This window comes from Rousettus aegyptiacus, unplaced genomic scaffold (assembly GCF_014176215.1).
Source record: "Rousettus aegyptiacus isolate mRouAeg1 unplaced genomic scaffold, mRouAeg1.p scaffold_m13_p_3, whole genome shotgun sequence".
Taxonomy (NCBI): Eukaryota; Metazoa; Chordata; class Mammalia; order Chiroptera; family Pteropodidae; genus Rousettus; species Rousettus aegyptiacus.
Genome location: NW_023416306.1, coordinates 153,119,084 through 153,177,752, shown reverse-complemented (window position 1 = coordinate 153,177,752; position 58,669 = coordinate 153,119,084). Strand labels below are relative to the sequence as shown.

The following is a 58,669-nucleotide window of genomic DNA, read 5'->3' as shown; positions in this document are numbered from 1 at the left end:
TTGACCCATCACATCTATGCAAAACTCTACCCCAGCAAATAAAGGCCATTTCTCTCCTATTGCTTGCAGTTGAACATTTTTCATAAAGCTTCCTTCTAAGAGTCAACCTAAAGTGCTTCATGCATTCACTGGCTGGCCCCTTATTTACCCTCTACCTCCATTCTCCAGAAAAACAGATAATTTGTCAGTGAACCTATGCAAAGTAGCGGTTCCCGACATTTAATCTCAACAAAGTCTTATTTCTCACTGATGTTTTACTTCTGGAGAACATAAATAATGAATAAATTCAGCAACTTAAAAATAAATTTAATCTCAAAAGTATATACTTGTTAGATGGTAGTATGTGTTTTACAAATTATTTATTCCATCTGCTGCAGTGGTGTCCCATATAACATGAGCCCCATATATAATAATAAACTTGTAGTACCACATTAAAAAAGTAAAGTTAATTTTAATAAGTTTGTCTAATATATCCAAATAGCATTTCAACATGTAGTCAATATAAAAATAAATGAAATATTTTACTTTTTTTTTTTATAGAAAGTTTTTGAAATCCAGTGTGCATTTTACAGCTACAGCACATCTGCATTGACTAGCCATAATTCAAGGGTTCAATAGCTGCATATAGTTAGTGGCTGCGATATTGGACAGTGAAGGTATAGACTTTGGTACTTTGGTCAGTTCTGTAATCTTTATAGTAACTCTGTGGCCCCTGGGGATCTGCCATTCACAAATGGGAACTTCTGCTATATAGCATTCTAACTATTCACTTGTTAAAATACAATATGAAATACTTGTTTTTGGTTAAAGATACTTTCAAATCAGTTATACCTTTAGAATATTGAGTATTTCTGGACTTACCGTGAATATTCAAAGGTCAGATATTTAGTTTCATTTATATCCAGTATAAAGAACTGAGCATGAGTGTTTCTGTTCTGTGTTCTCTAAGATGAACTTATATCTATGTTTTGAACTAGAACAATTGACAATATCATGCTAACCCACATTACAGAAAACTATCTAGTTCCTCATTGCAAAGATGCCAGAAATGAATTTATAAGCTTCGGATGAAACCTGTTCAGCTTCTCTGAATGAAAGTCAGTACTTCTCATTTCAAGTAATTGATTTTTCCATTCTTTTAACTCAAACTTTGAATATTGTTTAATATGCTGAGCTAAACTCTGGAGTAGACCTGAATAAATAAGCAATACGTATCCTTAAAGTGCCATCTAATTAACAGGAGGAAGTGGAATGGCCTGTATCTGAAATGATCTTCCTACTTTGTTTAGCGATTATTGACAGTATTTTAGATAATCTTTCAGGAAGCCTTCCCAGAAAGCTTGGCTGGGAAAGATGCTCCTCCTAAATGCCTTTCTAGAAACTTGTACTTTCCTTATAATAGCATATAATAATAGTACAACTTACACGCAGTTATCCTTTTAATTGCCTCATCTGTCATATGGACTATAAGTTCCATAAGAGTAGGAGCCGTGTTTATTTTGTTCTCCCTTGTAACCTAGCACCTGGCACAAGTTGGTACTCAGAGTTTGTTGAATGAACAAATTGAAAATTCAAAAATATCCGTACAATATAGAACTCTGGAATGAAACCAACAAAGTAAAATATAACAGTCTTGCATTTAGGTTTAAAAAGTGTCGTATACAAACAAGATAATTACCTGATACTCAGTCAACAAATCATTTTTAAGCCTATCGAGCATTTTTTGAGGTGCTGGTGATACAGAGCTGTGAACAAGAGTGCAAAATCCTCTCATAGAGCTTGTATTCTAATGAATGGAGATAGTCAAATAAAGTACACATGATAAACAAGACATCAATATTTTATAGATCAGCATTATGAAGAGTAGTATGATCTGGTGGGAGGGCTGTGTTACACTGGATGGGATTGGATGTGGAAAAGAGTTAAGTACAAAAATTGTATAAGCAGACCATCATGAAGGCTAGTATACTAATAAAATAGACATATTGGATCTAGATTGAAGGAGACAGAGTCCCCCTTGTACTCTCCTATTCAGACCTGATGTGGAATGTTATTCAGAGTGTAGGTTATCACGTTTTTCCCCCCACATCAGACAAATGGTATATCTCTTCACAGTTGCAATCATCATAGTATAGGATATCATACTTTAAAGGAATGTTGATGAACTATAAAGAGGTCAGAGGAATGTGAACTCATAGCCCTCACACCCCTTACCTCATTCTACCAATTCTCTTCCTCCTATTTGCTATCATCACCTAGTTAAAAACCAGAAAGTATCTTCTGGACTCAGATTTACTTCACCAACCATACCCCAACTGACCATAAAGTCTAAATGTTCCTTGGATGGATTTCGTAAATCTGGACACTGATAAGTACCTCAGTATCTCTTCTTAGAAAATAAATTGCCTCTTGACTGGTTTCCTTGACTCTAGTCTTTGACTTCCACATTGTCATAAGAGTTCTTTGTGAAATATAACTGTACTTAACTAAGGTGACTATATTGTTTATTGTCTGAGGTACGCATGTGAGCAAAAGAAGGCTCTATTAATTATGCTAGGGGAAGAAAGGGTGTAAATTAAGACTTCCCCCAGCAAATCAGGACCATCATGTCACACTAATGATACACTCCCGTGCTTAAAAATCAATAATTTTCCATTACCCACAGTAAAAGCCAAACTCTGTAAAACTATATTTGCGGTCCTGTCTTCTGCTACTCCACAGGCACCCTGTCCTCCAACCACATGACTTCTTAGCCCCAGCACATTCTGCTCTAGGAAAGTCCTCGAGCCAGATTGCTGGATTTTAGTCCCAGCACTCCTTATTGTGTAACATTGAGCAAGTTACTTAACCTCTTTGTATCTTAGTATTTTCTGTAGAATGGGAATAATAGGATTAAATGGAATGATACATGGAAAGAAAACATTTAGTACAATGCTAGGAACACAATACTATAAATGTTTGCCGTTATCGCCCTGATGTCGATCATATTCCCGGAATTTTACTGATTAAACAACAAACTTGGAGATGTGAAGTTGCCCAAAGTCACATAACTGATAGAACATGTTTTTCCACTGTATTGCAATTCTTTTAGTGACTTGAGGGCAGGGAGCATCTTATGGCAGATTCCCTACCCCGAATACAGTGGCACGTAGCGCTCAAAGAATGTTGCATGAGATCAGATGGTCAAAGCTTTGGAAAGACACACAGAAGGATAATGTTAAGTTGGGGGGAGGCGGGAGAAAGCCTCAGGAAAGTTGACTTAAAATATGTTTGGAGTCGAAAGAGGGAAGAAGCAAGAGTGGTTCTGGGAGAAATAATTGGGCGCACTGACTCAGAGATAACATAAGGTAAATATTTCCTCCAACTATAATACCTCTCTAAACAAAGAGCGCCATGCAACGTTGGAAGGGACTGCTGGCCCAATCACTGGCCCTGAGATAGGCCTGACACTAAAATGAGATTGGACGAACTCTGGACCTTGAAGCTATCTGGGGACTTGGCCAAGGATCCGGAAACTGGTCTACAAACTCGTAGGTGACCTCCTTGCCCCAGCCAGAGCCCTTCTGTACCAAGCAGTCCCTACCACGCACTCATCACTCCCTGCGCGAGGCCTCGCTCTTCCCGCGGATCTCGGGCGGGAGAAAGCCGTAGTCCTGAGAGTAAGAGGGCCAGCTTAGGCGGAGGAAACCCCGCCGGGCCGGAAGCACCCAGAACTGCTTCCGGGTCAGGGGTAAAGAGCCACCATGGAACCTCGCGGGGTTGCGGGGCTGACGGAGCCGCGGGCTGGCGTCTGAAACGAGAGGGGCGCAGCACGGCAAGCACCACCAGGGACACGCAGGCAGGTCCCGCGACCGCCGCCATGTCGGTGCTGGGCGAGTACGAGCGACACTGCGATTCCATCAACTCGGACTTTGGGAGCGAGTCCGGGGCTGGCGGCGACTCGGGCCCGGGGCCCAACACCGGTCCGGGACCGCGCGCTGGCGGAGCAGCGGAGCAGGAGGAGCTGCACTACATCCCCATCCGCGTCCTGGGCCGCGGCGCCTTCGGAGAGGCCACGCTGTACCGCCGCACCGAGGTAGCGGCCTCTGGCTCCCGCCGCCCCAGCCCCTCCGCTGCTCCGCTTTCCCGGTGTTTTGCGCCTGGTCCGCAATTAGTGCTTGGGCGCCTGCGGAGTGTATGTCTCAGGGTCCTCTCACCACTCTTCCAAGTCACCTGTGCAAGAAATTGGTTAGATCACTGCTTTTACTAACTGGTCGCTTTATTTAACCCGGGAAACTAAGCAAGTCATCGTTCCTTTTCTTAGCCTTAGTTTCCCCATCTATAGAATGGGGTTAGTAATAACTACCTTTAAAATAATTATTTTTCAATGCTGTTTTGAGACTCGACAAAGGTGCTTTGCAAACCATACGATTGTGAGGTGTTGCCCAAATCTACTTCCTCTCATGCTATATAGCTCTCCAAGGTCATGGTTGGGAGGACGAGAATAGCTTAAAATTTTCCACGTCAATGGCAATGCCGCTATCTTTGCCGTTGTCTTTAAGTTTACATGTGAACACTCAGAGATTTTTCTTGAAGATCATTAGGGAGATAGTCGTGTGTTGGTTTTCTCTCGTCGTTGTTTATCCAGCAGCGTTTATGCTTGAGAAATACTTTTTTTGGTATATTCTCAGCCATTAATTCTTAATTGGGGGGATCACAAGGACTCCTTTGAGAACCTAAAGTAAACATAATCCCAGCCACACACACATTTGCAAATGTATATGTCCTTTGAAGAGATTCATGTATCACTGACCCCTAAATTCAGAATGTATACAGGACTAAAACCCAAAAGTGGTGACTCTACTTCCAAAAACTAACCCCAAACTGATTTTGATCACTAAAGTCTTAAAATTTTAGCTTCAGAATAGCTAAGCATTTAATGAGAGCTTGCTGGGGTTACTGAAGGTGATTGATCCATTAGCAGTTCATCTAGAGTTGTGTGTGTTCCATACTAGCATCGTTTGAAGGCTGAAAGATGAGAGAAATGGCTGCAAGAAAATATCTTTAAGTGTTCTTTTTTATCCTAATGCCACGTTAATATATGATGTTAGACTTACTGTTGTATTCTGTTTTCTTATTTGTACTCATATGAGAAGAGATGAGCATTCGTATTCCTATCGTATAGTTAAATTAAAACAGTACTGTATATTTAAGTGATTTGCACACTTAAATTAGAAGTAAATCTTGGAGTTTTATATTTCCTTGCCTATTCCTTTCCATTATTGTTTTGAACTTGATTACTGAGATTATTTTAAGTTAAATTTGATTATACTTCCCCCAAACTGCATAACATTATCCATATCACCAAATATTTATTAGATTTGTGGATTTACAAAAGTTTAATTAGAGTGGCTCTTTTCCTCAAGGAGATTGTATTTCAATGAAAAGTCAAGTTGGCTCTGTTAATAAATAAATAACATTTAAGTTGTATGTGTATAGAAATGAAAAAGAATGGACTAATATTTCAGTGTATGAGCTCTGAAAATTAAGGGAATGATTGCATTGATGTACAGCAGAAGGTTCATCAGGACCTTCCAAAAAAAGTTCTAAGGACCTAGCAGAGCCATTCTAAAGGATAGGGAGAGTTATTTACGTGGACATGCTCCTGAGCTGGGGAGCAGTGTCAGTAAAGAATTAGAGATATTATAAAAGGGAGTGGATATTGGAAGCTGCAGGTAAGGTTTCGTGAATAGAGAAAGACATGATGCATAAAACTGACAGGAGATACATGTTGCAAAATGAGGCAGCATGAGTTAGGTAAACCCAAAGTCCTTTGGCGTAACTTACTCTTATCCAGAAAGGGTAAACGAAAATCACCAGAGAAATCTAATTTTATAAAATTAGAGGCAAGTTTAATATTTTCATTTTACAAGCAACTGTGGTCAGCTATAGGGAACCACTCTCCAGTTCTTTATTTCTCCAAAAGCCCTACTTCAATTTTCATCATGACTAGCAGTCTGTCATAATGTCCTTTAACAGACTCTTTGAGATCTCCCATCCCGAATTTTTACCTGGAATCGACATCATGCAAATTAAGTGTAGCAACAATATAATAGCATTTTAATATCCTGTGGTAAAATATGATGCTCAATTGTATGTAGAAGCTTTAAAGTCTGTTCAAATTTTGTTTAAGGGAAAAAATAAAAGCAGTCAGTCTCTGCCCATCTAGGAAGTTTTCTTTCTAGATTTACAGATCAAGTATGGATTCATTTGGTGCCAAGCAAGAGGAAAAAGCACGATACCTCTATTGCTGTGTTGTAGGATGACTCATTGGTTGTGTGGAAGGAAGTTGATTTGACCCGACTGTCTGAGAAGGAACGTCGTGATGCCTTGAATGAGATTGTTATTCTGGCACTGCTGCAGCATGACAACATTATCGCCTACTACAATCACTTCATGGACAATACCACCCTGCTGATTGAGCTAGAGTATTGTAATGGTAAGGCTGAATTCAGTGCAACTTCCTCTGGCAAGACTTTCTCATGCTCATACTTATCTTAAGGGAGAGAAAAAAAAGAAAAGATGTACAGTGATGAAAAACTTTAAATGGATATCTTAAGTTTAGGAGAAATAGTTCAAGCTCCAGAGAGTTTTGAAGTTATGTACAAAATAAAGGGAGGGATTTTCTCATACTCCCCTTGTGATTATAGTTCCGTCTTCAAATTACTTGTTCACTTGGATTTTACATTCATTTTTCAAGGCTTTTTTTCCTCATGAAGTCACATGAGTTAAGCATTAGAGACATGGGTGGCTTGATATAAAATTTAATGAAATCTTATAGGTAATATCGATTTATGTTGACTTCAGCCAAAGCAATCCTATTGAAAAGTGGTCCAAAGATCATAACTGAATGAAAATGAAAACATAGTAAAGCATGGTCTTATTTATCTGGTCTCTGATTTCTTTAGACCATTTTACTTGTAAAATAGCAGTATGGCTTAGCTGTTAAAAGAATAGACTCTGAAGCCACATCCCAAGCTTCATGACTTTTTAGTTCTATAACCTTGCACAGAAACATCAACTTTTTTTGTCTTTTAGCTTCCTCATTTTAATATGAGTTTGTTGATAACAGTACCTATCTCTTGGGGTTATTGTATTAAATGATTATAAAGCCCCTGACATAGTATTTGGCATGTAGCAAATGTTTGATACATACTGTTTTAGCTGTTATCTTACTGCATAAGAGAACCTCCATTTTCTCTGCAGATAGTGGTATGTTACCTATTTTGAGTTGCATGCTAGAGAGGTTCCAGCATATTCTTCACTTAAGTCTGTAGGAAAAAGCTCCTAGACTCTATCTTTTCTTCTCTAGACTCTTGTATATCATTCTCCCTGGTTCTGATCAACCCTAAATGTACAAGATTACAGTAGATTTTTGAAGTAGCAGAAGCCTCAAGTAGTTAACTTCCTTTGTGGTTAGGAGAATCTAGAACAAATGGTACATTTATTGAAATTCTGAGTTACTAAATTACAGGGGAAAAGAAGTTGTGAAACTTAGCTGAGCTAAAGTGTAAGTTACAGTTGCAGGTAAATAAAATAAACCATGATCATTTTCAGTCTATATTACTTGATACAGGAAAGAGAAACAAATTCAGACTTTAAATTAGTAAAGGGAGTAAGGATTGTAAACAATCTAAGTGTCCCTTAAATGTCAGGAAACCTTTTCAGTGTTAAGTGTTAAGAAAAAGTTGTCAGTTATAGAAACCTGTATATACTAAACATTGCATCATAAGTGTAACCCAAATGTTCTACTAGGCACACTGAGAGTTGTTATAAAAATATTGCAGATTCCTTTAAAAGTTCTATTAAAAAATCATCTGAATTTGAAAACGTTCAAGGTAATTTCACTAATTGAGGTACTGTAGGAATGGTTTTTGCTCTCATCTTTTCAAAAATGTCATACTTCCTGTTTTTGTATTGAGCTTCTTCTATTTGGAGAATCTTTGAAGATTATTTCTGGTATAGTCCTTAAGAGTGCGAAGAGTTTTTTACCCATGTGAAGAGCCAAGAGAGAAGAAGGGATTTTCTTTGGAGAGGAGGCAGAATCCTTCATTTCCTTGTGTAATCTGTTAAAACCTTAGTAGATACTGGAGCCAAGCTTTGATCTCTATTTAGCAATTCAAACTTGTCTCTTGTTTAATTTCAGGAGGGAACCTGTATGACAAAATCCTTCGTCAGAAGGACAAGTTGTTTGAGGAAGAGGTAATTTATGTTTCTATGATCGGAAGCTAGAATTATAATGTGTTGCATTCTGGTTCTGTATTAACTCTTCCAACAATGAAGAGTGTTTTTTTCCTTTTGTTCAGACTCCTTCCAGGCTCTGGTTGATATTCATGAGAAAGGAAACCTCTAACAAGGAAGCTGTCTATAGCTGCTTCCTAAACGGTTTACCTCCACATCATGATTCTCTATGGGCTTTCTTTCCTGGTTCTATTACTGCATACTGGTATGCCCAGTTTTCTATATGTTTGCATTCTTCCTGGATTTCCTTCCACAAGTTTGCTTCACAATACCGTATTTTGTAATGACATTGGAACTATTTTATGATGACCTGCTTTTTCTTTTTACCTCTGCCACTTTTCTTTGCCTACTCAACCTATAAGCAAGAGATGTCAAGTCGTCCTCTGGATGCAGCTTACTTTGTTTTGTTTGAGTGTGTGTGTGTATTTAAATAGAATTTTAGAAAATTTGTTTCCAATCCAAATATAATTTATTTTTTTCTCTGCAGATGGTGGTATGGTACCTATTTCAGATTGTTTCAGCAGTGAGCTGTATCCATAAAGCTGGAATCCTTCATAGGTAATGAGTGAAAGACTGGGATGAGTTTCTTCCCACCAGGCCAACCCCCACCTTGGGTACCTCCCATTAGCACTGTTATTTACTTGATTAAGCAGTCAAGGTTTTTACATTGATATATTTTAGAAAAGAAAGAATGAATAATGAGGAGTGTTATCTTTATTTCCTCAAGTTAAACCGTGTTTGTGATTTAGGAAGAATTTCCTCAGTAACTAAGTATTGCTCAGTCATTTCTTTAAGAGATATTTTAGAGTTAATTTCATTAATTCATCAGTAAAGTTAGAGGACACTATGAGAAGTGATATTAGATTGCTCAGAACTCACAGTAAATGTTTCTGTAAGCAATACTCAATTCACAAGTGTTTTTCACTTTAATTCTTTTAAATAAAAGCCTATTTATTTTGCATAATTAATTATATAATTTTACTTGATCTTTGGGTAGAAAAACAGCTCTCTATAAATTTCTAGTTATAGGAAAGAATTATTATGAACATTTCTGCATAATTATACCCTTCTTGACCATTGCTAGTGATTAATGTTAATACACCAATTTTTTTTGTTGGTTTATTAATCGTTAGCATATATTTCTTGATAGCTGTTAAGTGGCTACTGTTGCATTTTATTATCTCTTCAAAAGTTACAAGGAATATTGTTCAGATTTTTTCACATCTTTCACTAAAGAAGCCAAAATGTGAACCAGGCAGTTTGTTTTACGTATGGTCAATTCATATTCAGAAAAATAGCCAGTGAATTTATTCAGGTAATCTACACAATCTAATAATCATGTTGCTGCTGAGACATGTAGCCTCTTCTCTTGCCTTAACAAATTTTAAACTTTGACACCAACTGTTGAAATTCCTTGATGTCTCTTAGTTCAAGGCATGAGTGGTCATTGAAGAGGCAATGCACCTTATAGGAATTAGGATTACCTGTGGCACCATTGTTTTATCTACCCTCTCAACTTTTCCTAATGGCTTCATTGGTATGGGGGGCATACCTGTGCTCTGAAGCCTTGGAGGATAAAGTTAATTCTCTGCCTCCACTCTCCCAAGATCCCTTTTCAATATTAAAGTGCATGTGAAAGTGATGACCATTCTTTGGGATCCAATAACAGTCTAAGCAGTGGTGACACACTCATTTTTATTCTCTGCTAATCCTGGGTGCAGTGGGGGGTGAGATAAAATAATTGGCTATATGGGCTTACTCTGCAGCATCTTTTTTTTTCCAGAGATATAAAGACATTAAATATTTTTCTGACCAAGGCAAACCTGATAAAACTTGGAGATTATGGCCTAGCAAAGAAACTTAATTCTGAGTATTCCATGGCTGAGACAGTAAGTATGTGTTGCCCTTGTCTTTTTTTATTTCCTTTTCCTTTCCAGTACCATGAGATATAACTATACTCTCTAAATCTTGCACCCTTTCTCAATATTCTTGCAAGTTCTCCATACTTACAAAGCAAGTTGCCAGGAGCTTTTTTCCTTGGGCTCAGTAACAGTCCTTTATATGCTCAGGTGTTCATTTACAAGTCATCGTCCACATTACAGCTCTGAGCTCATAACCCTTTCTAGCACTGATTAGAGACTTTTCTAAAAGCAATATAATGCTTTATTTTTTTCTCCAGCCTAGGATCTTTAGTTGATTTCACTTTATCTCTTATTTAATGTTTGAGCATGAGATATTAGACATCTCTTTCTCTGTTTTCTTCAAATTTTTCTGGTGCAGAAGCCCTGTATTACAAATAAAGGCCAATGCCCAGCGAATTATCTGGTCTTTAATGTCATACACAGTCTGAACTGTGGAGGTCCTTTCTCACCTGATCATAAGAAACCTGTTGATAAACAGGAGACATAAGTTAATCTTTAAAGACAGTGATTTAATCCTTTTAGGAATTATAAAACCCAGTTATTATTCTTATGGTTTCACAATTCTCTGTCCTTAAAAGAACTTTAAAATATAAGTTAATAAAATTAATTTTGTTCTGACGATGTTTTCTGATAATGTCGAGCTCCCGTAGAATCAGTCTGGTCTTTTTACAGATTTTTCTCATGAAGAATAATCTGACAAAACCAAGATTTGACTTTTCTGAGCCAGTTAAATGTAAAGATAGAGTGATGTGAAAATTTATAAATGCCATGTAAGCCATCTGAAAATTTCTTCACTGATTAAAGATAGCTGTCAGTTTTATTAGAACTTCTAGGGCACTCATTATCTCTCATCTAGGGAGAGAGATGACCTCCATTCAGGACATTTTTATTTCTAAACCCATTCTTGAAGAAATATTTTTCAAACTTGAAAGAAATTCATTAGCTGTGTTAGTATTACAAATGTTAAATTGAGCCATTTAAAAAGTTTCATTACTATGCATTTCAGTTAGAACTTTTATTCAGTTACTCTTTTCCACACTTTCAGTTTTTGGTTTTTGCCCTTGGTGAACTTTTACTAAGTATGTCTTTGTATGAAGTCTTCAGTGGGCCTTAAATGCCTGCAGCTTCTGTGATGCAGGAATCAGAGCCGTTGCAGCTCCCAGATTACCACAGTGCCTTTGCCACAGAGATTGTCCCTTTATAATTTGCCCAAGAAAGTTGATATGAATGAGATTCCTTCCCATAGTGTCATCATCTTATAACAACCATTATGGAATATGCTGATGAAAGTTTTATGGTTGTTATCACTAGTTCCTGGGAAATTTAATTAAGTTGTTGAACTAGTTATGTGGTTACCTCAGAAAAGAAGTTTTTCTTTGATTGTTTTCTTTGTTTTACAGCTCGTGGGAACTCCATATTACATGTCTCCAGAGCTCTGCCAAGGAGTAAAATACAATTTCAAGTCTGATATCTGGGCAGTAGGCTGTGTCATTTTTGAACTGCTTACACTAAAGAGAACATTCGATGCTACAGTAAGTTGATGTGTTATCCCTACATTTTCTTTGTAATGATACAACTTGATTGAGAAAATCAGTTTCGTTTATTCCTGAGCTTCTGATTTATTGAACAGAAATCAACTGTAGGAAAGAATAACAACTAGTATTCAGGCTTTAGCTTAATAGCATATTGTTAAAATTCTATAGATGAGACTTCTGTTGAACTTGAATTTCCCATTGAAATAATCATAATCAAGTAGTTTGAACACTGTACTTGAATTTGTTAACTATAGTTTTAAAACCAGCTCTAGGATCAACTATGTGATGCTACAGTTTGGATAAGCCATTTCATTTCTTATGCTTTAGCTGTGTCATTTTTTTAAAAAAAGCTAAGGCAAATTATGAAATACTCATTAAAATGTTTTGATCTTTTCATAAAAAATTACTCTTATTAAAGATTGTTATTGTTTTGTGGATGACAAATCTCTTTAAGTCTTTTTTCTTTTGAAGTAAAGCCCAGTGTAAAGCCGTTCTTCTCAAACTTTCATACACATTGGAAATCACCTGGGCATCTTATTAAAATACAGGCTCTGTTTTAGTAAGTCTGGAGTGGGGCTAATACCTTCCAGATGATGTTGATGCTACTAGACCATGCCATAATTTGAGTAATAAATGGATTCACATCCAATCTCCTTTATAAACCAGATGTGAGAACTTAGGCAAATCTCTTTATCTCTTTGATCATCTATTATCTGTAAAAATGAAAAAATATATATCCCTTTCACAGGCTCTGATAATGTGTATAAAAATGCAAATGTAAGATAGTACAAATTTATTGGCTTTTTATGAGACCTATTTGTTTTTCTGAAGCCTCAAGTTTATTCAGGTGTATCATCTAAGTCTCCTAAATATTATAGTGGAAGGAAAGTGAGTTTTGGAGTCAAACAGACTTTCATTGGAATTATGGCTCCATTTTTTACTATCTGCGTCGTTATGGGCGAGTTACTTTACATCTCTGAATTAGTAATGATAATAACCTCCTTGTGCGGTGTTCACAATGGTTAAAAAAATCAAATACATAACATGCCTGCCTAGTACATAGTGGTCTCTGACTAAAGGTTATGATAGTATTATTATAATATTATATTATTATTCATTATATTGTCTGTTAGAGCAGAGTATCAACTATATAATCTTTATTAGGAGATATAAATTAGAAGGTAAATTAGTTGACAAAAGAGGTTCTTAGAGCCAAGAAGCATGGCTAACCTTGCTTTCCTTTTTCTTGGGATTCAGTTGAAGGGTCCGATTATAATATACTCTGAGTATTATGCTATTAGCCACATAGTCATATTTCCATATTGGCCAGTTGGCTTCATTCCTTCTGATAGCAGCATTGCATCTTTAACCATTTCTTGCTGATGCATACTAATAATTATAAAAAGAAGTCAGACCTAATGCAGAACTGTTGCCACTTCTTTAAATAATAGTCATAGGCATTTTAGAGCCCCTACTATGGTAGATTATAATGTCATCTTTACAAAACCAAGAACAATGCAATCATCATTTTCTCATAGAATCCACTCAACCTGTGTGTGAAGATTGTGCAAGGAATCCGGGCCATGGAAGTTGATTCTAGCCAGTACTCTTTGGAACTGATCCAAATGGTCCATTCATGCCTTGACCAAGTAAGTGTGACTTACATATTGATTTCAGTTTAGTGTTTTCCCTTCTAGCTTTAGTGTTGGGGTATGATATAGGTGAACCTGCACAAAACCACATCCACTTCCCCAGGTAGGAAGTATTTGTGGTTGTACCCAGAAGAATAGGCATTGACAATCAATGATAGTTATATGCTTCAGCCAACAAATTCTTATTTTTTTCTGCTTTGTTCTTTATTAATTTCTGAAATGATTTTACTATCTAGATTGTGCTCCCTTTTTATGATCAAGATTAATTGTTGTAACTTGATTTTATACAAGTATAGTCAGAGATAATTTAGAGTTCTTAATGTACAGTAAATATATAGTTCTACTATCTCACAGTTTGCCTTGCAGTGTAGCTCTAGGTCATTATTATTCAAAGTCTGGCCTATGAACCACAAGCATTAGAATAGCCAGGAAATGGGGTGGGGGAGGGTAGGTTTACAAGTAAAAAAATGAAGATCTCTGTAGATAAAACCCAGAAATCTTTATAACATGCTTATTATGTCATTCATATATATATATATTTGAGAGCCGCTGCCCTAACTGAACAAGTGAGGGAGGAGCATTTTCATTTACGTCCAAGTGTTGATGATGATGAGATAAGCATGAAGCATGGAATGAGACATAAGAAATTATGTTTTTTGAAACGAAAGGATGATATACAGTGGTCTTTGAATAATTATCCAACAGCCTTCTAGAGAAGTAAAATGCCTCTTTAGATTCCATTTTGCCCATTCCCTTTAAATTAAAACTAGCCCCATTTGAACTTCTTAGGATCCTGAGCAGAGACCCACTGCAGATGAACTGCTAGATCGACCCCTTCTCAGGAAACGCAGGAGGTAAAATACAAAGATGTCACTCTGTTGGCTTTCTGTAGGTGGTTGACTGTTAGAGGCCCAGCCAGAGTACCACAGGGAGGGTGGTATTTCCTGGCTTGACCGCTCTCGTGCTATTTTCCACCAGCATCTCTGCTTTCATCGTTTGGTGGTAGCTCCTGACTTTCACCTCCTTAGCCTATGCTATTTTGTTCCAAATGTATACTAATGAGGCTGTAGAGTCCAGTGCTCCCCACATCTGTGAGTTTTAATCCCAAGTCGGGGCATTAGAATGAGGTAATTAAGAGGAGGGCTTTCGACTCGGACATTTTTAGGTTTGTATCTGGGTTCTGTCATTATCATTGTTAAGTTATTTAACATCTCTGTTTCTTAGTTTTCTCCTCTATGAAGTGAGGTGGGGTGAGGATTAAAGGAGGTCATGATGAAGGGCTCAGCCCAGGGCCTGGCACAAAGTGCTCAACAGTTGTTGGATAGTAGTGTTGATTTGGAGCAGGCCTTTGTTTTTAGTGCATTCCTTTAGATTGTTGGTTAGAGTTGGTTAGGGATCTTCTTCAGATATCTTTTGCCCATTTCTCAAAGTTGAGCTTGATTGATTCCTGACGTATTTTCTGAGATTTATTCTGTTAGCGGGCTTTAGAGATAAGGAGTAGCCCTTTATCTCTCACTTTCTAGAGAGGCTTCTTAAAAGAAGCCTTACTTAAAACAAGAGGTGTTCTTTATCCTTCTTAAATGTTCTAGTCTGTGTTTCATCCTATTACATTGTTTTTGCCTTACTTCCCTTCTTCCTCCCCTACCAGTTCTTTGTTTCTATATCTTCCCAATATTCAAACATTTACTATGCTCTTTTTTAAGTCTTGCCCTTTAGATACATTAAGCATATACATAATTCCACAATCTTTTCTGTTTGGTTAGTACCTTTATTCTGTTGTGTCATTTAATTAATCTTTTCTGGTTTTTTACCAGAACAATGTTTTAGTGCCTAGAATTATGTGTGATACTCCAAATACAGCACTGTGACCTTCCATTTATGTTCTTTGTATATTCAGGCAATATCACCCTTTGTGGATCAGTAGGCATATTTACATTTTTTATCTGACTTATTTTCCAACACTATGATCACTATTTTAACCTCTTATTTAAATATTTTTGTTGATAATTTTTAATTGCAGTTTTTATTGAGATAATTGTAGATTTACACACAGTACTTTATTGGAACTTTGTACTTCGAGTTTTCCAGATAAAGCAGACACAACAAGTTGTGGAAAATATTCAGAAAACACCAACTCCTATTAAATAGATTAGCAGTTCTAGACCTGGGCTTTCAAGAGCAGCATCTCAGGAGCTTTCAAAAAATAATGATGCCTAAGCACTGCTCTAGGAATTGAGCTATAATTGATTTAACCCTAGGCCAGAGCATGGGGAGTAAGTAGAGGGAAGGAAGGCTAGAAAGGTAGCTAACGAATCTTGAGTGCCAGACAAAGGAATTTGTGCTTAATTCAAAAAATAGTACAGAAGTATTGGATGTTTATGAGAGGGCAGTTCATATGATGAGAAGAGTGCCTAAGAGTTATTTAGCAATACTAATATCAGTGTTAAATCAGTATAGGACTGATTAAAGTGGATTGGACGTGTGGTGAGACCAATTAGGAGGTGCTGCCATAGTCCAGGTGGGAAGTAAAGCTGCCCTGAACTAAGGCAGTGAGACTGGAAAGGAGAGGTGAGTATGAAGGGCATCGTATAGGTAGAATCTCTAGAACTTAGATATTGAAAAAAGGAAGAGAAATGAGTCAGAAATGCCTGAGGTTTTAGGCCTAGATAACTGGGATAATGTGGGCTGGCAGTTATAGAAATAAGGGAGAGTCAGAAAGAAAAGCTGTATGGGGGAAAGATAATGAGCTGAGATTTAGAGATGTTGAGTTTGGGGACTCAGAGGGCAGACTAGGTGGAGATGATAGCAAATACTTAAAAATGTGCCTCACAAGTCCTCAAAGCTCTCTGTTCCAGCTTGGAACATTTCTCAGAGATAGAAAACAAATGGGACAAACTGCTGGCCTCTTTATATTTAGTGAATTGTCTAAAGCCAGGCCTATGTAGCTGTTCAAGTTGTACCGAGGTACTTTCCTAAAAGTATTGTAATGTTGTAGGAGGCATATTGTTTATAGAGGATTAAATCTGTGAATTGCATTAAAGAGACACTGGTGCAATGTAGGAACCTATTATTTTGCTCATATATCTTTGCCTTTCTTTTGGTAGAGAGATGGAGGAAAAAGTCACACTGCTTAATGCACCTACAAAGAGACCAAGGTAATGCTCAAGAGACTCTTGAAAAGTGATGTATATTAAATTACCACCAAGGGATCTTTCTTTGTTGGGTCTGTGCATTGTTTGATCACAGTAATTAGCCTTTGGCATCCTTTCAGAAGCCAACATCTGCTTAAATGTCAGATAGTCATTTCTGAGAAAAAGAAAGCTATAATTTCACCCTCCTGCTAAAGTGGACATTATTATCATGATGAATGTTGACAAGTTGAAAAGTGTAGGTGTTATGGATCAGACTGGAATCCTTTCTGGCCGAGCTGTGCTGAAGCCCTGAGGCAGGAAAAGCCTGCTGTGATAGAGGGTTGAAATAAGTTGTTGAGAAAGAACATACTTTCTCATACCATAATTGGCAGTTCTTCTAGGGAGCAGACTGGAAGCATTTTTCTATGGTACAGTTTTTATGTTAAATGTGCCTTTGTTCTGGGGGGTTGTTGGCAGGTCAAGCACTGTGACTGAAGCACCCATTGCTGTGGTAACATCACGAACCAGTGAAGTCTATGTTTGGGGTGGTGGAAAATCCACTCCCCAAAAACTGGATGTCATCAAGAGTGGCTGTAGTGCCCGGCAAGTGTGTGCAGGGAATACCCACTTTGCTGTGGTCACAGTGGAGAAGGAACTGTACACCTGGGTGGTAAGTGAAAGCTAAATAAGTACTTTAGAACAGTGGCGTAAGTGTAGTTATTTACAGGCCCAGGATGTCTTAAGTATTTTGTTAGTTGAACATGTGCTGCGGGAGTGGCAGCACGGGCTAATGGAATGTAAGCTCTTTCAAGAGCAGTGATTTTGTCTGTTTAGAATTCACTGATGTATGCCCAAAGCCTGATACATATTAGGACTATCATAAATGTTTTTTCAATGAATGAATGAATAAGAGAGGGAAAGAATTAAAAAGGCCTTGGATTTAGACTCTCTCATTTACAGTTTATTTCAGAAGGTTGCTTAACCACTTTGTTTTATTACCATGAGGTTCAGAGCAACCAGTATCTATGAAATACCTTTGTAAACAAATGAAGCACTCTGGCATGTCAGGAAAATTCCAAGATTTCATCAGTGATTGAAGATGACTAGGTATATCTTGAGTAGGATTTTCCTGTGTTTCCTTCTAGATTCTACCCTCTCACCTTCTTGAACAGATTGCTTGTATTTGCTGTCCATTTCTTTATCTCCCACTCGTTTCTCATTCACCTACAATGCAGCTTACATCCCTGCCATTCGGTTGAAACTACTGTTGACAAAATGACCTATACATGGTGAAAATAAATCAGATACTTTTTATAAAGAAGTCCTTTTTATAAGCAAGTCTTTATATTCCTTGATCTCCTAGAAGCATTGATACAGTTGACCACTCCCTCCTTCTGGAAGCTTTGTCTTCCCTTGGCTTCCATGAGAACATGTTCTCTTGGCTTTTCTCCCATTTCTTTGGCTGTGCCTTCTCAGGCTCGTTTCCTTTACCCAACCTTGTCTTAGGCCCTTGGTTCTCTCTCTGCCTCCTCTTCCTGAGGGAGCTCATTTTCCCCAGTAATTTTGAATAACTTCTCTGTGAGGACAGGCTTTATCCCCAGGGTGTGATAGAGCAGACAGGTTCAACTATTGATGATTGAAAAAGTGAATGAATGATTTGGCCTCTATTGTAGAGTATTAACTTGTTATTTCCTAAAACACTACTGCTTAAAGAACTAGCCTTGGGTGCTTTGCCAGAGGTAAAGTTAAAAGGTGGAGGTAGAGAAATTAGTGCCTTAAAAAAAAAGTTTATATAAGGACTTACAGTTGAGTTTTTAAATGAAAAGAATCACTTATCTTTATAAAATTGTTGAAAAATCACTTAGGATTATTCTCAGTGCCGTATAGCAGCCTCTTTGATGTAGCCAGATTCTTTATAAATGTTCCTGATTTCAAGGAAACTGACAATAATTTGTAAACTTCTAGTAAGGATTTACAAGAGGCTATATTCCTACAGAAAATAAATTAGACTATATAAAGAATTTTTTTTCACCATTACCTATAATTAAATATATAGTACACCTTAGACTTGAAGGAGAAAGACAAAATTGAGAATGTATTCTTATTTTAAGGCATGGTGGATATCAATCTGGATATTTTTCAAATCTTTACCTTACTAAGAAGTAATATTGAAAATTAGCTTTTGGCATGAGAAGTTAAAACTTCACAAGACCTCTTTATTTCACAGAACATGCAAGGGGGCACTAAACTCCATGGTCAGCTGGGCCACGGAGACAAAGCCTCCTACCGACAGCCAAAGCATGTGGAAAAGTTGCAAGGCAAAGCTATCCGCCAGGTGTCATGTGGTGATGATTTTACTGTCTGTGTGACAGGTAAGCCATCAGCAGAAAACACCCAAGTATACTTAATACTGTGCAGTTTTAGTTGGGATTTTACAACCAAAGACAGTGAGCAAATATATACATTAATAACTACATGCCCAATTTGCTATAGTATTTGGGGTTTGATGAGCAAGGAGAAGACAAGTGGATAAGAGAGAAGTGGGATCAGGAGAAATATGTTGTGTATGCCCCAGATGTGGCAAAAAATAACCTCACCACCTAGTCGGGTGTGGATAACACTAAATCAAGAATCAAGAGCTAAAATTTAGTTTTATTCTTGCCATTACTCATTTTATGATTCCTCGGTACTTTTCTTTTTCTCTAAAAGTAGAGATGGCCCCCGTAAAATTATAAGCTTTTCTAACATGCTAATACTACCACTCTTTAAAAAAAAAAAAAAAAACTTATTGTCACAGTACACGCAACCCCCTAAATGCAAACAACATATGGACCATTTTTCAGATTTCTCTGATGTAATCATCTCGTATGAGATCATTGGCTGGGGTAGTCTTCATTCCAGCCCTGCCCAGCTTTCCGATTGGACAAAATAAGTCATTCTTTTGATGGGTTCTGCTTTTCTTTTTCAGATGAAGGTCAGCTCTATGCCTTTGGATCTGATTATTATGGCTGCATGGGGGTGGCTAAGGTTGCTGGCCCTGAAGTACTAGAACCCATGCAGCTGAATTTCTTCCTGAACAATCCAGTGGAGCAGGTCTCCTGTGGGGATAATCATGTGGTTGTTTTGACACGAAACAAAGAAGTCTACTCTTGGGGCTGTGGGGAATATGGTAGGTGTGGCCTTGCCTCTGTCCACTTATTCCTAGGCACACAACCTGACTTGACACTTCAGTGCATCAAAACACATCATGCAGCCTCTACTTGAGAAGTGTTAATTCAGTAAAAAAAATCTTATAGAATGTTTTCCTTGGGAAGGAGTCCCTCATTTTAATGATTTTTGTTTTATGTGTGTCTCAGGACGACTGGGTTTGGATTCAGAAGAAGATTATTATACACCACAAAAGGTAAAATTAGAAGCAACTTCTTCCTAAAGCCTGTCTAGGTCACACAGTCACATGTCCTCTTTCCCTGACTCCTCATATCGAGGTGTTTTATTTCTGAAATATTTTGTATCTGGGACACTGACAATCCAGGATTCCTGATTTAGCACTGTGCAGTCTTGTCATCTGACTAAATCATGAAAAAGTTAAGAAAGAGGATACATACACTGTGGACACTTGGGAGTCACATCTTAACTCGGGAATTAGAGCTAAAATCGTCTTGTACAGTGAAAAAGTCACATTGAGCTAAATACACCCTGGAAAATTCCTTGGAAGGATATTGGCAAGTAATGTATTGTCTCAACCCAACAGCCATTTCCTCCTCCTATTTCCACAGTTGAACACTAGATGAAATAGTTCTTTTTATTTAGCACTGCACTAGCTGACACAGGAGCTGAAACCAACTGAGGGAAGAGCACAGTCACATATTCTTACATCCACCCTAGTGCACGAGCTTGCCCACTCAAAGGTTGACCATAATCAACTATACCATTCACTAGAACGTTTATATTTTTAAAATTAACTTACCTATTTGTGGGACTATTCTCAATGGGATTCCCGGCTATTCCTGTTCTCCTGAAAAGGCTATAGTAGAAATTTTGAGGTTTAAGTTTTTAGACATCCATCATGTCCACCCACCAGTTTCTAGCCCTGTCTAGTTAGCTGCAGAGGGATATGAGCCTTTGGAAGTCCTGGCTGGTACCTCAGTATTCTTATTTCCTCACTTATAATATGACCAGACTGGGACCCCACAGGGCCACAGAACTTCTTTTATAACTGTTCTGGGGGTTTCTGCTTCAGAGGACAAAATCGGCAATGGGGAGTGAAGCTTCTCCTTTCCCAGTGTCACCTGAGAAGTTCTAAGTAAGACCTATTGCTAAAACAAACTTTGGGGTTATCCATTTAGCTAACCTGGAACTATCTTCTGTTACTTTATTATAAAACTTGAGCTTCTTATTGAAAACAGTAGCCCCTAAGCTGCAGTGCATATCTGAATAGAACAACCTTTACTTCCCTGTTGCATTCTGCTAAATGTAGGACATCACTTTCGAAAGAATTTAAAGGCTTTTTCCTGATATAAGTTATATCTAGGGGATTTTTGTTTTTTCTTACAGGTGGATGTTCCCAAGGCCTTGATTATTGTTGCAGTTCAGTGTGGCTGTGATGGGACATTTCTGCTGACCCAGTCGGGCAAAGTGCTGGCCTGTGGACTCAATGAGTTTAACAAACTGGGTCTGAATCAGTGCATGTCTGGAATCATCAACCATGAAGTGGGTACCTCCTTTGGTGTCCTAACCACATTGTCAGAATTTCTTTGGGAATGCTGTTATTGGTTAGTGACCATGGAATTTGACTTAAGAATAAAGTGAGGATCTCATTATGTTCAGCAAAAGAAGCTAGCCACAAAAGAGTACATATTATATAATTCCAATAGTATGAATTTTAAGAACAGGCAAAATTAACTTAGAAGTTAGAATAGTGGTTACTTTTGGGAGAAGGGGCATGGGTATTAACAGAAGGGGTGGGAGAGGGATTCTAGGATGATGGGAATGGTCTGTATCTTGATCTGGCGGTGGTTTTACATTTATAGGCATACAGAAAAATGTATCAAGCTATATAATATTTTATAGTATGTTATACCTTAAAAAAAATTGATTACAGAGAATCATGAAGGATTCAGGTTCTGCTTTATCACCGAAGTAGATGCAAAAAAATCAACATTATGAAAACAAATATATTTCCAAGCATCACTGCCCTGGAGAGGTTTTTTTATATTTATTACTCCCAAATCACTGATCCTGTACAGATTTATTAACTATAATTACCATTCACCTCCTTCAAGAATGTCATGAAATTCACCACTGATATTAAGTCTTAGTCTCCTCTTTGTGTTAGTATGATGAGTTTTTATCATTTTCTAAAGAATTAAATTAAGAGACAGCTCCACACACACACACACGAAAGCTCATTGCACCTAATTGCACCTAACAAAGTTGACAATAATTAAGAATTTTTAGAGCAATCTCTGATGTAGTGATTCTCAAATAGAGGAGTACAAATTTTGGGTAAGTCTAGAGAGGGTGTCTTTGTGGTTCAAAAAGGCATTAGTGCCCCCTGATCCATGTTTTCACTTCCCAAGGTTTTGGTTTCCCACAGTCAACCACAGTCCAAAAACATTAAATGGAAAATTCCAGAAATAAACAATATATAAATTTTAAATTGCACATTGTTCTGAGTAGCATGATGAAATCTGAAGTTTTCCTGCAATTGGCTTAAAAGGCATTTTGGTCATTATAACAATATTCTCAGCCTGTTTACTCCTTGATTTTTTTTATCTCATAAGTCTCCACTTGTTTTAGGCATACCACGAAGTTCCCTACACAACCTCCTTTACCTTGGCCAAACAGTTGTCCTTTTATAAGATTCGTACAGTTGCCCCAGGCAAGACTCACACAGCTGCTATTGATGGTGAGTTGATTTACAGCTGTACACAGGCCTTAGTAGTTAAGGCTCTTTTTTTCTATCAAGTATTAGCTTTTCTTAACAATATATATATTATTCTCCTTTCCCCCTAGAATCCAGGATTATCTCATTAACAAATAAAGGTATTCAAATAAATGTTTTTTTGATAATTGTCATAAATGCATAATCAATATGTGCCTTAATGAGAATGCCACACCTACAATTCCAGGCAACTAATGTCTCTAATTGTACCACCTGTAAGTTTTCTAAGGTAGTACCCATTTTCTGCATTTAAGATACAGTATTAGAAAATACAGTATTGAGTCTCTTCTGGCTCTAATTGGTCGTAGTTCTAGATACCTTAGCTGCCCTAGATCTAGCTACATTTGTATATATACTCTAACAACCAGAAGCTAGTCCTTGGAACTCTGCATTGGCTGCATTTTCCCCTGTGTTCCATGACCCATTTGTGCCCGGTTATTTATTTTTGCTTCTCTCTCAGAGCGAGGCCGGCTACTGACCTTTGGCTGTAACAAATGTGGACAACTGGGAGTTGGAAATTATAAAAAGCGCCTGGGGATCAACCTGTTGGGGGGACCCCTAGGTGGGAAGCAAGTGATCAGGGTCTCCTGTGGTGATGAGTTTACCATTGCTGCCACTGATGGTGAGTCTGTAAACATCCTTTCAAGCTTTCTGGTAGTGACTGTGTTTTAATTTTTGGTTGAGAAAGAAATGGACCGGTTATTTGTGTAGCTGCATATGTTTACCATTTTATTTGTATTAAATTGGTAGCCAGTTGTGCATATGGAGCTTCATTAACTTGTCATGTGTCCAATATAGTGATTGTTTTAAAAAAAAATCAGGTTTCTAAATAATGGTAGGTTAATATTCTAAGTACCTATTTTTTTTTTTTATTTTAACTTTTTGGTAAGATTTTTTAAGAATTATTAAATATTTATGTATATACTTTTCTCAGCACCATATGGCTTTCAATAAATATTGGCTAGGTGGCTGGAAAGGAGACCAACATAGTTTAACCTTGCTTTTTGGTTGAGGTCAGCTGCACTGCAGTGATGTCCTTAGGAAGTGCTAAGGCTTGAAGAGTTGTATACTGTGTGCTTCTCAGCTTTCTGAATTGGTCTGAATTTTCTCCTCTCATAGCTGTTTCTTCTCCACAGCATCTTCTTGCTCCTGTCACTGCTTCTCTTTACTGCCACTTCTGCTAGTATTCATTTCCTTCCCTCTTTCTTCTTTCTTTTTTTTCTCTTTTTGCTCTCTTCTTCCCGTATTACCTTCTGAACTTTTTTGATTTTTGCAGCTACTTCTTTCCTGTGACTGGTAAAGAACAAACAAATCACATTTCACCTCCTTTTTTTTTTTTTTTTTTTTTAAACTCATTTCAGCTTTTTTTTTTTGGTGTTCATGCTCTGAGATGTCTTTGTTTTCTTTTGGTCTGTGCCTGTTGGTTACACATGAGGGATCCAGGGATGCCATCAGATATGTGAACCAGCTTTCAGAATGGCACATTAACCTTCCCTGCTTGTCCCAAAACAAAGGATTTTAGGAAGCAAACTGTTTATGTCAAATTAGATAAATGGAAATGTTACCTGGAAAGACAAAGTCAGGATGTCATTAAGAATTCAATTTAGTGTAGCAAGTTCAGTAGCACTTTTCCAACAGGTCTTCAAAGAGGTGATGTTCCTTCAATAGACACGTGTACTTCATGAGTTAAACTTCAGAATGAGGGGTATAGAATTGGATTCTGTGGCTGGGTTTAGTACCTCTTGATAAATGTTGCTGGATTCTTATGAACTGTACTAGATCACCTCATTCATACAGCAAACAAACTGAGTGCTTACTATGTGCCAGGCCCTCTTTTAGGCTCTAGGAATACAGAAGTGAGTCTCAGGAAGTCCTTATTCTCAAGGAGCTCACAATCTAGTAGGGTAGGGGAGGCATCCATATAAATAGGCTAGTACAGGCAGCTAGATTAGGTGCTGTGATGGCAGTATCCACCTCCTCTAAACCCTGGAGTGCCCAGAGCTCAATCCTTCTCTCTCTCCACCTTCTGTCTCCCCCTTCAATCTCTAAGTGAGCTCATTACCTTAAGTTCCCCTATACACTGGTAACTTTATGTTACCACCCCTGACCTCCACACCCACATACTCAGCAGCCCCTCACTAAGATGTTTAAAGATAAGGTGCCTTTATAGCCCAGTGTTCCCAGGTCAGTTCAGATTCATGCCTATTGTCCTGGCTTAATCATCAGTATCACCCTCCCCTTTTCATTGCCAGTTTAGAAAAAAAAAAGTGCAGCTTGCTGCCTGCATTAATTCGATTTTACATAAACACACTCTTTTAAGCTGATGTAAATCTAACTGGTTTTCAATGTGAAAATAAAATGTAAAAACTGTTCTTGGAGTTATTTCTAAACAGAACTTGTCTCTAATCCTAATATAACAGAAATATGTACATAAACCAGATTTATCAAAGGAATCTTCAGCTCACAACTGTTCAAGAACGATGTTGACATTACACTATGTTTTCCAGGATTTAATGTTTTTAGCGATTGAGAATTACTATATTTTGTAAATGGAAATACCACTGTTAAAAATAGAATGCCATGAATAAAGTGATGTCATTTGTTTCCAAAGACTATTGATAGACTAGAGTGATGCGAAAATAATAATAAAGGGAGCTATTTCATGGCAAACTTTGGGGGTAAGGTTAGGACTGTAATCCGCGAGTTATCTTGGAATAAACGCTGCAGCCACAAGTGCCGCCAGTGAGTATTCTCCAGGCAAACAGGAAGTGGGTTAAAAAATGTCCTGATTTGGATGAGAAAAAACAGGCATCTCAACCTTACTATAGTTAAAATCAAATTTCTGATTTTCTGTACAAACCTGTTCTACCTGCAACCTTCCCTTCTCAGTAAATGGCAGCTCCATCCTACACCCAACATCCCATCTAACAGTAAACCTATTGATTATCTTTAGAATATATCTAGCCACTTCTCAGCATCTTTACTACAACTGGGCTTCCTCCTTTTACCCTTGGTCCCCTGCATTTGATTCTCCTCATGGTAGCCAGAGGAATTTTTTAAAAATACCCATTGCTCAAAACTTCTACTGGTTTTCTCTTTCAATAAAAACCAAAGTCATTACAGTGGCCTACATAACCCTCCATAATCAAACCATGTCTCGTCTGTTACTTTGCTCCAGCTGCAGAGGCCTCTTGTTCCTTGTTCGTGATGCTCACGTTTCCCACGCAGCACTTGCTGTTTCCTGTGCCTGGAAAGCTCTTCCCCTAGATATTCACATGGTGCTCTCCCTCGTTCAGTCATGTCTCTGCCAAGTGTCAACAAGTATTTCTCTGATTATCCTATCCAAAATAGTACTCCACTGTTATTTTTATTTCCACTTATTTTTCTTTACCATTTGTCTTTCTTCATAACACTTACTACCTGAAGTATTATTTTTTTATTTATCAATCTCATTCCACTAGAATCCGTTCCAAAAGGGCAGCAACTGTTTCATTCACTGCTCTGTCCCCAGCACCTTCAGCAGAGCCTGTCCTGAGGTAGATGTCTAATATTTGAATGAATGATCAAAAAAAGTTATTGCCTGAGTGAATGAACAGATGGCAGTACATAGGAGTGGTGATTTTTACCTCAGCGGCATCAGGAGTTGTTTAGGTTTACACGGGGTTCCCTTGTTTCATGCATAGTAGAAAATCTTTCTAGCTCTAAGGCGTAAAGATCGAGAACCCAAAGAGCTGGGAAGTTGGTGTTCTGTTAAACTATCTGCTCTTCCTTTTTTTCTAGATAATCACATATTTGCCTGGGGCAATGGTGGTAATGGTCGCCTGGCAATGACCCCCACAGAGAGACCTCATGGCTCTGATATCTGTACCTCATGGCCTCGGCCTATTTTTGGATCTCTGCATCACGTCCCGGACCTATCTTGCCGTGGCTGGCACACCATTCTCATTGTTGGTAAGGGTTTCGTATCTTTGGGTTGGAGTGGTTTTGATAGAGAATAGACTCACACTCACTCCTAAGGTACTGCTGGCTGTGGAAACACAAGTATCACTTCTGTAAATCTTTAGTGATACCATGCCTAGTAGTAAGAACAGAACAATGTCACTTCCTAAGCTTTGTCATTTACCACTTCTTGATCATTTTTTAAAAAATCTTTGGGCTCTGCCCTCTTGCCAGAAATTTGTTGTTTCTAGTCCTCTACTAATTAATTTGTTGTCTGTGTTCATGCTGTTGTAAGAAACATTTAGCCTCCATTTATTTATTCATTTATTTAGCCTTCAGCACCTGGTACTCCCAGGTGGTCTCCCATCCAAGTACTAACCAGGCCTGACCCTGCTTAGCTTCTGAAATCAGGATTGGGCACTTAGGGTAGCATGGCTATAAACCAGCTAGTATACCTTTAAAAAGAACCTTTCTGCATAAAGATTACTTTGCTAATCTGAATGATAAAGGCTTGCATGAGGGTTTATACATCTCTTCTTTTTGATTAGTGGTTCACAACCTTGGCTGCACATTAGAATCCCCTGAGGAGCTTTTGGAAATCCCAGTATTCTCACCAATTAAGTCAGAATTTCTGGGGTAGGACTTGAGCATTGTTATTTTCTAAAGTTCGCCAGGTAGTTTCAAAAAACAGTTAAGATGGAGAATTACTATTATACATAGTCAGTATAGTTAGAGTAGCGAGGGATACTTGCCTTATGACGTTAATATCTGAAACAAGTAATTTTAAGTTATCTGGAGTGAGAGATAGCAATTATCTCCTACATTAGCTAGCTCTCTGTCCTAGGCTTCTCACTTTTTTTGCCTGTAGCCGTTTGTAATGCATATCTGTTGAATATTTTTCCTCAGAGAAAGTATTGAATTCTAAGACCATCCGTTCCAACAGCAGTGGCTTATCCATTGGAACTGGTAAGTAGCAGTGTCTCAGATACCAGGAGTCTTGCTTGTGAGGTATGGATTTTTGGTTTAGAGTACATGCGGTCTCCAAAAAGGAAATAGGAAATTCCTCATTTCTTTAGGAAATGAAGAATATGGTGATCAAAAGGGAGAATCATATTTTGGTGGATTTCACAGTAAGTTACATTGCAGTCAGAGGGAGAGTCCATCACTACAACCAAGCATATGGAAATAATTAAGTGGCTTGCCCAACATTGCAGTATGACTTATGTATCGTTCCTTTCCCTACTATGCTTAGGGGCATATTCTGTCTACCCTGTACTTCCATGGTATTCCCAGGGGTATTTCAGTCCTTAGAAATGGTTCTTCAAAACAGGCCCCCAGAATTAAAAGTTGGCTAAACTTTCAAGTGTAGGAAAATTAGCCCAAGGTTCTGATAGTTTTCCTTTGGCTACTTTCTTCATGGTGCTCTGTTATTTGGGACCGTGCCAGGAAATTGAACCTGTGTTCTTTTTTGGTTTTCCATTTGCTAGAATACCTGTCCTATAGTCTTTGATGTCTCAGAACTTGGATTCTGATATTTTGTGGAATTAAAACAGATAAAGTCCCAGAATAAAAGTAGATTAATCTTCCAAAAGAAATAGTTGAAATCTGATTTAGGCTGTTGACCTTTCTTTTACACACACATGCACACATCATCCCTTATTTTAGTTTCCGTTAGTAATCCATTGCTCAGCATTTACTTGTGCATGTCAATCTTTCGCAAATGATAAAATATCTTTTTGCCAAGCACAGCTGTTCTATTAGAGCTTTATTTTTCTAAAATAGTATTTAAAGGAAAATAGTATTTAAGATTAAAAGCTCACATCAATTGGCTGGAAAATGTAAACTTCATAAGGGCAGAGATTTTTGTCTTTTTTATTCATTAATTGTATCCACATTGCCTAGAGTGCCTGGCAAATGGTAAATGCTCAATATATGTGTGTTGGTTGAATATGTTACAACCAGCCAATGGAATATTATACAAGAGTGAAAATGAGCATCTACAAATATTTCCATAATGTGAAATATAAAAAGCAAGTTGGAACAAGCTACATGCCTTTTTAATAAGTACAAAAGCCAGCAAAAATAAGTAATATGTTGCTTAAGGATACATTAACATGTGATAAAGCTTTTTTTTTAAAGAAATGATAAATACAAAATTAAACAGTGGTTACATCTGGATAGGAGGCCAGAGAGGGAAGGAATTTACAAGGCAGGTAGAGTGTTATAGATAATATTCTAGTTCAGTACTGTCCCATAGATCTTCCTGCAACAATGGAAATGTTCTATGTCTGTGCTGTCTGGTATAATAGCCACCAGCCACAAGTAGCTGCTGTGACTGGGGAACTGAATTTTCAATCTTAAATAGCCATATATGACTAGTGACTACAATATTGGAAAATACGATTCTATTTAAGTGGTAGATTCGTATATGTTTGTTAGGCATCAAAACTTATACATATGTTAAAAATAGTCTTATGTATATCTCAAATATGACATAATTTTTAAAAGCCATTTAAAACAAAAAACAAGTTTCAGAGCTTATTTTGGCATCTACAGTTCTGCTTCTGTAGGACCACACCATCAGTCCTCAAGCCAGTGTAGCTGATGATCATAACCAGTCCTTTACCTTTAACTTTAGACTATACCACGCAATTTTTTTTTTTCAGCTTTGGCAAATTTACTTTTTAAATTATATTTTCCTTTGGCCCATATTGAAATTCAATTTCATTTCTTGACTGCACATCAGCTAACCTTCATTAAGGTAACTTGGAATATGCTACATGAAAGACCCAGCCGTCATATTTTAAAAATTTTAACAAATAGTTATCAAAGAATTTAATGATTGAAGATTTCTCCATTCAGATGTTTCCCCAGAAAGGGAGTTAGTGATGAGTTTATTTGGCATCTTTAAGTGGTGTTTGGGTCAAATGTGAGAGCTCTGTATCTAAGATGAACCTCTGTGGAGGATGCTGGAATCTGGATGTATCTAAAGCGTGAGTGCTAGATTTGGTGAGCTATGGTGGGAGTGAGTGTTCAGTTATGCTTTAGAACATTGATCATCTGCTGTGAACATATGGATAAGCAAGTTTGGAAAGTAGAAATGAATATCATTAAGAAGATACTGATATACACTACCTTGTGTGAAAACTAAAAATTTAGTCCCAAATATCTGACTCACACTGTTGCTCTTTCATTCATGCAACTCTAGTAACTGATCCAGGGGTCAGTGGGGCTAAAGATGGTAAATCTTTCTTGCTGCATAGCAAAGCTTTCTATTCCTGTGCTGTGTATCTGTCAGTGGTTCAGAGCTCTAGCCCGGGAGGCGGCGGCGGCGGTGGCGGTGGCGGTGGTGGGGGAGAAGAGGAGGACAGTCATCAGGAATCTGAAACTCCTGATCCAAGTGGAGGCTTCCGAGGAACAATGGAAGCAGACCGAGGAATGGAAGGTTTAGTCAGTCCCACGGAGGCCATGGGGATCAGTAGTGGGGCCAGCAGCTCCTGTCCTGGCTGGCTTCGAAAGGTAATTCCTTTGGTAGAGGTACCTGAGATAAAATGTCAGGCCCTTTGCATGGACTAGAAAGGCGTTGTCAGAATCTCTCAGTTTCCCATTGTCCTAGTCACATGTTTTGTAGCAGGCATCTAGATTTCTGATTTCTACTTGGAACAAAATCACCAAATCTCTAATCCTTTTTTTTTCCTGACAAGAAGAGATACAGAATGTTCTCATACCTAGATTTCTTAAACGAATGTAAATTAATACTACCTTCCTTGAAGGCAGTTTTTGTAATGTATGTGTGCAAAGATTAAGCTTATAAATTCTGTAATGTGGTTTGTAGAAGTGGAATATTGTGGCAGTGGGAATGCCTTAAAACAGAAATGGATTATGAGAGTTAAAGTGCAGACAGTAAAAATGTTGGAGTATATTTATTTATGTAGAAAGTTGGTTATAGCATATGTCTATGCAGAAAAGTATGGAATATGTATAGTATGATCCCATTCTTTTAGAAAATATGTAACACACAGAAGACTCTACTATGGAGACTATATATATTGATCATTTTAACATTGGTATCTGTGAATAATGGGATCTCTGGTGACTAACCATCACCTTTTGCCCATCTGTACTTTTTCATTTGCTACAGTGTATGTTTATAGTTTGTGAAATTTTAAATTTTTTGCTAAAAGAATAAATTTACAGCTGCCTATATAATAACTTGATAACTAAACTCGGTAGCTGTGTAGGAGTATGAATGGAGGAAGCAGCACACGGTCCTCTCTACAGTGTCAGCCTCAGCCTTTAGAAGCCTGGCAGTTGGCCTTGCTAACATCACCTTAGAGGTTCCCAACTCACTGAATAGCCTGTGTAGAATAAGTGTGTTGGGGAAACATGCCAGACGCTCCAAACCGTGTTCTTGAATTTGAATTCATATCACTGTAACCCCTTAAAGGAAGGGATGGCTGACTGTGGACAGGTAGGGTGCTATGTTATAACCACGACTGTCCTGCTCCACTAGAGGGTGCTGATGTCACAACAGAGTGAAAGCTATAGCAAGAAAGGAATTTGGGAGAAAGTAAATGACTCAAAACTGATGAAATTCTTTCTCTTATACATAGGAGCTGGAAAATGCAGAATTCATTCCCATGCCTGACAGCCCATCTCCCCTAAGTGCAGTTTTTGCTGAAACTGAGAAAGATACTCTGCCCTATGAAGAGCTGCAAGGACTCAAAGTAGCCTCTGAAGCACCTCCAGAACACAAGCCCCCAATAGCAGCCTGGGTAACTGAGCTTTTTGCCTTTGGATCTGAACTAAGTAATAGTGGCTGTGAGCTCTGCCCAGTTCTCTTGGCCTCACTCTCTGCTCTAGTGTCATTGGTCTCCCAGCTGCCCTGTATCAGCTCATTGTACTGTCTGTTTAGTGGTGTCTAAAGCCTCTACTGAAGGATAAACTGAGTTGTCTTAGAAAAGTATTTACCCTTTCACATTTCTTCCAGGCTAATACCTTTCTACTCCAGAGGACTGTCTTTTCTCTTTGCCTCAGAAGTATCAAAATTGAAATTCCAAAATTCAAATCCAGTTTTTCATGACACTGCTAGGATGGGTAGTCTAGTAAGGTATACGTAATCTTCATAGAAATCAAATTGTGGTAGATATTTCAATAAAACTGTAAACCATAGGTCATCAAACTTTTTCTATAAAGGTCCACACATTATTTTAGGCTTTATGGACTGTACAGTCTCTTTTTTAGCGATACCACTTTAACATGGTAGCACAAAAGCAGCCATAGATAATACATAATGAAAGAACTTGCTTAATGTTCCAATAGAAGTTTTTTTTACAGAAACAGGCAGTAGGTCTAATTTGGCCTGTGGACAGTCTTATACTGACCCTTGCTATAAACAAGGTACAGTATCAGAAGGGAAAAGAATTCAGACAAGGAACATTGAAAAGCTTCCCAGAAGAGCTAATAAAACCTTTGAAACTTAAAGGCGAATGTTTTAATTTTTCTTTCAATTAGCCATCTTGACTTGGTGATCCTGTTTACTGAACACCTCTCAAATTCTTCTAAAGTGTGATCCACTACATTTCATGAATATTGACCCTTTGGATCACAGTGTCCTCACTGTGATCAGAAAATCTTGTTCCAAACTAAATCATGCTTTCTCCCACTTCAGCATTTTAAATGGGAAAATAACAGTACACTTTAAAATTTTCACAAAGTCCTTCAAAATAGATGATTGTTCTTTTACCTTAGCATAACAGAGACTGAGGCATTGAGAGTTCTCTTGCCCTGTTATGTTAGAGCCAGGTGCTCTTATAATCATGTCAGTTTTCTGTTTCTCTTGCATTTATTTTGTGTGTGTGTGTATATATATATATATATGTTCTATTTGATTACGTTAAAAGTAAAATCTGATAGCGCTTACAGAAAATTTGGATTGGGGAGCTGTGGCATCTGGGCAGAACCTCCTGTGATCTTTCTGTCTTCACTCTTTAGCCACCACAGCTGAATCCTGCAGGAACATGTGCTGGGAAGGGAACACCAGTGACACCTCTGTGTGCGTGCAGCACTCTGCAGGGCGAGGTCGAGAGGTTGCAGGGTCTGGTGTTAACGTGTCTGGCTGAACAACAGAAGCTACAGCAGGAAAACCTCCAGATTTTTACTCAACTACAGAAGCTGAACAAGAAATTAGAAGGAGGGCAGCAGGTGAGCATTAAAAGAACAATTCAGTTTCTAATTCTGTTTTGAAGAATCACACAAAACAGCAAGGACAGCATAAACTTACTCCTTTACAAGTACTTACCTTTTGAAGATGTGACTTTCATAATTAATCCCAGAAGCCCTGGGCCTTGTTGAAGCACCTAGGTTGAATTATTTTTATCATCTAACTTCCATCATTTTTTGTTAATTTTTGTTTTTTCTTTCCTTCTTATTATGGAAAACCTTAAACATTACAGTTCAGTTGAGTACCCATATATCCACCATCTAGATTCAACAGTTGTTAACATGTTGCTATATTTGTTTCAAGTGTGTGGGGGAGGAGGTATATTTATTTATTTGTATTTTGTTAACTCCTTTTCAATAGCCTCGCCCCTGCCCCCCATACATTATTACACATATCCAAAAATGAAGACATCATTCTCCTGGATAACTATAATACTATTATCACACTTAACAAAATTAACACTGATTTTAATTTTCATTGGCCACATAGTTGATTCTCAAATTTTCCCAATTTCTTCAAAAAAATGTTCTTTATAACTGTTTTTATCAGAATCCAGTCAAGAATCCCACATTATATTATTATGTCTCCTGTTTTTCTGAATCTAGAACAATTTCTTTCACCACCATCACCCTTTTTTAATTTTCGTGGCATTGACTTGAAAAAATGGGGTCAGTTGTTTAACAGAATATCCCACTTTCTGGATTTGTCTTATTTTCTTAGAACATTGCTTAACTTGTTCTTTCATTACTTAGAAGTTAGACTTAAGCCTCAATTAGAGTTAAGGTAAACATTTTTGGTAAAAATTCTTCACAGGTGATGCTGCATGCATTGCTTTTTATTATTTATTTATTTTTTTGCATGCATTGTGTGTAAAGAGCCATTGTGTTACTCTATACAGAGTGAACTAGGGTGGAGAAATATAATTCAGCCCTTGGGTTTACCATTTACCAGCTTTGTGTGTTTGGACAAATTACTTTATTTCTATGAGACCTGGTTTCTCACCTAAAAGGAGAAAGTAACACCACTCATGTTGTATGGTTGTTTTGAGGATTAAATGAAATAATGTCTATGAAGATACTTTGGCAAATAATCCACATACTTGAGGTAAGCATGGAGGGACTGGCAGCTGGCAGGAAGAATATTTTTCTTCGAGCTGTCTCAATTTTAAAACTGAGAGTTTTGAATCCCAGAAAATTGTGCAGTCCTGAGCAAACCAGGACAATTTGTCATCCTACCTGCAATAAATGTAAAGGTGTAGACTTTCCTTAAGGTAGCATTATGTTTCCCACAAAACTAGCTACAGATCTTTAGAGGTTGACATTAAAAATCTAGTTCTGAACTGCTGTGACTAGATGGCAGTCTTGTTAATGTGGAACTGTGTTTTACCTGGACAGGTGGGGATGCATTCCAAAGGAACTCAAACAGCAAAGGACGAGATGGAAATGGATGCAAAGCCTGATTTAGATTCAGATTCCTGGTGCCTCCTGGGAACAGATTCCTGTCGACCCAGCCTCTAGTCTCTTGAGCCTGTATAGCCTCCAGGAAACTGGGATCCAAAGGACTTCACAGCACACTTACTGAATGCAGAGAGCGCTTTCCTGGCTTTGTTCACTTGCAGACAAGGAGCGCAAGACAGAGGCTCTGAAGCACTTTCCATGTACACTTGGAGAGTGGCAATGCCTATTAGATAGGATCTAGGAGTGGTTTGGTTTTGGAGAATGGAAGGGCCCCGTGGCCCTGGCTTTGTCCTCAGTGACTGCCATAGCAACAGCAGCTCCGTACCTCATCTCGTGATCCCACCTTTGAAGAGGAGACACAATGCTCACCTTAATTTTGCTGGTAGCAGCTTATATCCTATTTATCATTTTCATCATTAATTGGAAGCTGCCTTGGGAATTCAACACCAGGCATTGCACCTCTGGGTGGAGGATGGAAAAGTATAAAGCCGGAGTGGGCTGGATCCAGGCGTGGCCCATCTAGGGTCATCTGAAGAGTGACGAAGGGTTCTGAGCCTGCTCAGGAGGCCCAAGTCCAGGAAAATATGTCCAGTGGAGTCAGTCTAGGGTTTATTTTCAGAAAGTTCAGTAACTTCATGCAGCTAAATGCTTTAGGAGGAAAAGTAGGCTTAGATTGCTTTTCCTCTGAGGGTTAATTGAAATTTCTTCAGTGAGGAGTAGAGAAAGAAGGGCAGGTCCCTCCTGATCACACAGCTAGAGTTTAAGGCTGTGGCTGATGCAGGGTGGGCTTTCCTAGATTTGGCAGATACCTCTAAGAGATGAGATGTCCCGTAGAGAATTGAGTCAGTGGGGCAGTAGAAATGGCCTTGAGAGAAAACCATGAGGGAAAGAAAGCCCTCCTTTAGCTGCCTCTACTTGGTATCTTTGAGAAGGCCTACAGTGACTGAGTCTTCTGCCCATGAGGCTGCTTCTTATGCCTCTGCCTTCATGGCTCTTAGGGTTCTAAGCTTGACATCAGCAGCCCCAACCACTCTCTTTCTGTATGTCTAGCCAGTATTTTACCCCTTTTGGTGTTTTATGAAGCCATATCAGTGAATCTGTATCATCTTTTCCTGTTTGAGTAGCCCAAAGCCAGCACCAAAACCTGGTAGTCCCTGAAGCCTAACAGAACAGGTACAACCTGCCAAGTGAAAGGAATTTGGCCAAGAGCTCCTTCTAATCCCATAGTCATTGTGTCCTGGTAGATAGGAGCAAGCTAACTTTCTCAAAGAGAGAAAGTGTCCTAGGAGCATTTGATGATTTTACTTAAGAATGTGAGCTCTCTGTTTCCACCTAGCCTTATGATAGTTTCCTGTGTTTTGGGTCACAGGAACTGCCTTGATGTGCCTCATATCCTACCTCCCTAGAAACAGCTACATTAATTTTGTTTCATTTTCCCTAAACCAAAATGAGTATCTGTTTAATATTTTGGAAGGACCGGTGCAATGGAAATTTTGCCATTTCCCTGAAACTGGTGATGTAAAGGCTGATGCTTGGGGAAAACCCCATGGCTGGGGATGGGCAACTCTGTTTAATGGGATCTTCTTTGGTTTGATGTTCCCATTGTTTTCTCAATTCTGGGAAGCCTAGTACAATGGTACTAATGTAATCACTGAAGCCTTTTCTTAAAATAAGGGAAGGGGCCAACCCTGGATTAAGCTACAAGTTCTGGGGACTTGGGGGTTTGCTATAAACCCTAACATGTAAGTGCAACTTTGTTTTTTGTTTTGTTTTTTTTTTTTAAGGACTGACTGGCCTTTCATTCCCCTGTATCCCTCATGCTCATCATCTCAGCAGGCCTGAGAGGCAGGGTCAGTTTGGGTGTTAAATCATGAGTATTGCTTCTGCTATGGAACTAAAGAACATGGGACGTTGCTGAGACTGTGGGATGGAAGTGAGCATTGAAGGGGGCAGTGAGAGCCCTGCTCTTGTCCAGAGGGGAGTTTTTCTCTAACAGTGGAATGCTGTGGTCGTTTTCTCCAGCATGTTCCCTTGGGAAGCCTAGGCGTGCTATTAATCTGGCTGAGAATCTAAGTTCCGTGCCTTAGAGACAATTTGCACTTTCCCAAATTGTGCCTGGGACAGCCATATGATTTTTCCCACCAAACAGCTATGCAAATGGAAACCAGCTCAAAGGTGGCAGCCATGCATTACATAAAAAGTGAAAGGTTAGGCAGCAGCAATGCCTTTGAATGGTTTTCTATAGCTAATTCCCTTAAATTTTGTCCTACTTTTCTTCTCAATGCAGTGCTAGGTGTAATTTCCAGTAGTATCGCTTTTGAGTTATAGTATAACCTGAGTTACTCCTCTGTTCTGACATTGTTGCTAAAAAACTAGCTTTTTATTAGCCAGATGTTTGAAAGATTGAGGGTGGAGTGGTTTGGCATTTCTGTTTTAAATAAACATTTAAACTCAAATCAGTGCTATGCCTCAGTCTGCGCATGGACCTTAGTCACTGGGAGTAAAACATTCAGATTCTAGGCCTTCTTGAATCTTTAATTCAGTGAGTATATAAATAAATGGTCTGTAACGGAAACAATGCAAAGGACATTTGCACAAAAATAATCTTTGCTTCTCCAATTTCTTTTTCTTGGTAACAGGATCATTTCTGTTGATGCAGCTTTTCCCCCACTAAAACTTCTAAAATATAGTGCTTTAATGCAGAGGGAGAAAGAAAATGAGCCATTAAAAGAGGAAGGATCACTTCTTGTACTTACCTCCCCAATCACTGATAATGCCTGTTTATGTTTATAAAAGTGTTTTCTCTCCAAGAGGTTAAATTGTATTTGGTCCCCCTGGCATAGTATAGCTAAGTGACCTCCTCTTGGCTGAGCATTTCACTAAAGTTTAAAGCGAAAGCAGCCTTAAACTCACATTTCATTTGGTTTGCCATATATTTGGAACAATTCTGGAGCGAAGATGTATTGTAAATAAACTCTTTCAAATGAGTATCCCTGGGCCTCCGAGGAATATTATTCATGATAGTGTCAGGACAAAGTGTATTGTAGTCAGGGCTACAAAATATGTTCCTTCTTGATGCAAAGCCAAAAACCATTTATTGCTTCAGCGATTATGGAAATACACATACTGATCACTAAACCTCACAGAATCATTAGGGAGAAAAACAGTATCACATCTCTGCTACCTCCTATGTCGTGAAGAGTGATAAATTGATGGCAAAAATGTTGGTCATAAGGTACTGTGCTGCATTAAATACACTGCTGTTAAGCATTCTCGGCAGGTCTACGTACAGTTTTAAGTGAATTGAGTTTCACCATGAGATTTTTTTCCCCACTGCTTAATCTTTTGAACTTTAAAATTTGTAATATTTACTTACATAAAAGTTTCTTGGATAAAGTAGTTTAATACATGGACACTTACAAGCATCATTTATTTATCTGCTATTCAGGAAGAGACTGAGAAAAAAGTTTCTAACTTTTACCCAAAGACCAGATCAAGCTAAATTTAAAAGACTAATAGATATTCCTAATGTAATCGAGGCCTAAGCATGTTGAGACTGAAGGGAACACTAGGGCATTGACTATTGTTTCATTTCTCTAGCAACACAAGAATGAATAACAGCAGCTTCCTGTGTCTATAGAAAGCACTCCCCTGCCCCTCCCCCCACACACATTTTATTTCCTGGAGGGTTCTGACCTGTGACCTTAGTAACATCATTCAGGGATTCCCAAACCCAAGTGCCCGTGGGGCCAGACAGATAAGGCAAATAGTGAAGCAGGCCAGGTGGGGCTGTGGTGACCTGAGTGCTCCCCTCCTGTCAGAAGGAGCAACTGATCCTGAACCCCACTCAGTTAGTGCTATTTCAAGTTGCTGGCCTGGTGTTTCCAGAACTTAAGTTTTTTAAGAGATGCTCCATATCCCAATTCTTAAATGTCAGATTATATTTTTAGTGATGTGCCAGCCAAGTAAAACAACTGGAGCAAAGCAGTCCACAGACTACCACTTTGTGGCCTTGGCCACAGCTCATTCTGGCTATCTGTTGTTTTCACAATCAAGTGTGAAAGTGTGTACCTCATTAAACTTGACTGGGGAATGTATAGGTTCAGTATCCAGTGTGTCTGCGTAAGCTTTCCTTTAAGCAGCTAACCAAAAGCCCTGTTATGTGAGAACACACTTTGTAACAATTAAGAAAAGCATACAACAATACGTTTTTAAAATACATAATTTTTTTCAGCCTAGTGGCCTGCAGCTTCAGTTAAAGCCTTAAATTCACATTTCACATTGGTCTGATCTGTTAGCCCAGCCACTCAGCAGAAGCTGCAGAGGAATTAGAACAAGAGTTAAGTGGCCATCTGTTGTTTAGTAAAATATGGTTTTGTCTGCCTGGGCTCCTTTGCCCAGATCAGATTGGGTGATTTTTTCCAGTATCTTAAATTAATTTGAGTAATACACTCAGGACAATAACCCTGATGTTACCCCTGTCGGACATTACCTTATTGCTGCTCCTATTTGACAAGCCTGTGGCTCATTATTTGTTTAATTTTAAATCCCCAAAACCCATTTATTGAGGGCCTGATTATCAAGGTTACTTATACGAGGCATAATTCTGCACAGAGAAAATTTAAAAGATTTGGTATCTTTTCCTTCAAAGTTGACTTTCTAAAATAGAAGTTTACTGTTGTATAATCAGGGACATGTGACACAGCAATGTCCCAGGTTTTTTTGATTTTGCTGCCTCATTTAAAAAGCCATCCAACCCACCTTCCAACCTTATCTGAAAGCAGAGTGCTAGCAGTAGGTGAAACTGAAGTTTCTTTTTTCTTTTTTTGTTTTTGACATTAGAAAAGAACTACAAAAACATATAGTATGCTTTGCCCTATTCCTCCCCTGTGAAGTGGATAAAGATGAGGTTCTCTTTATTATACAGTATACCTTAGGGAAGGTTTAGGATACTTTGGCACCCTAATCTTACATACTCATATTGGTTTTTTGCCAGGACCATGTACCAGGCAGGTCAACAAAATCGTATTATCTTTTACAAGAGATACCATGTGGGTGATCCTTGGACGCCAGCTCATCCTAATAAGCCAACTTCTTACAAGAACAAGAAGAGTTAACAGGAAACCACAGACAAGTATGTAGAGCCAGTGGCAAGAAGGCAGAGCAAATGCAGGCACTTAACTAGCACAAACCACAAGTCAGCTTGCCAGAAGAAAGCTTTAATGTAGCCTACTTGCTACTCTTAAGTGTCTTCACCCATCAATTCTTAGGGCAATAACATAAGACACACCAGCCTGAAGTGGTAATTTAGTTGGAAGCTCAGGCTTCCTTCTGCCTCCTGCTGCTTTGCAATGAATCTGTCCTCACTGATTTCAGCTCTGCAGGCAGATTTGGTGATGTGAAAGTTTTAGTCCTTTCTGCTTTGCATCAAATTATTCTCCCATTTACTGCTGAAGAAAAGCAGGGCTTTCTGAACTACCCAGGAGGTTTCACTGTTGTCTGCTCAACTGTAGTGCTTCCTTGGAGGTGGAGGACGGTTCTTGATGGTCTTACACTTGGGAATGTGCCGCTCAGCCACTTTGGGAGCAAAGTGGCGGCTACAGTGAGGACACTGAATATAGTCTGGATTTTCTGCAGGCAGGATGGGAGGCAAGTCTGCGGGGTTTCCACCTTTGGCAATTACCTGCTGGACCTCTCGAGCCTGACGGAGGGTACGGATGAAAGATTCATGTTTCTGTCTCCAGTTGCTCTTCCGAGGAGGTTCAGGCTATAAGGAGAAGGAAGACTGGTCATTCAGCTTGGCATTTATCTCATCTCTTGAGTCTCCATTAGAATGACAGTAAGGAATTAAAAAGGGCGTTAATTCCCAAGGTCAAGAGAACAGGAAAGGAGCAACAGTGATAACTAACCTGTCAGAGTAGAGGCACTTAAACTAAGGGCCTACAAAGGGGGATAAGTACTGAGAGGAAAGCCATTTTCTCCAGCAGAACCCCTGAGAGGTTCAGTGAAAGTACCAGGTAGTGGAAAGGGAGGAGGAGGTGCAGGGCTGAAAATAAGTTGGACCCCCAGGGCTTCTGTTCTACCTTGAAACATCCAAGTGTTTAACACTTCCAGAACCCCCCACAGGAAAACGGGGGTTTATTCTCTGGAAAAATTGAACTGGACAGGTTTCAGACTCAGGAAATCCAGCACAGTAAAGGAAAGGGTTAATCTTGGGGCTGAAAATAGAGATTAAGTACAAGTGTATTTGGTGCTCCCAGAGCACCAAGCACATTGGCACCAACTTAGAAGACTGAAGTGTTCTCTGGATGCATGAGCAAGCAAAAGAAAAGCCATCAGACACTGGTTCTGAGGGACCACCATTAAAAGGCTCACTATTTAATAACCCTAATCTGAAGACCTTTAGTCAACAAGCCCCACTTAAGTTTAAATATGAATAGACAGATGAGTAATACCAGATATTTGAGTAAAGCTCTAATGAGAGGGCACATGAACACACACACACAGGAAGCAGCAACAAGGGAGGAAGCAGAAGAAAACTTTTTAATGAAAATCCATAGTATCAACAAAGGAGTATTAGAAGAGACTTTTCATAATATAAGAATAATGTATATACAATGAGAAAGAAAAAACCAAGATACCAGAGAGAATTATTAAAATTAAAAGTTTGATAGCTAAGAATAAAAATAGAAACATAAAATAATGTCAAAAAAATTATGCAGAATGGGAAAAAAGATCAAGATCGAAAGTTAAAAAGAAAATATTTAAAAAATCAGAAAGTCAATCCAGGAAGTCCAACACCTGACCAACAGGCATTCCAAAAAGAACAGAGACGGCAAGAGGAGGAAATTATTAAAGAAATAATACTACAAACATTCCTAAAGTTAAAGGTCACTACTCTTGAGATTGAAATAGCCTATAAGTATGCAACACAATCATTGTAAAATTTCAGAATTTCAGAATAGAGATTCTTGTAAGCTTTTAGAAAAAAAAAAAAAACCACAATGGTTTGCTATAATGAAGCAGGAATCAAAACGGCATCAGATTTCTCAACAATAACATTGGCTATAAATGCTAGCGGGAAAATGCCTCAAAAGTTCTGACAGAAAATCATTGTCCAGCAAGAATTCTACACCTGGCCAAATCGTCAATCAGACATTAGGCTATTATATAGATATTTTCATTTATCCCAAGACAAAAAATATGCCTCCTATGCCTCTTTCTTGCATGCTTTCACAAAGCAAGGAGTAAAACAAAAAAGAGGAAGACACAGGATGCTGGAAATAGGGGACCCAACACGAGAAGAAGCAGCGAGAGGTCCCAAAATAACAGGTCTGCTCCAGGCCTAGAGAATAACCAATTCAGACTGGAGCAGGAGGAAAAAGAGTGGTCAGAGGGCCGCTTCCAGGATTTAAAAAAAAAAACAAAAACAAAAAAACTGATGGATTATGGGAGGCGTTTGAGCATTTACAAAAATTTTAACAGGTGTCTGACATCACACAGAAAAAATAAATTATAGAGATATGTAGGAAACCAAGCAAATGAAAACATGAATCAGTTAATTCTAGGTGCATGTGGGCAGGGACAGAATTTGTTTGCTCATCAATGAACAAAATTCGTGGTTATAATAATGTAAAAGCTGACCACTATTTTAACCCAAAATAGTGAATCCACTATAAGGGAAGTAAAAAGTAGGAGGAGAGGGGATATGAAAGAGAGCTTAATCACAGTGTCCATAAGTAACTCAAGAGTTAATGTACAAAGCTGGTAAATCAAGAAAATAAGCATACTCTTTTGACATATGGAAATGCATACCAGAAGAGTCATCTATCAGAACTAAAGACTGACTCTGGGGGCGAGATTAGGAGCTGGAGAGAGATGAGGTAGGATATTGCTGATCTGTATTATAGGTCACTTTGTACTCCATGATTCAAAAAATGTAATCAAATATTATTTAGATTTAAATAAAATTAATTTTAAAAAGAAGAAAAAAGGCAAGTAGCTACTTGGTGATCTGACAGCATTAATGATGAATAATAGGAAGAGATGTTATCCATCAAAAGAAAAGGAAGTATCCCTCAGGAGAGTCTTACCGAAACAGACGAGGCTGCAAGACAATCAGAGTGCTGGGAGATGGCATCCAGCGACCTTTCAAAGAACTGAATTATGGGAAAGTTCCTCAACTATATGATCCTTATACTTAAATTCTTCATCGTAATGAAATTTTATTCAATTAACACAATCACAAAGATAAGGCCCCTGCGCTCAAATGCTAAAGGTCTAGTAGAAAGGCAAGAGGTACACATATACTAAACTTATGTGAATATCAAAGAATATAAGAAAAATCACCTGAGTACACTAAGAAGAATGAGAGGGAGACACGAACTACTCAGCTTCCAAAGACACAAAGCTTTGGAATAAGGCTTGGGACATTCCAAGGAGGGGAGTGCATCTCAGTCCAGATCCTTTCTGCCTTGGTGCCCTCAATGCAACATATTCCCCCAAACTAGTTTCCACAAAGCAGGGTATCATCTCAGAAACCCAATTCTTTGCTTCACTGCTACTGTGTTTAGGAATTTAAGAAACACAAGGTTCTTTTAGGTTCTGGCCAGAAATAAACCACTATAGTGGGACAGAAAATAACCCTGTGGACTGTTGGGTTGACCAGAAAGAAAACAGGAAAGAACAGAAACTGTGATCATATCATTATCTGTAAGAGCAAAATGTTGACTTCTCATTGGAAACTAGATTTCAGGGAGATTATCTCTGAACGGAAGGGACTTTCTTGTGGTGATTCCCCAACTGTACTGAAAGAATTCTAACTGCAAATGACTTCTCCTAGCAGCCATCACATAAATGTGAGTTTTTAAAGGACCCAGCAAATGTGCACATATACTGTAAAGAGGCAATGGGCAAGAGGTGCTGGAGCAGCAGAGGAAGGTTTGGAAAGACAAGAAAACATAATGACACTAACATTTTAGAGCTGAGTGGGGCTTTGAGATCATGTGGGCTAGGCTTTCCCAAACTTTAATCATTTGTATACCACTTTCATTTTATCCCCCTTACTAATTACTTAATATTTTTCTTTAAATTCATCATTCCTCGAAATCGGAGGCTTATTATGTTGTTATGTTTTTCTAATATATCCTAAAACTACTAAGATACCAAATGTTTGTCAGCATGCCGCACTTTGAGAAGCACTCATTGACAAACCAAGCAACATAACCTTGGCAGAGTAAGGGACTCACAGAGACAATTTTTTCCAGATCTGATGGTCCAAATGTGCCTACGAAGTTCCCCTAAACTTATCATGCAAGTGTTTCAAAATCCTTACTTTTTACAACCTAGTTTTTCTGCAGCTAGGAATGTTAACCAAAAATAAAGTCCTTTACCTCTGAAGTGTTTACACTCTAAATGGGGAGAATTTCAAACTTAATCGTGTTTTATGTATTTACTTAGAAGGTATACCAAAATGAGCTAATTTTGAAAAAATAGACAATGGTTATTGGAGTGGTAATGGATCCTAATCTTGAGAGGTGGCAAAGTACGTTGCAAAGAGCAAGAAATTCTCCCAGAGTGGTAAAATGCTGAAGTTTTCTTCTTTATATTTTTAATATCTTTTAATTGTCTATAGTAAGCATTTATTAGTTTTATAATCAGTCTATGGCCATGCTACCCTGAATAAGCCTGATCCTGTCTAATCTCAGAAGCTAAGCAGGGTCGGGCCTGATTAATACTTGGATGGGAGATCACCTAGGAAGACCAGGCAAATAAATAAATAAATAAAAATTATAATCAAAAGGGCACATATTTTTTAAGTCTAAATTTTGGAGTCATTCCAACCCAGATTTATATGCTGACTCTGCTATTTAAAACTGATCTCAAGCAAGTTAACCTTTCTGAGACTTATACTTTTACATTGATAAGAGATAATAAAATCCTCACATGGTTCTGGTGAGGGTCATTTTAAAAGCTCCTGTCACAGTAACTAGCACACAGCAGTAATCCATAAATATTAATTCTCACTTTCCCCCTATGGGACACTTGAAATTTTCCTTTAAAAAACTGATGAGTATATAACAGGCCCTTACAAAGATCCCTGCTCAAAGTCAAATCCATAAGGCCTTTGTTACCTTGACTGAGGCTGGTCCCTTCCAGTTCAAGTACTGCTCTAGTTCTGTGCCTTTGGCCCGGGCCCTGGAGGAGTCAAACACTTTCCTCCTGGAATGCTGCATCCTGCTACAGACATTGGAATGTCTCTCCAGCCTGAGCAAGAGAAACTTGCGTCCACAGTGGCTGCACTCGCCGAGTTCTGGCTCTTCAGTGGAACAGTTGGAACCTGAGGAGTCTGGTGCCTTAGACAAGCTAAAATTGCTGGCGGATGCTGGCAAAGCACTGCCTGGCACTTCTGAAGGCTGAGAAAACTTCAACGGCCCTGCGACTTGGTCTCGAATTTTGTTATTGCTTGCCACTAGTCTTTCCCTTTTGAGCTTCTGTATTCCATAATCAGAGAACTGGAATGGACTAGAATTTTCTTGAGACCATCCCCAAGTTTCATCCTCTCCCCTGTCTCTACTGAAGACCTCCTTAGACCTGTATTCTGGGGAGAAGATAGGTTTGTATGTGGTGTTGCTATTAGTTTTAACTCTCCTCCTGGGAAGTGTTCTTCTCTGTAGCTCTCTTTTTTCATTTTCTTCAGCCCATTCCTTTTCCTTCTGGATCCTTCTGAGTTCCTCCTCTGTCTTCTTGAGCTTTTCCCACAGGAGGGTCTCTTTTCTTCGGATTTTCTCCTGTAAACTCTCCCCTGCAGCTTCTAGTCTTTGGATCTGCATCCGCTCAGTCCTATTGGGCGTTACTATGGCCCTCTCTTTCTGCGTTGCAACACCAATACCAACCACAGATGAATTCTCCCAGTTCCTAGGACCAAAGCCACTGTCTGAAAACTCTCTTGGCTCAGGGGGTCGTGGAGAGGCATTCTGGTCCCCATCTGTGCCAGCCTCGCCTGTACTACGAGACTTCCGATGGAATATGGGTTTCAGTGGATATGCCCGGTCCACTCCAACTTGCTTCTTTGTAAGCGGAATGAATTCCTGGTTATTTGCTTTGGGATACCAGGATTGAGGGCCTGATGAATAAAACAAACCCTTTGCTTGGACCTGGAGATTACTACTTGGATCTTGTTGGCTGATTCCAGTAGAATGGGGATAGAAATAGTTCGGGGCTTTTGTGCAGGTGTTCCATTTGGAGTGAGTGTACAGATTATCCAGTACCAGCTCTTTGTTGCTCAAATGCTTCTGCTGGGAATTGTTCCTCAGGTGCCCCACTGAGGACCGCTGGGAAGAGTCACCTTTTTCATAAGAGTCTTGCTTAGCTGAGTGGAGCTCTGGAGCATCTGTTTCATTATATGGGAACATAACACCCACAGGCAAGGATGTTGCCAACTGGAGACCAGCCATTCAGAGCCTGGACTGAAGCCTAGGGAAGATTTAAACCAGATATATGTGAGAAGTTTGTCTGAGGTTCACCCCAGTTGCTAAAGTAAACTTTCTACATTTGTCCTACCCATTTTCCTTTGAACTTTTTAGGGACAGTGATACTGGGTCTTCCAGAGCTCTCGTTCAATACGCATTTGCTGAGTGCGTATTATGTCCTGGGAGTGCTTATTGGGTCCTGAGGATAGAAAAAGGAATGTGGTACAAGCGTTCCTGCCACATCAGTACCAGCCTCTGCCATACAAAGTGATGCTCCTGCCAGACACAGCATACTCTGGTAGTAGGTGGAAAGGGCTACTGGGAAGACATATTGGATTGGAAGTCAGGTTTAAGGACAAGCAACTTCCGCTTACTGACTCCAGTTTCTTTACCCGTTAACTGAGGGGTGTGTTCAGGGTTACATGGCTGGTATTTAGGGGCCTTAGGACTCCAACTCCATCCTCATCACTTTACAAGTGAGAAAACTGCAGCCTAGAGGTTAGTGTCAGGGATTCCCTCCTGCTGGAACCGTGCCTGACTCCAGGGAGCACGGAGGCTGCCCAGGACCTGCTGCAGGTGCCTATCAACAACCCTCACCCAGGGAGTACCCGCGGCGCAGGAGGGAGGTCTGCAACCTCAGAAGAGCGGCCCACCTGATCTGTCCGCGGCGAGTTTGAGATCCGGAACGCGGAAGTCACGTTCTGTCCTGGAGGGTCAGCCGGGGCGCCACCCTTGGGGACACCGCTTTTGGGGACAAACCCTCGCTCTCCCGTCCACCAGGTCCCTAGGAGGTCGAGGTGCTGGCCCCATGTCGCCCCGTACCTGAGGCTCTCGGGGACAACTCCTGCTCAGGGAAAACTCCAGGACTTAGTTTTTCCGACCAGACCCCCGTCCCCGCGACAAACAACCGCTGGTGGCGCAGGCGCTTTCAGCTGGCCCCAGTTATTCCCGTTGCCTGGAAACGGGAGCGCGTGCGCGCCCAGCCCCACCTTTCGCCCCGATGCGGCCAGGGAAGCAGGCACAGGCGCAGTCCGCCCGCTCTCTGGAGCCGCCCAGGTCGAGCGGTCGGCCGGGCGCTCCACCCAGTGTCCCGCAAGCTCTCAGCTCCGTCCAGCTTTGCCCTTGGGGAACGGGGAGGCGGGCGGGGGCGACGGGAGCGGCTTCTCTGAGGTTCCTGGCGGAACTTGTGTATTTTTTGAGAACGGTGACCCTGGACCCTGGGGTGTGCCCTTCTCTGGGAAAAGACGGAGCCCCTAGATGTGCCCTCGATTCCGATGTCCGCCCACTTAGCCGGAGTGATCCTGCTGATAGCCTTTCTTACTATGCTCGGCTGCTTTGTGCGGGCGCCAGGTATGGCTACATACTATCTCTGCGTGCTTTTCCTCGCCAATACTTTGGAGCTTGCGGTCAATTTTTAGCAACTCGGCTAGATTTTGCTACGCACTATCTTTCTGGGTAGATTTGTAGCCAATGTAATTATTTTGATATAGTGTTTTACTCTCACGTGGTAACTCTGGCAGTCTCTTCTTAGGGCCCAAGAATGACTCAACCAAATGTAATGATAACAAAGTTAACTACCAGATCGAAAATAAGCAGTATAACCTGATTTCAACAGAACATGATACTCTATGGTTTGTTAACATCAGAAAAGTTTATTTGCCTTCATGCTTCAGTTCATTCGTGTAAGCTGTTTGGAACAGGCAACTGACTTTTTTCCTGTAATTACTTAAAAGATTCATGCACATGGAAAATAATATAGACTGCGGTAGTCGGTGTTAATGCTTCAACATGTCATATTACAGCTTTTACATGTTACGAAGAAATTCCTCGGTGAGCCCTCTAGGGCATTTTAAATTTTTATTTCTTGTTTTATTTATTTTTTCCTAGTTTATACTCTACAGCCTTCTCTATACTATATGCAATTCCAGACAATTCCCACTCTTCTTAAGGTTCCAATTATCTCAGCAATCAGGCCTGCCTGTCATCAATTCTTGTAGCTCCCTTCCAGTCTGGCAGAATTTCCTAGAGTGCCTCTCTCCATCTTGACTTGCTCCTTGTTTTTGAGGAAGAAAAATCTTTCTCTTTCTAGAAGTTCTCTTGAATTAGCCCCTTTACAGACCTTCCAGGAATGGACTCCATCACTTTATCCCTCCATCTTGTTAACTTCTAGTTGTATCTAGCTATATACTCATTAGTTTTAAAATACACTTAGTTTCCCCCTGCAAAACAAACCCTATTTCCCTTGCCCTGCTGCCTCTTATGGGAGGGTCCCATTTATGTCTCCTTTTCTCCACAAGACTTCTTAGCAGAAAACTTTATGTTTGCTACCTCCACTTCCTCATCTCCCCCTCTGTCCAGTCCATTGTGGTGTGGTTTCCACCCTTTCCATGTTATTTTTTTTATTCATTCATGCATTTTTAAAGCCTACAGCACCTGGTGGTCTCCCATTCAACTACTAACTAGGCCTGACCCTGCTTAGCTTCCGAGATCAGACGAGATTGGGTGTGTTCAGGGCGGCATGGCCATAGTGCACTTTATTTAAATGCCAGGCTACCAGTGACCTTCCAATAACCAAAGATAACAGCTACTACCTCTTTAGCCTATTCATTTGACATTACTGATTTCTCGCTTTCTTTGAACTCTCTTCTCACTCGCTCCTGTGCCTGCTTGGTTTCTTCTTTCATGTCCTTGCTGTGTCTTCTTCCAGGCCTCTGACATTTATGTCTTTGCCTTACGTGTCCCTCAAATTTAGGTATTCTCCAAAGCTCTCTTATTTTTCCTATATATGCAGTTCCAGACATTCACTTCCTTAGTGGTTTCAACCAAAGGCTGAAATTTCAGGTCTCACCTATGTTTAAATGATATCTGGTTTAGCTCGCTCGCTCTCCTTAATTACAGACTCAAATTTCCAACTGCCCATTTAGTTCCTCAGGAACCTCAAACTCAGTGTAACAGAAAACAAACTCATGATCATCTCCCAGTTCCCCCAACCCGCTTCTCCAGTGTTCCCTCTCATGCTGAAAGCATCAATCACCTTCTATTCTTCCCTCTCTGTCACCGTTTTCCTCTAACTGCAAGATTTGTTGAATTTACAGTGTCTCTTGTATACAACCCTCCCGTTACCTTTCTACTACCCTGGGTGAGTTCTTCCTCATTTCTCATTGGGACAGTATGCATCACTCTCCTAACTGCTATTCTTGCCGTAACATTTGCTCCTCAAGTCCATCCTTTGTGCTGCTGCCAGAATAATTATCCTAAATATGTCTGATCCTATTCCCCTACCCATCGCTTCTACTTTACCTATAGAATAAAGTTGGAATATGTGATTTAACATGGTATTTCAACCTGCCAGACTAGATCCAGCCTACCTTTCCAATCCTGCCTCCCCAGAGTCTAGCCCAGTGAATCTCAACCCTGGCTGTGCTGTAGCACTACCTAGAAAGCAATTTCTGGGGGTGAGCCCTGAGTATTGGCATTTTTAAAAGCTTCCCCCAAGGTCCTAATGTGTAGCCAGGGTTGAGAACCCCCAGTTTAGCCATACCTGACTACTTGCACTTTTTTTTTTTTTTTTTTTATCTTCATGCTACCTTACCCCAAGCTCCACATACTGGCAGGTGGGAGGACATAGCATTTATGAGAGTGGGCTCTGTACTCAGACTGCCTGCAATTAAATCTCAGCTCTATCTCTGGTTGTAATTGTGTAACCTTAGATACTCTAATGTTTTCCCAGTCCTCTTAGAATGAATCTCTTTGCTCCTTTGTGCTCTCATATTTTCTGTTCTTGTTATAGCACAGGACTGGCTCATGAGCTCTCAGTGGATGTTCATGGAATTTAATTAGCATGTCGTACATTGTATTGTCATTATTTGCGTGCATATTTGTCTCTTCCACTAAATAAAAAACTCTTTGAGGACAAAGATATATATCATTCACCTTTGTAATCTTTGTATATCCTGCAATATGCCATACATAGTAGACACTCAATATGCTTTTAATTCTAGAGAAACTGTTTTTTTTAATGAATTTTAAAGGAAGAAATAACAGCCAAGTATGCTCTTTAGCATGATCTTCAAATACTGCCAAGCATAATAAATATTCAATCCAGCTTCCTATCCCATTCCCGACCCCTAAATTCAAGTTCTTCTTCGTCTATGTCTTTCTCCCTCACGAGAAAATGAGAAAAGGGGTGCGCTTAGTGACTGTGAAAGAGTAAGGGGTGGGTCTGTAGGATCTGCGCTAAGACCTTGGACTGATCCCCAACCCGAGGCTCGAGAGCCTCTCAAACAACCCAGTCCCGAAGTCCCACCCTTTGGGCGGGCATTGGGCTGAACTCACCGTCTGATTGGTTGATGGACGTAATGGGCATGCGAAACAACGAAGGAGCAGCCGCGCTTTGAGCTTCCGGGCGCGGCGGTTACGCGACCGGGGAAACCGTTGGCGTGGTAGTCTCCAGCGGAGTCCGGGACTAGTGAGAGGACCAGGTGGGTGACCCTGGGACGGGCCCGGGGCATGCCTATCAATTCAGTGAGCCGTAAAATGTTGCTAGAAGTGGATTCTGGCGGCTGAGTGGAAGCTAGGAAGAGGAAGGGATGGAGAGGGAGTGGGACCGGTGTGGGGAAGTAATAGGATAAACAGTTAATTGTCCCAAAAGAGGGCTCTGCATTTGCTCAGGTGTCTTTCTGTGATATCACACATATCCACTGACGATACCCTGAAATTCAGGGACCTTAAGGTCAGAGAGGGGTCTCAGTGGTTAAGGATGGAGAAGTATGAGTGTATTGAAAGGACATGAAAAATGTCCTTCTGCCACAGGATTGGGGGTCCTGGACTAGGATAAAGAGACCTGTTTACTTTTCTGCTTTCCTGGTTTGTGACAGGTTTGAGCATGAGCATGGCAGAAGGGGACACCCTGATATCAGTGGATTATGAAATTTTTGGGAAGGTGCAAGGAGTGTTTTTCCGCAAATACACTCAGGTATGTAGACTCTAGGCTTTGGGAAAATGCCTAGGTTATGTGCATGAGAATAAGACACGTTTTTGACAAATGTGCATCAGGAGAGTTTGGCTGTTTGGTAGCTGCGTGGCAAAGAGGTGGTTTGTAGAGCAATGGGTCTGAAAATGTTTTGCAATGGTAAAATACAATGTAAATGACAGATTCATCTATTGTTTGTGATCTTTTCTAACAGTGGTATCTGAGTAACTAGACACATATTAATCTTCCAAGGGAGATCAGAGGGCTTCACCAGTTCTCCCTTATTGAATCATCAACCACAATTCTTGTAGGAAAGCTAATGATCAAGGAAATGGCATTTAGATGAACTCATGACATTTGTGTAATTTAAGTAATTGCTTCCTCTAAAGCTGCTGCATTTTCTTCAGACCTCTGTCACTCTTCACCCTTGCCCCATTCCCCTCCTTAATTCATTTCTACTCATTTTGACTTTGAACGAAGAATTGCTTTTCCAGCTGAAGCTTTTCTAATGAAAATACTTAATCCATTCCAGGATAAGTAATGAAAACACTGAACATGGAGTCTGCTTTTCCTACTGGAGTATTAAGGAGTTATTGAGGAGATGAACAAACTATTGACAGCCTCTGCCTCTGCCTTAATGTCATTAATCTTCCCTCAACACTCACACACAAATGCAATCTCAATTTCCCTTCTGTCTTCTGTAGGGGAGTATCAAGTGTTTGCCTACCCCAATGTCTCTCCAACCCCAAAGATAAAGAATTTAGACTGCAGAACTTTCCAATTGTCACATTCCTGGGACTGTGGTACTTAAAATTCAACCCGAATTTTTGAAATATGAATGTTAAATGTCACTAGCTTTTTCCCTGATTACTTGCAAATAATTTCCTCCTGTTTCACACTGATGTAAGAAGTACCCGTCGAAAAAAGGAATTATTAAAAGTCACAGCAGAAGAGCTATGTTCCAGTTAGCTTTGCTACCAAGTATGCAGGATAAGTTCCTATGATATAGTAAATGGAGGTGACAGCTTCAAAGATTAAAGTTGTTGAAGGAAAAGGACTAAATAATAATATAGCCCATCTTTCTCTACTGCTGCCCCCGCTCCCCAACTTAGAGACAATAAGAGAATGGAGAAAGACAAATAGTGATTTGGAAAACTCCAAGGAAAATGCCATCTTTTTCTCCCTTAATTAGACTTATAACTTATTTTTTACTACTTATAATCATTTAAATATATGTTCATTTTAAATGTTTTTGTTTGCATGTTGATATCATCTAGCCTCTTAATGAAATTCCATCACTCCTAGAATGAGTAATGAGGATACTCAAAGGGACTTTTTTTTTTAAGCTGGAATATAATTTACATCCCATAAAATTCACCTTTTTAAAATATATAGTTCAATGGGTTTTAGTATATTCACAAAGTCGGGCACTACTTTCAAAACATTTCATCACCCCATAAGGAACTGCTTACTCCTTAGCACTCACCTCTTATCCTTCCAGCCCTGGCAATCACTAACCCCATTTTTGTCTCTATGGATTTGTCTGTTCTGGACATTTAATGTACATAGAATCATACAATATGTGACCTTTTGTATTTAGTGTCTTTCAGTTAACCTAATGTTTTCAGGTTTCATTCATATTGTAGCATATCAGTACTTCATTCCTTTTTATGGCTAAATATTCCATTGTATGGATATATCACATTTTATATATCCATCATCAATTGATGGACATTTAGGTTGTTTTCACTTTCTGGTTATTATGAATAATGATGCCATGAACATTTATGCACTTGTTTCTATGCAGACAATGTTTTCAGTTCCCTTGGGTTATATATATATCTAGGAGTAGATCTTTGGGTCATGTAGTAACTCTATGTATAACTTTTTGAGAAACTACAAAACTATTTTCCAAAGCAGCTGCATCATTTCACATTCCCACTAATGATATATGAGAATTCCAGTTTCTCCAGATCTTTGCCAACAATCGTTAATGTCTATCTTTTTTATTAGAGCCATCCTAGTGTGTGTGAAGTTTTATCTCATTGTGATTTTTTGTTTTGAAGAATCAACAATTTTAAATGGATTAAAGTCATACAAAGCATGTTCCCTGACCACAGTGGACCTAAACTACACATCAGTAACAGAAAGATAACTGGAAAACCCCCAAATGTGTGTAAATTATATATTTTTTAAAAAATTTTGGTAAAATATACATAATGCAGAATTTATCATTTTAACCATTTAAGTATATTTACATTGTTGTGCTACCATCACCACTGTCCAGCCACAGAACTCTTGCAAAACTGAAACTCTGAAAACTTAAAATCTGAATAATTCCTAATTCCCTCCAACCCCAGGCAATCACAGTTCTACTTTCTGTCTCTATAAATGTGACTACCCTAGATACCTCACATAAGTAGAATCATACAGTATTTGTCCTTCTGTGACTGCCTTATTTCACTAGCATAATGTCCTAGAGGAATATCCATGTCGTAGCACGTATCTGAATTTCCTTCCTTTTTAAAGGTTAATAATATTCCAGTGTATATATTTATACCCTCATTGTGGTTTTGTTTGCCTTTGCCTAATGGCTAATGATGAACAGCTTTTCATGTGCTTATTGGCACATGAAGAAAAGATATTGCATATCTCCTTTGGAGCAGTGTTTATTCAAATACTTTGCCCATTTTTTAATTGAGTTATTTATCTTATTATTGAATTATAAGAATTTTTATATATTCTGAATACTAGTCCCTTATTACTTATATTATTTGAAAATATTTCTCCTATTCTGAGGATTTTCTTTTCACTTTCTTGATGAAAACTCTGAAGCCCAAAAGTTTTTAATATTGATGAAGTCTAATTTGTCTATTTTTTCATTTCTTGCTTGTGTTTTTAGTGTTATATCTGAGAAACCATTGCCTAATCCAAAGTTGCGAAGATTCATGCTTGTATTGTCTTCTAAAACTTTTTTTCAAAGGGTTTTATAGTTTAAGCTCTTATCTTTAAGTCTTTGGTGTAGGTTCAGTTAATTTTTTATGTGGTATGAGGTGAGGAGTCCAACTTTATTCTTTCGTATGTGGATATCCAGTTGTCCTAGCACTGTTTGTTGAAAAGACTGTTATTTCCCCCATTTAATTGTCATAGCACTCTTGTCAAAAATCAATTGACCATAAATGTAAGGGTTTATTTCTGGACTCCAGTTTTGTTCCATTGACCTGTATGTATGTCTTTATGCCAGTACCACACTGTCTTGATTACTGTAGCTTTGTAGTAAACTTTGAAATCAGGATATGTGAATCCTTCAACCTTGTTCTTTTTAAAGATTATATTTAGGTGTTCTGGGTCCCTTATGTTTCCATGTGAACTTTAGAATCAATTTGTCAGTTTCTGCAAAGAAGGTGGATGGGATTTTGATAGAGATTACCTAGAATCTGCAGCTCAATTTAGAGAATATTGTCATCTTAATAATGTTTTCCAATCTGTGAACATGGGATGTCTTTTAATTTATTTAGATCTTCTTTCACTTCTTTCAACGGTGTTTTATATTTTTTTGTATATGTTTTGCATTTCTTTTTTAAAATTTATTCTTAAGAATTTTATTTTCGATTCTATTATAAATGGACTTGTTTCCTTAATTTCATTTTCTATCGTTCATTGCTAGTGTATAGAAACACAATTGACTTTTGTATATTGATCTTGTATCCTGTAACCACGTGACCTTGTTTTTTAGTTCTAGAATAGAGGTAGCTTTACGTTTCCCTTTCCACTGTGAATGCCTCTCTTTCTTTTTTCCTGCTGCGGCTGGAACCTCTAGTATAATTTTGAGAAGAAGTGGTGAGAGCAGATATCCTTGTCTTGTTCCTGATCGTAGAGCAGAAGCTTTTAGTCTTTCACCATTAGGTGTAATGTAGATTTTTCACAGATGCCTTTTTTCAGGTTGAGCTAGGTCCCTTCTGTTCCTAGTTTGTTGAGTGTTTTTATCATAAAAAGATGTTGGATTTTGTCAAATGCTTTTTCTTCATCATTGAGATGATCATCTGGTTTCTGTTTTATTTATGAATGTGGTATTTTATTTATTACTGTGGTGTGTGTTGATTTTTTGTACATTGAACCAACCTTGAGTTGTGTAGCTAAGTCCCAGTTTTTTATAGTGTATAATTCTTTTTATATGTTGCTGGATTTGGTTCACTCATATTTTATTGAGGAGTTTTGAATCAATATTCAGAAGGGATATTCACCTTTAGTTTCCTTGTGATGTCTGTCTTTCTCTGGTTTTGATAAGTAAGTAATACTGGCGTAATAGAATGATTTGGCAAGAGTTTCCTCCTCTGTTTTATGGAAGCATTTGTGAAGAATTAGTGAAGGATTCTTCTTTAAACCTTTGGTAGAATTCATCTATGAAGCCATCTAGCCCTAGGCTTTTCTTTGTGGGAAGTTTTGGATTATTAATTCAATCGCTTTGTTTGTTGTAAATCTATTCAGATTTCCTGTTTCTTCTTGATTCAGTTTGTATAGTTTAAGTCTTTCTAGGAGTCCCATTCTTTCTTTTTATCTAAATTATCTAATTTGTTGGCATACAATCGTTCATAGTAATCCTTATTTTTTGTAAGGTTGATGGTAATGGTCCCTCTTTCATTTCTGATTTTAATAATTTGAGCCTTTTTTTTTTATCAGTCTAGCTAAAAGTTTAACAATTTTTTTGATCATTTTAAAGAACTAACTTTTAGTTTTATCAATTTTATCTTTTTCTCTTCTCTATTTTATTAACTTCTGCTCTAATCCATTATTTCCCTCTTTCTGCTTGTTTAGGATTGGTTTACTCTTTTTTTTCTGGTTTTCTAGGGTGGAAGTTTAGGTTATTGATTTGAGGGGACTTCCTTTTAAAATTGAGGCTAGAGTTGGTGATATATATTTTTTTAAATGTTTCTAATATATGATTATTAGAGAGAGTTAGCTTTTTGAAATTTTCTTAGGAAAAAATGCTATTTACTTGTTTAGATAGTCAAAAATGAACGTGAGTCAGCAACATTATGCTATCATTTAAAAAATAAGAACAGAATCGAGTGCACAAATAAAACCTGTAGGAAATTCCCATTCTCAGAATGAAAGTTAAGAGTGTCTTGTTCACTTTCAGGAGTTCAGATAAATCACATTGCAATTTAAACATTTATTTGACTGTTACAACCTCATGCTCAAAACTCAACACCATCATTCTTACAGCTAGTTACCATATAAAGTAACTAAAACTAGGGCTAGCTAACCACCCTAGGTTAATCTGCAGCAAAAAGTGCAATTGTTATACAAAGTAAGTTGGTGTGTGGTCTTCCTCAAAATCCATTCTCTGCACCCACTTTTAAACACCATCTTCCCCCCTTAATGCATGCTGTAGGTATTCCCTATTTTTCTTCATTCCTTCTGTGTGCCTTATACTGTTATTTATTTGACTGCAGTCTATTTTGCTCATTATACATAATGGCTGTGCTTTGAACATAATGATTTTATGGATACTTCAGTTCCTCATTAAACGTGGTTTTGTTATGCATAACATTTTCTTTGGCCAACTCTTAACAATTTCCCACATTTACTAGGTCACTATTCTGGCATATGAACATACAATCATGTTAACTCCGTTTTCTTTTGTAAGCCTACTCCTTCTATTTAGATAGGTTCCTTTAGCGATAACTTTTGTAATATCCTTACTTGGACATTTTACAAAAATAACATTACCTCTAAAATATTGGTACCTTTCCAAATTTCTAGTGATTCCACAGTTTAATGATTTACAGGAAAGAACATTGGAAAGGCTAAGAGCAGCTCTAATGATTAGATGGTCTTCATAAGTTTATTCAACTTTAAAGGATGTGATTATTTAGACAGAAGAAAAGAAAGTCAAGTGAAAATGTAATAGTTTCAGTCTCATGAAACTTTGCTATTCAGAGGTTGACCACCGGACGCTTTTTCCTTCACTAGGAGGATGACAGAGTGGGCTTTCAATGCAACATAAGGACCATGGGTTAGACTGTCTCTACAAGTGAGAACAATGGAATGAGTTGCCCAGGAAATTGTGAAATAACTGTAATGATCTTTAAAGATGTAATGAACACTCATTCATCTGGATTTATTTAGGTGTGTCCCTGGTTAAAGACACAGAGAAGGATCAGATAACTTCGTGCTTTTTCTGTTTAATTTACCCAATAGATTCTTAATTAGGAGAGGGGAAAATGAGCAAGATGCAGCCCAGTATCCTAACAACAGTTAGCCTAAGGAAATCATTTTGAAAGCATCTGATTTGGTCTGAAATATTTACTATTTAGCCAAATTGACAAATAGTGAAAAATTCTAGTGCTCAGGTTTTATATGATAGATGAAGGAAATGGAGTCAAGTGGCCAACACTTCATATTCAGATCAGCAGTGAGATTCTTGCTGCTGTTCCGTTTTGACTGTTCTGGACAATATCAAATTAGTTTCAGTGACTTGATATTAGGTTAAGATTCTGGCAACAGATTGTATTCTTACTTTGTTTTGTTCAATCTCACTGGATTTCTCCTCTTGTTTTTTTTCTTACCCATAGGCTGAGGGTAAAAAGCTGGGATTGGTAGGCTGGGTCCAGAACACTGACAAGGGCACAGTGCAAGGACAATTGCAAGGTCCCATCTCCAAAGTGCGTCATATGCAGGAATGGCTTGAGAAAAAAGGAAGTCCCAAATCGCACATCGACAGAGCAAACTTCAACAATGAGAAAGTCATCTTAAAGTTGGATTACTCAGATTTCCAAATTGTGAAATAATGGCCTGAATTTAAAATTTCAAGATAAACTCAGTGGTTTTGTTTTGTATTGTTAATAGAATTATTCTGTGTTCAACATTAGAAGAATTTGTTATTAAGTTATTTTAGTATCTGATACTTGAATATTACTGTATATAATATGTATGATGGAAGGATTACAACTGTACACAATTCTAATTAATAAAAACACATTAGAACCTTCTGCGTAGGGTTCTTTGGTGAATTTCATTTTGGGCAAAATAAGAGGTATTTACCTAGTAAACATCTATGGGAAGATAATTTTGAAGTAATTTAAAGAGGTCTGAAAGAAAAAGCAGTTACTTTGACTCATTTCTTTAAATGGTTTCCATAAAGTTTTCAGGAAATTGCAGACCTGATAAGAACAAATACAACAAGTTCAACTGATGTTTTGGACTAATTACTTTTAGTTTTCTGTAGTTTCTGCTGTCTTTCCTTTTTTCTGGGTAGGGAATTCACAAATAGCAATGTTATGGGCTAAATTATACCCCACTCCCCCAATCCATATGTTCAAGTCCTAATCCATAGTACCTCCAAATGTCACTGTATTTGGAGATAGGGCCTTTAAAGAATTAAAATTAAATGAAGTCATTGTGGTGCACCTTATTCCAGTATGCCCCAGTGTCCTTATGAGAAGAGGAAATTTGGACACGGACATGGGCATGCACTGAGTAAACATGTGAAGACAAGGGAGAAGACAGCCATCTACAAGGCAAGGAGAGAGTTCTCTGAAGAAAACCATCCGGACACCTTGATCTCTCTCAGACCTCCAGCCTCCAGAACCGTTGTTGAAGCCCCCCGGTCTGTGGTGTTTTGTAGTGCCAGTTCTGGCAAACTAATACAAGCAATAATCAGGATTTTGCTTCGTCAGCCCTAGAAATCTCCTGATTGGTTTGGTCAGCCATTAAGCAATGATATATCAAATGCTTAACTGAGTCTGACAAATTTGTCACAAATTCCAATTTTTGAAAATACAAGATTTCAAGGAAAATGAGCAAAGCAAAAACTGCTTAATGATGCCCAGAACACCTATTTTCAGTGTTTATTTAGTGTTCCACTCTCATTCTGTTAGAAAAGAAGCTGTGGTGGTATTGGGGAGGTACCAAAAAATGCAATGAAAGGAGTCCGAGTGAGTGTCTTCATCTGTGAATTAAGAGTTGAGCTAGTTTCTCAGTCTTTTCAACTCTTAAATGCTATCATTTGATAAGATAGAAGGCTCTGGATTCATCGAGTGCTTAACATAAGCCATGCACTGTTCTTGGCCATGAGGAAAGAGCAGCAAGCAAAATAGACAAAATCCCTGCCTTTGTAGGCTTACATTTTACAGAGAGG

The 58,669-nt window shown here is 38.8% G+C and overlaps 3 protein-coding genes across 7 annotated transcripts; 2 read left to right on the top strand and 1 right to left on the bottom strand.

The window, feature by feature from the left end:
- Positions 1-3,713: 3,713 nt before the first annotated feature.
- Positions 3,714-37,073, top strand: NEK9 (NIMA related kinase 9). Its single transcript, XM_016122572.2, has 22 exons — positions 3,714-4,075; positions 6,301-6,478; positions 8,186-8,241; positions 8,768-8,838; positions 10,064-10,169; positions 11,603-11,734; positions 13,276-13,386; positions 14,179-14,243; positions 16,494-16,544; positions 16,998-17,190; positions 18,748-18,892; positions 19,489-19,689; positions 19,877-19,923; positions 21,075-21,230; positions 22,320-22,428; positions 22,925-23,086; positions 26,245-26,415; positions 27,310-27,369; positions 29,702-29,922; positions 31,017-31,178; positions 32,398-32,607; positions 34,021-37,073. The coding sequence occupies exons 1-22, from the start codon at positions 3,860-3,862 to the stop codon at positions 34,141-34,143; spliced, it is 2,946 nt and encodes a 981-aa protein (XP_015978058.2). The 5' UTR covers positions 3,714-3,859; the 3' UTR covers positions 34,144-37,073.
- A 415-nt stretch (positions 37,074-37,488) lies between these two features.
- Positions 37,489-46,474, bottom strand: ZC2HC1C (zinc finger C2HC-type containing 1C). Of its 3 annotated transcripts, XM_036217560.1 has the most exons (4): positions 46,208-46,465; positions 45,646-45,753; positions 44,217-45,558; positions 37,489-39,850 (listed from the first exon to the last, which is right to left on the bottom strand). In XM_036217560.1, exons 3-4 carry the CDS (start codon positions 45,537-45,539, stop codon positions 39,587-39,589), a joined length of 1,587 nt encoding a protein of 528 aa, XP_036073453.1. In that variant the 5' UTR covers positions 45,540-45,558; positions 45,646-45,753; positions 46,208-46,465; the 3' UTR covers positions 37,489-39,586. The 3 variants fall into 3 exon arrangements, with proteins under 3 accessions (XP_036073453.1, XP_015978060.2, XP_015978059.2); XM_016122574.2 differs by lacking the exon at positions 45,646-45,753 and having other exon boundaries at positions 46,377-46,474; XM_016122573.2 differs by lacking the exon at positions 45,646-45,753 and having other exon boundaries at positions 46,208-46,464.
- Positions 46,475-46,530: 56 nt separating this feature from the next.
- Positions 46,531-57,521, top strand: ACYP1 (acylphosphatase 1). Of its 3 annotated transcripts, none has more exons than XM_016122581.2 (3): positions 46,705-46,904; positions 50,432-50,529; positions 57,105-57,521. In XM_016122581.2, exons 1-3 carry the CDS (start codon positions 46,829-46,831, stop codon positions 57,318-57,320), a joined length of 390 nt encoding a protein of 129 aa, XP_015978067.2. In that variant the 5' UTR covers positions 46,705-46,828; the 3' UTR covers positions 57,321-57,521. The 3 variants fall into 3 exon arrangements, with proteins under 3 accessions (XP_036073455.1, XP_015978067.2, XP_015978068.1); XM_016122582.2 differs by lacking the exon at positions 46,705-46,904 and adding an exon at positions 49,326-50,035; XM_036217562.1 differs by lacking the exon at positions 50,432-50,529 and having other exon boundaries at positions 46,531-46,904; positions 57,105-57,209.
- The last annotated feature ends 1,148 nt before the right edge of the window (positions 57,522-58,669 follow it).

Bases quoted from the DNA above. Each gene is read 5' to 3' on its own strand.
- NEK9 (XM_016122572.2), top strand. From the start codon at position 3,860: ATGTCGGTGCTGGGCGAGTACGAGCGACACTGCGATTCCATCAACTCG. The intron at 16,545-16,997 runs GTAATGCTCAAG...GGTTGTTGGCAG, and splicing joins GCACCTACAAAGAGACCAAG to GTCAAGCACTGTGACTGAAG. The intron at 17,191-18,747 runs GTAAGTGAAAGC...TTTATTTCACAG, and splicing joins AGGAACTGTACACCTGGGTG to AACATGCAAGGGGGCACTAA.
- ZC2HC1C (XM_016122574.2), bottom strand. From the start codon at position 45,539: ATGGCTGGTCTCCAGTTGGCAACATCCTTGCCTGTGGGTGTTATGTTC. The intron at 39,851-44,216 runs GTAACAAAGGCC...TTCTCCTTATAG, and splicing joins AGGGACCAGCCTCAGTCAAG to CCTGAACCTCCTCGGAAGAG.
- ACYP1 (XM_016122581.2), top strand. From the start codon at position 46,829: ATGTCCGCCCACTTAGCCGGAGTGATCCTGCTGATAGCCTTTCTTACT. The intron at 46,905-50,431 runs GTATGGCTACAT...GGTTTGTGACAG, and splicing joins CTGCTTTGTGCGGGCGCCAG to GTTTGAGCATGAGCATGGCA. The intron at 50,530-57,104 runs GTATGTAGACTC...TCTTACCCATAG, and splicing joins TTTTCCGCAAATACACTCAG to GCTGAGGGTAAAAAGCTGGG.